The sequence below is a fragment of the Mobula hypostoma genome, chromosome 4, assembly GCF_963921235.1.
Source record: "Mobula hypostoma chromosome 4, sMobHyp1.1, whole genome shotgun sequence".
NCBI lineage: Eukaryota > Metazoa > Chordata > Chondrichthyes > Myliobatiformes > Myliobatidae > Mobula > Mobula hypostoma.
Window position 1 is genome coordinate 92,706,425 of NC_086100.1, and position 72,089 is coordinate 92,778,513.

Consider the following 72,089-nt stretch of genomic DNA (forward strand, 5'->3'; position numbering starts at 1 on the left):
AGACATCTCAGAATCATGTGGGAAGTTAACCTGAGGTGTTTCCATTAGCTTTGCAGTAAGTACTTTGGTGTAAAATTGAAATGTATACTACTTGTATTGTCAAAGCTTTGTGTGCACTGAGAAACAACTTTTTTGTCTTACACTGCAGTGGCATGAAACAACTTTCAGACATCTCAGAATCATGTGGGAAGTTAACACAAGGTGTTTCCATTAGCTTTGCTGTAAGTACTTTGGTGTAAAATTGAAATGTATACTACTTGTATTGTCAAAGCATTGTATGCACTGAGAAAACAACTTTTTTGTCTTACACTGCAGTGGCATGAAACTACTTTCAGACATCTCAGAATCATGTGGGAAGTTAACCTAAGGTGTTTCCATTAGCTTTGCAGTAAGTTCTTTGCTGTAAATTTGAAATGTATACTACTTGTATTGTCAAAGCATTGTATGCACTGAGAAAACAACTTTTTTGTCTTACACTGCAGTGGCATGAAACAACTTTCAGACATCTCAGAATCATGTGGGAAGTTAACCTAAGGTGTTTCCATTAGCTTTGTAGTAAGTACTTTGGTGTAAAATTGAAATGTATACTACTTGTATTGTCAAAGCATTGTATGCACTGAGAAATCAACTTTTTTGTCTTACACTGCAGTGGCATGAAACAACTTTCAGACATCTCAGAATCATGTGGGAAGTTAACCTAAGGTGTTTCCATTAGGTTTGCAGTAAGTACTTTGGTGTAAAATTGAAATGTATACTACTTGTATTGTCAAAGCATTGTATGCACTGAGAAATCAACTTTTTTGTCTTACACTGCAGTGGCATGAAACAACTTTCAGACATCTCAGAATCATGTGGGAAGTTAACCTAAGGTGTTTCCATTAGGTTTGCAGTAAGTACTTTGCTGTAAAATTGAAATGTATACTACTTGTATTGTCAAAGCATTGTATGCACTGAGAAAACAACTTTTTTGTCTTACACTGCAGTGGCATGAAACAACTTTCAGACATCTCAGAATCATGTGGGAAGTTAACCTAAGGTGTTTCCATTAGGTTTGCAGTAAGTACTTTGGTGTAAAATTGAAATGTATACTACTTGTATTGTCAAAGCATTGTATGCACTGAGAAAACAACTTTTTTGTCTTACACTGCAGTGGCATGAAACAACTTTCAGACATCTCAGAATCATGTGGGAAGTTAACCTGAGGTGTTTCCATTAGCTTTGCAGTAAGTACTTTGGTGTAAAATTGAAATGTATACTACTTGTATTGTCAAAGCATTGTATGCACTGAGAAATCAACTTTTTTGTCTTACACTGCAGTGACATGAAACAACTTTCAGACATCTCAGAATCATGTGGGAAGTTAACCTAAGGTGTTTCCATTAGCTTTGCTGTAAGTCCTTTGGTGTAAAATTGAAATGTATGCTACTTGTATTGTCAAAGCTTTCAAGGCACTGAGAAAACAACTTTTTTGTCTTACACTACAATGGCATGAAACAACTTTCAGACATCTCAGAATCATGTGGGAAGTTAACCTAAGGTGTTTCCATTAGCTTTGCTGTAAGTACTTTGGTGTAAAATTGAAATGTATGCTACTTCTATTGTCAAAGCATTGTATGCACTGAGAAATCAACTTTTTTGTCTTACACTGCAGTGACATGAAACAACTTTCAGACATCTCAGAATCATGTGGGAAGTTAACCTAAGGTGTTTCCATTAGCTTTGCTGTAAGTACTTTGGTGTAAAATTGAAATGTATACTATTTGTATTGTCAAAGCATTGCATGCACTGAGAAAACAACTTTTTTTTCCCACACTGCAGTGGAATGAAAGAACTTTCAGACATCTCAGAATCATGTGGGAAGTTAACCTGAGGTGTTTCCATTAGCTTTGCAGTAAGTACTTTGGTGTAAAATTGAAATGTATACTACTTGTATTGTCAAAGCATTGTATGCACTGAGAAATCAACTTTTTTGTCTTGCACTGCAGTGGCATGAAACAACTTTCAGACATCTCAGAATCATGTGGGAAGTTAACCTGAGGTGTTTCCATTAGCTTTGCAGTAAGGACTTTGGTGTAAAATTGAAATGTATACCACTTGTATTGTCAAAGCATTGTATGCACTGAGAAATCAACTTTTTTGTCTTACACTGCAGTGGCATGAAACAACTTTCAGACATCTCAGAATCATGTGGGAAGTTAACCTGAGGTGTTTCCATTAGCTTTGCAGTAAGTACTTTGGTGTAAAATTGAAATGTATACTACTTGTATTGTCAAAGCTTTGTGTGCACTGAGAAAACAACTTTTTTGTTTTACACTGCCCAGGCATGAAACTACTTTCAAACATCTCAGACTCATGTGGGAAGTTAACCTAAGGTGTTTCCATTAGCTTTGCAGTAAGTTCTTTGCTGTAAAATTGAAATGTATACTACTTGCATTGTCAAAGCATTGTATGCACTGAGAAATCAACTTTTTTGTCTTGTACTGCAGGGGCATGAAACAACTTTCAGACATCTCAGAATCATGTGGGAAGTTAACCTAAGGTGTTTCCATTAGCTTTGCAGTAAGTCCTTTGCTGTAAAATTGAAATGTTCACTACTTGTTTTGTGAAAGCATGGTATGCACTGAGAAAACAACTTTTTTGTCTTACACTGCACAGGCATGAAACTACTTTCAGACATCTCAGAATCATGTGGGAAGTTAACCTAAGGTGTTTCCATTAGCTTTGCAGTAAGTACTTTGCTGTAAAATTGAAATGGATAGTATTTGTAACCTGAGGTGTTCCCATTAGGTTTGTTGTCAGTACTTTGGGGTAAAATTGAAATGTATACTATTTGTATTGTCAAAGCATTGTATGCACTGAGAAAACAACTTTTTTGTCTCACACTGCAGTGGCATGAAAGAACTTTCAAACATCTTAGAATCATGTGGGAAGTTAACCTAAGGTGTTTCCTTTAGGTTTGCAGTAAGTACTTTGCTGTAAAATTGAAATGTATACTCTTTGTATTGTTAAAGCATTGTATGCGCTGAGAAAACAACTTTTTTGTCTTACACTGCACAGGCATGAAACAACTTTCAGACATCTCAGAATCATGTGGGAAGTTAACCTAAGGTGTTTCCATTAGGTTTGCAGTAAGTACTTTGCTGTAAAATTGAAATGTATACTATTTGTATTGTCAAAGCATTGTATGCACTGAGAAAACAACTTTTTTGTCTTACACTGCACAGGCATGAAACAACTTTCAGACATCTCAGAATCATGTGGGAAGTTAACCTAAGGTGTTTCCATTAGGTTTGCAGTAAGTACTTTGGTGTAAAATTGAAATGTATACTATTTGTATTGTCAAAGCTTTGTATGCACTGAGAAAACAACTTTTTTGTCTTACACTGCACAGGCATGAAACAACTTTGAGACATCTCAGAATCATGTGGGAAGTTAACCTAAGGTGTTTCCATTAGCTTTGCAGTCAGTACTATTGAAATGTATACTACTTTAATGTCAGAGCATTGTATGCACTGAGAGAACTTCACACATGATTCTGAGTACTTTGATAGTTGTTTCATGCCTCTGCTCATCGAGACGAAAAGTTGTTTTCTCAGTGCACACAATGCTTTGACAATAAAAGTAGTATATATTTCAATTGTACTCAAAAGTACTGACTGCAAACATTATGGAAACAACGTTGGTTGACTTAACACATGATTCTGAGTTGCTTGAAGGTTGTTTCATGCCTCTGCTAATCAAGACAAAAATGTTGCTATCTTAGTGCATTCAATCTTCTAGACATTAAAGTAGTATACATTTCAATTTTCCACCAAAGTGCAGAGTGGAAACCTGATGGAAACATTTTAAGTTATCTTCCCACATGATTCTGAGTTGTTTGAAAATTGTTGCATGCCTCTGCTCATCAAGAACAAAAAGTAGTTTAAGTGCATACAAACTTTGACAATAAAAGTTGTATGCATTTCAATCGTACTCTAAAGTACTGACTGCAACCCTTATGGAAACTTTTTTATCTTGATGAGCAGAGGCATGAAACCAGTTTCAAACTACTCAGAATGATGTGTGAAGTTAACTTAAGTTGTTTCCATAAGATTTTGCAGTCAGTACTTTTGAGTACAACTGAAATGAATACTACTTTTATTGTCCAAGCATTGTATTCACTGAGAAAGCAACTTATTTGTCTTGATGAGCAGAGGCATGAAACAACTTTCAAACAACTCAGAATCATGTGGGAAGTTAACTTAAAATGTTTCCAACAGGTTTGCACTTTGTAGTTTGGTGGAAAATTGAAATGTATACTACTTTAATGTCAGAGCATTGTATGCACTGAGATAGCAACTTTTTTGTCTTGATAAGCAGAGGCATGAAACAACTTTCAAACAATTCTGGATCATATGTGAAGTCAACCAAAGGTGTTTCCATAATGTTTGCAGTCAGTACTTTTGAGTACAATTGAAATGTATAGTGCTTTTATTGTCAAAGCATTGTATGCATTGAGAAAACAACTTTTTTGTCTGGATGAGCAGAGGTATTAAACAACTTTCAACTACTCAGAATTATGTGTGAAGTTAATCTAAGGTGTTTCCATAAGGGTTGCAGTCAGTACTTTTTAGTAGAAATGAAATGTATACTACTTTTATTGTCAAAGCATTGTATGCACTGAGGTAACAACTTTTTTGTCTGGATGAGCAGAGGCATGAAACAACTTTCAAACAACTCAGAATCATGTGGGACTTAACTTAAAATGTTTCCATCAGGTTTGCAGTAAGTACTCTGGAGTAAAATTGAAATGTATACTACTTTTATTGTCAAAGCATTGTATGCACTGAGATAACAACTTTTTTGTCTGGATGAGAAGAGGCATGAAACAACTTTCAAACAACTCAGAATCATGTGGGAAGTCAACCAAAGGTGTTTCGATAATGTTTGCAGTCAGTACTATTAGGTACAATTGAAATGTATACTACTTTTATTGTCAAAGCATTGTATTTACTGAGGTAACAACTTTTTTGTCTGGATGAGCAGAGGCATGAAACAACTTCCAAACAACTCAGAATCATGTGGGAGTTAACTTAAAATGTTTCCATCAGGTTTGCAGTAAGTACTCTGGAGTTAAATTGAAATGTATACTACTTTTATTGTCAAAGTATAGTATGCACTGAGAAATCAACTTCTTACTCTTGATGTGCCGAGGCATGAAACAACTTCCAGACATCTCAGAATCATGTGGGAAGTTAAACTAAGGTGTTTCCATTAGGTTTGCAGTAAGTACTTTGGTGTAAAATTGAAATGCATACTATTTGTATTGTCAAAGTATTGTATGTACTGAGAAAACAACTTTTTTGTCTTGATGTGCAGAGGCATGAAACAACTTCCAAACAACTCAGAAACATGTGGGAAGTTAACTTAAAATGTTTCCATCAGGTTTGCACTCTGCACTTTGGTGGAAAATTGGAATGTATACTACTTTAATGTCAGAGCATTGTATGCACAGAGAAAGCAACTTTTATGTCCTGATGAGCAGAGGCATGAAACAACTTTCAAACTACATGTTTCCATCAGGTTTGCACTTTGCACTTTGGTGGAAAATTGAAATCTTACTACTTTTACTGTCAAAGCAATGTATGCACTGAGAGCTTTTTTGTCTTGATGTGAAGAGGCATGAAACAACTTTCAAACAACTCAAAATCCTGAGGGAATTAACTTAAAATGTTTCCATCAGGTTTGCACTTTGCTGTTTGGTGGGAAATTGAAATGTATACTACTTTAATGTCAGAGGATTGAATGCACTGAGGGAGCAACTTTTTTGTCTTGATGAGCAGAGGCATGAAAGAACTTTCAAACTACTCAGAATCATGTGAGAAGTAAACCAAAGGTGTTTCCATAAGGGTTGCAGTCAGTTCTTTTGAGTACAATTGAAATGTATACTACTTTTATTGTCAAAGTTTGTATGCACTAAGACAACTTTTTGTTCTTGATGAGCAGAGACATGAAACAACTTTCAAACTACTCAGAATCATGTGAGAAGTTAACCTAACCTGTTTCCATAAGGGTTGCAGTCAGTTCTTTTGAGTACAGTTGAAATGTATACTACTTTTATTGTCAAAGTTTGTATGCACTAAGACAACTTTTTGTTCTTGATGAGCAGAGGCATGAAACAACTTTCAAACTACTCAGAATCATGTGGGGAGCTAACTTAAAATGTTTCCATCAGGTTTCCCCTCGGCACTTTGGTGCAAAATTGCAATGTATACTACTTTAATGACAGACTGAGAAAGCAACTTTTTTATCTTGATGAGCAGAGGCATGAAACAACTTACAGGCAACTCGGCTTCATCTGTGAAGTCAACCAACGTTGTTTCCATAATGTTTGCAGTCAGTACTTTTGAGTACAATTGAAATGTATACTAATTTTATTGTCAAAGCATTGTATGCACTGAGATAACAATTTTTTTGTCTGGATGAGCAGAGGCATGAAACAACTTTCAAACAACTCAGAATCATGTTGGAAGTCAACCAAAGGTGTTTCCATAATGTTTGCAGTTCGTACTATTAGGTACAATTGAAATGTATACTATTTTTATTGTCAAAGCATTGCGTGCACTGAGAAAACAACTTTTTTGTCTGGATGCGCAGAGGCATGAAACAACTTTCAAAATACTCAGAATCATGTGTGAAGTTAACCTAAGGTGTTTGCATAAGGGTTGCAGTCAGAACTTTCGAGTACAATTGAAATGTATACTACTTTTATTGTCAAAGTTTGTATGCACTAAGACAACTTTTTATTCTTGATGAGCAGAGGCATGAACCAACTTTCAAACAACTCAGAATCATGTGGGATGTAACTTAAAATATTTCCATCAGGTTTGCTGTAAGTACTCTGGAGTAAAATTGAAATGTATACTACTTTTATTGTCAAAGCATAGTATGCACTGAGAAATCAACTTTTTTCTCTTGATGTGCAGAGGCATGAAACAACTTTCAGACATCTCAGAATCATGTGGGAAGTTAAACTAAGGTGTTTCCATTAGGTTTGCAGTAAATACTTTGGTGTAAAATTGAAATGTATACTATTTGTATTGTCAAAGCATTGTATGTACTGAGAAAACAAATTTTTTTCTTGATGTGCAGAGGCATGACACAACTTCCAAACAACTCAGAAACATGTGGGAAGTTAACTTAAATTGAGAAACAGAGGCATGAAACAACTTTCAAACAACTCAAATCATGTCGGAGTTTAACTTAACATGTTTCCATCGGGTTTCCACCCTGAACATTGGTGTAAAATTGAAATGTATACTACTTTAATGTCAAAGCATTGTATGCCATAACATCTTTTTTGTCTTCATGAGCGGAGGCATAAAACAAGTTTAAAACAACTCATAATCATGTGGGAAGTTCACCTAACTTGTTTCCATTAGGTTTGCAGTGAGTACTTTGGTGTAAAATTGAAATGTATTCTACTTTTATTGTCAAAGCATTGTACGCACTGAGAAAGCAACTGTTTTGTCTTGATAAGCAGAGGCATGAAACAACTTTCAAACAACTCAGAATCATGTGGGAAGTTAACCTAAGGTGTTTCCAGAAGTGTTGCAGTCAGTACTTTTGAGTACAATTGAAATGTATACTACTTTTATTGTCAAAGCATTGTAAGCACTGAGAAAACAACTTTATTGTCTTGAAGAGCAGAGGCATGAAACAACTTTCTAACTACTCAGAATCATCTGAAAAGTTAACTTAAGATGTTTCAATTAGGTTTGCAGTCAGTACTTTTGTGTAAAATTGAAATGTATACTACTTTTATTGTCAAAGCATTGTATGCACTGAGAAAGCAACTGTTTTGTCTTGATGAGCAGAGGCATGAAACAACTTCAACCAATTCAGAATCATGTGGGAAGTTAACCTAAGGTGTTTCCAGAAGTGTTGCAGTAAGTATTTTTGAGTACAAATGAAATGTATACTACTGTTATTGTCAAAGCATTGTATGCACTGAGAAAGCAACTGTTTGGTCTTGATGAGCAGAGGCATGAAACAACTTTCAAACTCCTCAGAATCATGTGAGAAGTTAACTTAAGATGTTTCAATTAGGTTTGCAGTCAGTACTTTTGTGTAAAATTGAAATGTATACTACTTTAATATCAGAGCATTGTATGCACTGAGATAACAACTTTTTTGTCTTAATGAGCAGTGGCATGAAACAAGTTTCAAAAACCTCAGAATCATGTGGGAATTTAACTTAAAATGTTTCCATCAGGTTTGCAATCTGCACTTTGGTGGAAAACTGAAATGTATACCACTTTCAATGTCAAAGCATTGTATGCACCGAGATAACAACTTTTTTGTCTTGATGAGCCGAGGCATGAAACAACTTTCAAACAACTCAGAATCGTGTGAGAAAAAAGCAAAAGTGTTTCCATCAGGTTTGCAGTCAGTACTTTTGAGTACAATTGAGATGTACTCTACTTTAATGTCAGAGCATTGTATGCACTGAGATAACAACTTTTTTGTATTGATGAGCAGAGGCATGAAACAACTTTCAAACAACTCAGAATCATGTGAGAAGTAAACCAAAGGTGTTTCCATTAGGTTTGCAGTCAGTACTTTTGAGTACAATTGAAATGTATACTACTTTTATTGTCAAAGCATTGTATGCACTGAGAAAACAACTTTTTTTATCTTGATGAGCAGAGGCATGAAACAAGTTTCAAACAAAGCAGAATACTGTGGGATGTTAACTTAAAATTTTACCATCAGGTTTGCACTCTGCACTTTGGTGGAAAACTGAAATGTATACCAGTTTCAATATCAAAGCATTGCATGCACCGAGAAAACAACTTTTTTGTCTTGATGACCAGAGACATGAAACAACTTTCAAACAATTCAGAATCATGTGGGAAGTTAACGTAACATGTTTCCATTAGGTTTACAGTCAGTACTTTTGAGTACAATTGAAATTTATACTACTTTTATTGTCAAAGCTTTGAATGCACTGAGAAAACAACTTTTTTGTCTTAATGAGCAGAGGCAAGAAATAACTTTCAAACAACTCAGAATCATGTGGGAAGTTAACTTAAGATGTTACTATTAGGTTTGCAGTCAGTACTTTTGAGTACAATTGAAATATATACTACTTTTATTGTCAAAGCATTGTGTGCACTGTGTTACGTACCCCGTAACTGGGTTGCCAAACCAGCAGAAATGGATCACTCAGTTGGAGTCTGGAGTACTAGAACTAAGAAAGTTTTATTAAAGAAACAAGCGACACAGTAATCGAAAGGATAATAAATGCAACAGTTCAACAATGATAACCACACATGTGCACAGAATTAAGATAACAGCATCAATCAAGCTCTATCGTTGTCTAGGGGTAAATGACCAAATTTCAAAATGACTCAAAGTTCAGTCCAGTTCAGTTCGCAGTAATCGTTGCCATGGCGATGGACAACGTGGGGAAAGAGAGAGATAGAACAGGAACAACTGATCATTCAAAAACACTGCTTCACTCACAGACCGGCGAGATTGCTCACAAGCAACTTTTGGGCGGGTCCTTGGTGATGTCACCTGAGGTCACCGACTGTGACCCCTCCTCCAGATGCGGTCGATCCTCTGCAGTGAACCCGGCACCCAGGCAAGGGCGGACACACACCGGGTTCCCGCTGATCGTACCTTTCCACCCTAGACGTTGTCTGGTACTTCTCACCCACTCGTGAGAGGCGCAACGCTTCCAGGGTCTCGTTACCTCGGGTGGCGTGTGTGTCTGTCTTAGCGAACCTGTCCATTTTTATCCCCCTGCTGGGGTATCGCCTGTCCATCACTTCAAACAGTTCAGGGTTCAAAGGGGGAGCCGCTCCAGACAGCTCTCTCTCTCCCACGTCCCTTCATTACGCATCTCCAGACGCTGCTACATTGTTCCTTATCTCTCCTTCCCCTGAGGGCAGGTGGCAGACCAACTGCTGATGTCACTGATGCTAACCCAGGCCAGCAAACATATTAATTTTATGTGTATTCTCGTAACAACTGGGAAAACAACTTTTTTGTCTTGATGAGCAGAGGCATGAAACAACTTTCAAACAAAGCAGAATACTATGGGATGTTAACTTAAAATTTTACCATCAGGTTTGCACTCTGCACTTTGGTGGAAAACTGAAATGTATATCAGTTTCAATGTCAAAGCATTCTATGCACTGAGAAAACAACTTATTTGTCTTGATGACCAGAGGCATGTAAAAACTTCCAAACAATTCAGAATAATGTGGGAAGTTAACCTAACATGTTTCCATTAGGTTTGCAGTCAGTACTTTTGAGTACAATTGAAATGTATACTACTTTTATTGTCAAAGCTTTGAATGCACTGAGAAAACAACTTTTTTGTCTTAATGAGCAGAGGCAAGAAACAACTTTCAAAGAACTCAGAATCATGTGGGAAGTTAACTTAAAATGTTTCCATCAGGTTTGCACTCTGCACTTTGGTGGAAAATTGAAATGTATACCACTTTCAAAGACAAAGCATTGTATGCACTGAGAAAACAAACCTTTTTTCTCTTGATGAGCAGAGGCATGAAGCAACTTTCAAACTACTCAGAATCATGTGAGAAGTTAACTTAAGATGTTTCAATTAGGTTTGCAGTCAGTACTTTTGAGTACAATTGAAATGTATACCAGTTTTATTGTCAAAGCATTGTATGCACTGAGAAAACAACTTTTTTTGTCTTGATGAACAGAGGCATGAAACAAGTTTCAAACAAATCAGAATCATGTTGGTAATTAACTTAAAATGTTTCCATCAGGTTTGCAATCTGCACTTTGGTGGAAAATTGAGATGTATTCTACTTTAATGTCAGAGCATTGTATGCACTGAGATAACAACTTGTTTGTGTTGATGAGCAGAGGCGTGAAACAAGTATTAAACAACTTAGAATCGTGTGAGAAAATAACCAAAGGTGTTTCCATTAGGTTTGCAGTGAGTACTTTGGTGTAAAATTGAAATGTATACTACTTTTATTGTCAAAGCATTGTATGCACTGAGAAAGCAACTGTTTTGTCTTGATGAGCAGAGGCATGAAACACTTTCAAACAACTCAGAATCATGTGGAAAGTTAACTAAGGTGTTTCCATAAGTGTTGCAGTCAGTACTTTTGAGTACAATTGAAATGTATACTACTTTTATTGTCAAAGCTTTGAATGCACTGAGAAAACAACTTTTTTGTCTTGATGAGCAGAGGCAAGAAACAAGTATCAAAGAACTCAGAATCATGTGGGAAGTTAACTTAAAATGTTTCCGTTAGGTTTGCAGTAAGTAGTTTGGTGTAAAATTGAAATGTATACTACCTTTATTGTTAAAGCATTGTATGCACTGAGAAAGCAACTTTTTTGTCTTGAAGAGCAGAGGCATGAAACAAGTTTCAAACAAATGAGAATTATGTGGGAAGTTAACCCTCTGCTGGACTCTGAATTTCTCCCAGTCCTCAGGTGAGCCACATTTTCTGGCTAATTTGTATGCTTCTTCTTTGGAATTGATACTATCCCTAATTTCCCTTGTCAGCCATGGGTGCACTACCTTCCTTGATTTATTCTTTTGCCAAACTGTGATGAACTATTGTTGTAATTCAACCATGCAATCTTTAAATGCTTGCCATTGCATATCCACCGTCAACCTTTTAAGTGTCATTTGCCAGTCTATCTTAGCTAATTCACGACTCATACCTTCAAAGTTACCCTTAAGTTCAGAAGCTTTGTTTCTGAATTAACTATGTCACTCTCCAACTTAATAAAGAATTCCACCATATTATGGTCACTCTTACCCAAGGGGCCTCTCACGTCAAGATTGCTAATTAACCCTTCCTCATTGCTGAATACCCAGTCTAGAATATCCTGCTCTCTAGTTGGTTCCTCGACATATTGGTTCAAAAAACCATCCTGCATACATTCCAAGAAATCCTCCTGCTCAGCTCCCTTACCAATTTGGTTCACCCAATCTATATGTAGATTGAAGTCACCCATTATAACTGCTGTTCCTTTATTGCACACATTTCTAATTTCCTGTTTAGTACCATCCCCAAACTCACTACTGCAGTTAGGTGGCCTGTACACAACTCCCACCAGCATTTTCCGCCCCTTAGTGTTATGCAGCTCTACCCATATCAATTCCACATCCTCCCGGCTAATATTATTCCTTTCTACTGCGTTAATCTCCTCTCTAACCAGCAATGCTACCCCACCTCCTTTTCTTTCATGTCTATCCCTCCTGAATATTGAATATCCCTGAATGTTGAGCTCCCATCCCTGGTCACACTGGAGCCATGTCTCTGTGATCCCAACTATACCACATTCATTAATAACAATCTGCACTTTTAATTCATCCACCTTGTTACAAACGCTCCTTGCATTGACACACAAAGCCTTCAGGCTCGCTTTTACAACACTCTTAACCCATATACAATTATTTTGAAAAGCGGCCCTTTTTGATTTTTGCCCTGGATTTGCCGGCCTGCCACTTTTACTTTTCACCCTACTACTTTTTGTTTCTACCCTCACTTTACACCCCTCTGTCTCTCTGCACTTGTTCCCATCCCCCTGTTGTGAACTAACCTCCTCTCTCCTAGTCTGTTTAATTTGATTCCCACCCCCCAACCATTCCAGTTTAAAGTCACCTCAGTAGCCCTCACAAATCTCCCCGCCAGGATATTGGTCCCCCTAGGATTCAAGTGTAACCCGTCCTTTTTGAACAGGTCATATCTGTGCCAACAGAGGTCCCAATGATCCAAAAACTTGAATCCCTGCCCCCTGCTCCAATCCCTCAGCCACGCATTTATCCTCCACCTCATTGCATTCCTACTCTCACTGTTGCGTGGCACAGGCAGTAATCCCAAGATTACAACCTTTGCGGTCCTTTTTCTAAACTCCCTTCCTAACTCCCTATATTCTCCTTTCAGGACCTCTTCCCTTTTCCTCCCTATGTCATTGGTACCTATATGTACCACAACCTCTGGCTCCTCACCCTCCCACTTCAGGATATGTTGGACGTGATCAGAAATATCCCGGACCCTGGCACAAGGGAGGTAAACTACCATCCGGGTCTCTGGACTGCATCCACAGAATCGCCTATCTGACCCCCTTACTATCGAATCCCCTATTACAACTGCCCTCCTCTTCCTTTCCCTACCCTTCTGAGCTACAGGGCCGGACTCTGTGCCGAAGGCAAGGCCACTGTCGCTTCCCCCAGGTAAGCTGTTTCCCCCCCCCCCAACAGTACTCAAACAGGAGTACCTATTGTCAAGGGGCACAGCCACCAGGGTACTCTCTATTACCTGACTCTTCCCCTTCCCCCTCCTAACCGTGACCCACTTGTCTGCATCCCGTGGCCCCGGTGACCACCTGCCTGTAAATCCTCTCTATCAACTCCTCACTCCCCCCGACCAGATGAAGGTCATCGAGCTGCAGCTCCAGTTCCCTAACACGGTCCCTTAGGAGCTGCATCTCGGCGCACCTGGCGCAGATGTGGACGTCCGGGAGGCTTGGAGACTCCACGGCCTCCCACATCCGGCACCGAGAACAATAAACTGCCCTGATACTCATACTGCCCCTCTCCTCAAATAACAACAGAAAATGAATACCAAACCTTCCTCGCCGCGCCCATTTCCCCCTAATCCCGTTGAGCCGAAGCCCTGAAGCCTTCACTCTGCGCATGGCTCACCCCGCCGCCCACTGTATGAGGCTCTGTTCCTTTTAAATCTTCCGCGCTTCACTGCCCGACGTCACACGCCTGCACAGTTCCGCCTCTCTGAACGCCGATGGAAAAAAAACCGAAAAATTCAAAAATGGCTTCCTCTGCACTCCCGCTCCAATTCTCAGACTTCCTTCTTCGAATTAATTATGCATTAATATATTATTTATACATCAGGCAGAGTGAGTTCAGTCACATCACTGGAGGTCTGGATTAGCACAAAGTATTTGCCAACTGATTCATTCAAACTGTGATCAATCAGTGTAACTGTTCCCAGAGCTTTCACAAGATTCAAAGCTCTAACTGAAGTGTCATTACTACACCAACAGAAGCACTACTCAATACACAAGCATTGCAACTGGATACTTGTTTTTTATTACACTAAACCTTAATCTCTGCATCATCCATATCACAATCCCTTAATTATGATGTAATTTAAATTGTACTAAAAAACACATGTGTAACATTCGCTTGAACACAAATAACATAACGTCAGGACGAAGGGTCTTGGCCCGGAATGTCGACTGTACCTCTTCCTAGAGATGCTGCCTGGCCTGCTGCGTTCACCTGCAACTTTGATGTGTGTTGCTGCACTCAAAAACACTAAGATTAACACCACCTGGGACAGAAGGAGTAAGAGGAATAACAGACACCACCAAAAAATTTACACAACAGTCAGATTTGTGTAATATATAAATTGTGTAATTTTAAGGATATATTTTCATCAACAAAAGCAGGATTCAGCACTCCATGCCAGCATATACAATTCTGATAAATACACAGCAATAAACTTAAATGAAAATACAATCCAGAAAAATGAATAAATTATCATGAGAGAAGGAAAGTTAACGAAGAGATAACGAAGAGATGTTGACAAGGAAGCATCAAATGCTTGGATCAGAGTTACAGCCTCTTCCCAGAAAAGAGGAGTTCTTTGTGGAAATACACCAGGTGGTTAACACAAAAAGGTATCAAAAATGCATAATAAAATACCAACAAATTCAAGACAATACGTGCAGACAATGCCAAGAGAAACCGGAGAGAATCCAACACAATACAGGATCCTGAAAAAGTTTAACTCAATCTGAGTACTTTCACAGACACAATCAAGTGGCAAATATCATTTGCCAAAATCTTGCTTTAAGATACAATCTCATAAAAGATACGAATGCCTTACTAAAAATGCAAGCCTAATCTAGTTCTAGAGTCCTACTTTATAAATTATATGCAACTAATACATTATTGTTGATAGATCAATAATAACCATCCAGATATGAAATATCATTAACAAGCATGACCTATACCAGATAAACCCATTCCAAACACACTAATTCCTCGACCGATGGAATGCCTCACAACAGGCATTGTTTGTGTCACGAAAGTCAATCTAATCAGCTTACAAATATTGCACCCCCCAGTGATTCCCTGTTCCTAATCATATGCTCTTACCCCCACCACTGCCCAGAGCCCCAAATTCTGCCCTCTGCTGACCCATCTCTGGTTTCAGACCCTGTTCCATTGAACATCCGACTGATGGCTCTCCATTCCGCTTTCAGACTTTAGAGGACAGTGGTGTCTTCTAACAACGCAGCAGCGTGAGACACAGCACTTTAGAAGCAGTGAAATTGATGCATGTCGAAATGAGCAGTGAATAAGTAGGTTAACTCCCAATGTCATTCCTCCTTGATTCAGAGAACATGTCCACACAACTGCAGTCAGCTCGTCTTCTTATTCAGTCTGTAGAAAGTCATGCAGGAAATTCTGGGGAAACTTCTGTTTGGAACCCATTGCCTCAGAGAGAGGGAGAGGTGAACAGCAGGGATGGATTTAAAAGGACTGTTGTGGAACCGAAACACTGCCAGGGACCAGCTGGGCTGAGTTGACTCCTAGCTAGACACTGGGTGTGTTACTAAGAACCCGAGACAGAACTTAAAACAGTGAGAACTGATTTATTTGTCACAGATCCAGAATATTAAACTCCAGTCCCAATAAAGATGGACATTATCAGAAGAAACTCCTCCCAAGCCCAGTGACCAGGGTGCAGAACTGGGTGTCATGAGCAGCAACAATAATTGCAGGGTTCGACACCAACAGTCACTTTAAAACTTGCCTCTGGATTCAGCAACTGTGATGGTTAAATATTCAGCATGAAGCTTATTTCAGCTTCTCCCCAGTGTGAACTCGGTAGTGAGCCACAAGGTTGGATGACTGAGTGAACCTCTTTCCACATTCCGAGCAGGTGAACGGCCTCTCCCCAGTGTGAACTCGCTGATGCGTCTGTAGGTGGGATGAATAAGTGAACCCCTTCCCACATTCTGAGCAGGTGAATGGCCTCTCTCCAGTGTGTACCGACTGGTGTGCCAATAGGTTAGGCAACTGAGTGAATTTCTTCCCACAATCTGAACAGGTGAACGGCCTCTCCCCAGTATGAACTCGCTGATGTGTCTGTAGGTGGGATGAACAAGTGAATCCCTTCCCGCATTCTGAGCAGGTAAATGGCCACTCCCCAGTGTGAACTGACTGGTGTGCCAATAGGTTAGGCAACTGAGTGAATCTCTTCCCACAATCTGAGCAGGTGAATGGCCTCTCCCCAGTGTGAACTCGCTGATGTGTCTGTAGGTGGGATGAACAAGTGAATCCCTTCCCACATTCTGAGCAGGTGAATGGCCATTCCCCAGTGTGAACTGACTGGTGCTGCAATAGATTACACAACTGAGTGAATCCCCTCCCACAGTCTGAGCAGGTGAATGGTCTCTCCCCAGTGTGAACTCGCTGATGTACTTTCAGTTGAGATGGCTGAGTGAAGCCCTTCCCACAGTCTGAGCAGGTGAATGGACTCTCCCCAGTGTGAACTCGCTGGTGTGCCATTAGATTACACGACTGAATGAATTCCTTCCACAGTCTGAGCAGGTGAACAGCCTCTCCCCAGGTGAACCTGCTATAATACCTTCAGATGTAATGACCAAGTAAATGCCTTTCCATAATCTGCAGCTGAATGGCCTTGTGAACTTGCTGGTGTGTCGCAGGTGGGATGAGAGTGAATTCCTTCCCAGTCTGAGCAAATCAACAGTCTCTTCACAGTGCGGACTAACTAGCGTGACAGTAGGTTAGATGAATGAGTGAATTCCTTTCCAGAGTTGAGCAGGTGGGATGAGTGAGTGAATCCTTTGCACAATCAATGCAGTTGAAGAACTGATCTCTAGTGAACAAGTGCTAGTGTGTTCTCAGCGCCCCGGTCCTAGTGGATTTTACTGAGTTACAACACAAAACTGCATTTCAGACACAAAGCACATTTCCAGCTCGGACGAGAAACTTCTTCATCTCCAAAGAACAACTACAGATATACATTGGTGTTACAGAGGAAAGATCTGCTCACTCCTCAAATGTGTGGACAGAGACAGCAAAGCTGATGTGTTATGTTTGAGATTCCCGTACACAAATTCTTTGCAGTTTCTAACCTGTAAAAAGATTTACAAAAACATCAGTGGGTGAAGGACAACATTTCAGATGATTTTAGATCACCAAGGTATGCTCTGACATCACAGTAAGGTTCAACCCAAGTTGGAGAAATAAACCATCTTATAACTGGGCATAGTGGAAGCATCTGGACTTACCATCAAATTATTTGATAGTCTTCCTGTCTGTATCAGTTGGGACATCTCTGCCCATCTTCAATCTGTCATTTGGCTCAGTTTGACTCTCTCCATTAAGATTATTCACTGTTACTCTAAGCTGCACTGGTGCACGGCTGCATAGTAACTGAAGGGCTCTCACACAAATAGTCTTTGTTGCTGCAGATGGAATTTTCTTTTATATATTTATTTAAAGTGCTACACAGTTTTCAAGACGTAAAACTTTTCCGCTCAGACCAATGGTTGATCTGCACAGCAGTTAAAACAAAAATCAGAGTGAACATTAGTATTATTTCAAGCTTTGGTCAAAGTCATAGAAAAGTACAGCACAGAAACAGGCCCTTTGGTCCATCTAGTTCATGCCAAACCATTTAAACAGCCTACTTCCACAGACATGCAGCTGAACCAGAGCCCACCATACCCTTAACAACATTGAAATCAAGTTCACATAAACCACTTGTACTGGCAACTCATTCCACACTCTCATGACCCTCTGAGTGGAGAAGTTTCCCCTCATGTTCTCACCTTTCATCCTTAAACTCTGACTTCCAGTCGTAGTCCCACCCTACCTCAGTGGAAAAAGTCTGCTTGCATTTATCCAATCTATATCCATCATGATTTTGTTTATCTCTGTCAAATCTCCCCTTAATCTTCTATGCTCCAAGGAATAATGTCTTATCCTATTCAAACTTTTTTCATAACTGAGATCCTCCAGACCTGTCAACATCCTTGTCAATTTTCCCTGTACACTTTTAATCTTATTCAAATCTTTCCTCTCGGTAGGCGACCAAATCTAGACCTCATTAATGTCTTATACAACTTTAACATAACATCCCATCGCTTGTACTCAGTACTTTTATTTATGAAAGCTAATGTGCTAAAATCTTTCTTCACAACCCAATCTACTACCTGTGAAGCCACTTTCAGTGGATTATGGACCATGTTTCACTGATCCTTTACTTCTACTGCACAACTCAGTGCCCTGCCAATCACTGTGCAAGACTTGATTGGTCCTACCTTGCACTTGTCTGCATTAAATTGCATCTGCTATTTTTCAAGCTGGTTCAGATCCCACTGCAAGCCATGATAGTCTTCCTTAATGTCTGCTACACATACAATCTTGGAGTCATCCACAAATTTGCTGATCCAGTTAACCACATTATCATCCATTGATATAGATGACAAACAACAACAGACCCAGCATCGATTCCTGCAGCAATCCACTAGTCACAGGATTCCAGTCAGAGAGGCAAGACTTCTCCCACAAAGCCAATGTCGAATACAGTTTACTACCTCATTTTGAATGTCAAGTGACTGAACCTTCTTGACCAACCTACAAATTGGGATCTTGTCAAGCGCATAACTAAAGTCTACTGCCTTGCCTTCATTACTTTCCTGGTAACTTCCTTTAAACACTCTGTAAAATTGGTTAGACCAACCTACCATGCCAAAAGCCATGCTGAGTATCTTTAATCAGTCCTCGTCTATCCAAATACTCATATATCCGGTGCCTTAGAATACCTTCCAATAACTTTCCCACTACTGATGTCAGGCTCATCGGCCTGAAGTTTCCTGGTTTATTTTAGAGCCTTTCTTAAACAGCAGAGCAACATAAGGATGATTTAACTATCTTTGGTTAGGCACCAGCGATTTCTGCATGACCTCTGCAGGGTCCGAGGGAACACCTTATCACTCCCTGCTTATTTATCCACCCTAATTAGACTTAAGGCAGCAAACATCTCCTCCTCTGCAATCTGTATAGGGTCCATGAATTTGATACAGCTTTCTGTAGACTCTGTGTCCATTTCCTGAGTAAGTACAGATGTAAAAAAATTATTTCAAGATCTCTATCTCATTCCGCCCTGCACATTGATTACCATTCATCTTCCAGAGGACCAATTTTGCACCTTGCAATCCTTTTGCTGTCCATATCTATAAAATTCCTTGAGATTCTCCTTCACGTTGTCTGTTGGGGCAACCTCATGCCTCCTTTTAGCCTTACTCATTTCTATTCTTAAGTGCTCTCTCCCATTTCTTATACTCCGTAAGCACCTCATTTGTGCCTACCTGCCTATATCTGCCTCGCACCTCCTTTTTTCTCTTAGCAAATATCTCCTACACCTATTCTCTTTACCTTTTATTCTGACAGGCACATACAAGCTTTGTACTCTCAAACTTTCACTTTTAAAGGTCTCTCACTCACTCACTCACTCACATTTTGCTAGAAAATAGCTGTCCCAATCCATGCTGGCCTGACCCTTTCTGAATCCATCAAAACTGACCATTATCCAATTCAGAGTCTCAACCCACAGACCAGACCTGTCTCTTCACATTTTTACTTTGAAACTAATGTTATCACTAGATGCAAAATATTATCCTACACAAACTTCTGTCACCTGACCTGCCTCACGTACTAATAGCAGATAGGTATCGCACACTCTCTCACTGGGACTTCTATACTGATTAAGGATTGACAAACTCAATCCCATCCAGCCCTTTTACCTAGCTCCTTTGAAGAACCTCGTCACTCTTCTTACCTATGTCATTGGTACCTACATGGACCATGACCTCTGGCTGTTCATTCTCCCACTTAAGAATGCTGAAGACTCGATCTGAAATGTCCCAGACCCTTGCACCTGGTAAGCACGTGCCATCCGGGAAATTTGTTATTGTCCACAGTACTTTTCAGTTTCTCCAATAAATCCCCTATTACCAGAGTTCATTCTTCTTGCCCCTTCCCTTCTGAGCCATAGGGCCAGACTCAGTGCCAGAGATTTGACCGATTTCTTCTGCTAGGTCATCCCCTCAACAGTATTCAAAATGGTCTACCTGTTTTAGATGGGTTAGCCACAGTGGTACTCTGCACTGGCTGTTCAACCTTTTTTCCCTTCTTGACTGGCACACAGTCTCCTGCGTTCTATCACCCCTTAGCCTCCCAAGTGATCTGGAGTTCATCCAGTTCCAGCTCAAACTCCTTAGCACAGAGTGTTAGAATCTGTAGCTGGATGCACTTCTAGCAGCTGAAATTGTTAGGGATACCAGAAGTCTCCCTCCTTTCCCACATCCCACAAGAGCAGCATTCGACTATCCTGCCTGGCATCCCTACTGCTCTAACTGAGCAAAGATAAAGAAGGAAAAACAATAAACTGGGCAAACACGAGGAATTCTGCAGATGCTGGAAATTCAAGCAACACACATCAAAGTTGCTGGTGAACGCAGCAGGCCAGGCAGCATCTCTAGGAATAGGTACAGTCGACATTTCGGGCAGAGACCCTTCGTCAGGATGAGTTAGTCCTGACGAAGGGTCTCAGCCCGAAACGTCAACTGTACCTCTTCCTAGAGATGCTGCCCAACAATAAAATACAAACAGATTTTTTGCCTTCTCTGACTGAAGCTTCTCCTCACTGAAGCCAATGAGATAACGTCTCAAAATTCCCACTTTAATACTGGCCACTCCGACAGTGGTTGCTCACTTCCCCCTGCCTTATTTTAATTTCTTCTTGCCAATCAATCCTGAACGCTGATTGTCCGCTGCTCAAAGCACCAAACTGCCATGAATTAATGCCTTTTCTACTCAATCGGCGAACCTAAGTGAGCTGTCTTCTCCCACTTCCGATCTCTGATTGGTTGCTGCTCTACACAGCACATGGTATTACGTGACTGCTCCTGGAGACTTCCTACTCTGATCCCTCCTCCTCCAGGTGATTGACAATGGTGAACAATGAATATGCAGTAGTCTTTCTCATTGGGGTGCGGCACTTCTGTGAAGTGAAAGCTACAGGTCATTTGTTGCTCAGGACAAAGGTGTTTGATATCATTATGTACTCAGAAAGAATGGACAAAACATGTTCTCATGGTTCAGAACAAGAGGAAGTGGAACAAAGTGATAAAGTTTTAAGGGGATTCTCAGATTCCTGTAAATAATGGTTAAGGTTGTGACTGTGTATTCTGGTTTGAGAATGGCTGCAGTGTACTTGAGCAGCTGTTTTTTGAATGGAGATAAGGATTAAAAACTCACAAAAAAACCCACAAGAGATACAGTCGACATTTCGGGCCGGAACCCTTTGTCAAGACTAGGGGGTCCCAGCCGAAACGTCAACTGTACCTCTTCCTAGAGATGCTGCCTGGCCTGCTGCGTTCACCAGCAACTTTGATGTGTGTTGCTTCAATTTCCAGCATCTGCAGAATTCCTCGAGTTTATGTCTATTGATCTGACTGTTCTTTTGTATTGAGATGTTAAAGGGTCAATCTGTCCTGCTAACATGTAAATGCTGACATGTAGGATGTGAGAATTAATTATACTCTGTTCTCTGTTTACCTCCGCCTGATGTGATTAAGTATTCTTTGTCAAGTACGTTTTAGGTGATTAAGTGGCCTTTGTCTCGGATTATCACTGTTGCTAGGCTTTCGTGACAAAGATAGTATAAAAAACTCTGTACCTCTGTGCTTAGACAGAGGGATTTCTGTAGCTGACTCCCTGTGAGTGCAGAAGGAAGGTTCTCTCTCGTAGCTTGCTACTAATAAAGGTAGAAAAGAATCAATTGTGGTACTTGTTTCATTACATCGGGTTGATCACTGTTGGCAAAAATTCAGCGGAGGTTCATGAGGATGATTCTGGGAATGAGGGCGTTAACATATGATGAGCGTTTGCCAGCTTTGGGCCTGTACTCACTGGAATTTAGAAGTCTGCGGGCCGGGGGGGGGGGAAATCTCATTGAAACCTACTGAATCTTGAAAGCAATGTATAGGGTGGATGTTTCCTCTGGTGGGGGGTATCCAGAACTAGAGGGCACAGCCTCAAAATTGAGGGGTGACACTTTAGAACAGAGGTAAAGGAGGAATTTTTTTAGCCAGAGAATAGTAAATCTGTGGAATGCTCTGCAGAGACTGCAGTGGAGGCCAAGACCGTGGGTACATTTAAGGCAAAAGTTGATAGCTTCCTAATCGGTCAGGTCATCAAAGGATATGGCAAGAAAACAGGTGTGGGGTTGAATGGGATTCGGGATCAGCCATGATGGAATGGCGGAGCAGGCCTGTAGCGCTGAATGGCCTAATTCTGCTCGTATGGTCTTAAAGGTAATTTTCTCAAGGACTAAAGCTGATGGAAGGATTTTGTTCTTTTCTTCCCTGCAGCACTACCTGACATTTACATTGATTGGAGGGTAGTCTCATCATCCTTATTAAATTCCGAACTATATTTTTGTTCTGAGTTCCTAATCTTTGGATAGAGATAGCTTAGTTCGGCAGCTTTTGAGAGATCCATTCTGCACGCCTTACGGACTGGTGGGGAAAGCACTTGCTGTCTTTACAAACAGAAAACCCCACAAACGAGAAGCCATCAAGGTCCCAAGGTGCGCATGCGTCAAAGAAATGGTGCCAGCACCTTCGCTGATCAGCAGAAAGCCCGGGGCTCGGGTACGGATCGTGGAGTTGAGAGACGCGCAAAGATCGGAAAATGTCCCAGGGTTCAGGGCAACGGTATTTCCGAGGTCACAGCAATTGTACCTCAATCGGGATTCGGACCCTGGTGCTAATGAATCCCAGCCCGGAGCCCCTCTCCTACCTGCCGTCGGTCCTCCAGAGCCTTTTGTCTACTGAGCGCATGCGCGATTTTGAGAACCCTTACGCCTGCGCATTTCATTGGGTCAGCGACGAAAAATTTTAAAGCGCTGATGAGTCAGGGCAGACAAGGTGGTGATAAAAGTGTCTGCAAGCGCCCGCTGCACGTCACATGCCGCCAAAATGTGAGTGTTTCTATGAAGAAAACTCAGTAGCTACTTTAACGCAACAAGCTCCCACAAACAGTGTACTCAATATGAATGGGCGTTCCATGTGTCAAATGACAAATGTCCAACCCATTTAGAAATGCCGATACAAGAGATTCTGCAGATGCTGGAAGTAGATAGCAATATATACAAAGTGCTGGAGAATCTCAGCAGATCCGGTAGCAACTAAGTAGAGGAATACAACTGGGGCACGGTGAAGTTGTTTTCTGAGGAGATGAGAAAAGTGTTTGATCGCTCCAAACATGGGAGAGAGGCTGCCCGTGAAATGCTGCACACACATCAGGGGCGCCAATCTGTGCCAGATTACGCCTTAGAGTTCCGGACCCTAGCCACCTCCAGCAGCTGGAACGCAGAGGCACAGTACGACACCTTCCTGAACGGCCTCTCTGAAGACATCAAAGATGAGCTGGTCACCCAGGACCTTCCTGCCACCTTTGAAGCCCTGGTGGATTTGGCCATCTGTATTGATGTTTGCCGTCAGCAGCGCCACAGAGGGAGGGGTTCCAGAGGGTCCCTGGGGGCACCAGGTGAGTTCCAAGCTCATCGCCATCCTACATTGCCTTGCCGTTTGCCCCCATCTACAATTCCTGTTCCAGAGCCCGAAGCAGGTTGACTGTACCTGCCTGACGCCGACTGAAAGACAAAGCACCCGTTCCTGTCTGTACTGTGGGCAACCAGACCACATCATTGCCACCTGCCCAGTAAAAGCCAAGCGCTCACCAGTAGGATGAGGAACACTGGTGAGCATGACTCATGTCTGGCTCTCTTCGATGCCACTCACTCTCATATCTGCTTCTCTGGAGTGGGCTTCTGCCTTGGTCAATTCTGGTGCGGAGGTGTGTTTTATTAACTCTGGCTTGGCTGCCCAGTGGGGATTACCCACGTCTGCTCTCCAGGCACCACTGGTGGCCAATGCCTTGAATGGTCAGAGACCGGCTAACATCACCCATGTCGCGGCCCCAGTGAGTCTCAGTTTATACGGCAACCATCATGAACAGTTAACCCTTTATGTTATTGACTCTCCTCAAGCTCCCATTGTCCTGGGCCATCCCTGGTTAGTTAAATACAACCCCCACATTGACTGGCTCAGTCACAAGATTGTAAGCTGGAGCCCAATCTATCACTCCCACTGCCTCCACCATGCTCAGATCCGCTAGTCTCCAAGCCCAGATCCCCCCGAGGAATTTCCAGACCTTAGTGCCATCCCTCCTGAATACATGGACTTCAAAGCTGTGTTTAGCAAGTCCTGAGCCACTTCCTTACCGCCTCATTGTCCATCTGATTGTGCCATTGACCTCTTGCCTGGCACATCTCCCCCAAGGGGCCGTCTGCATGTCCTGTCCATACCTGAAACAGAAGTCCTGAGTAAGTACATTCAAGAGTCTCTGGCTGCAGGCATCATTTGGCCATCTTCCTCCCCTGCTGGTGCTGGGTTTTTCTTTGTTGAAGAGAAGGATGGCTCCTTACATCCATGCATTGATTACCGGGGACTGAATGAAGTCACTGTTAAGAACTATTACCCTCTTCCGTTCATGACCTTGGCATTTGAGCTATTGCAAGGAGCCTCTGTTTTCACCAAACTTAATCTCCATAATCCCTACCATCTTGTCTGCATCTACGAAGGCAACAAGTGGAAGACTACCTTCAACACCACATCAGGGCATTACGAGTATCTGGTCATGCCATTTGGTCTCACCAATGCCCCCGACATTTTCCAAGCCCTGGTAAATGACGTTCTCAGGGTCATGCTGAACCAATTTGTTTTTGAGTATCTCAACAACATTTCGATTTTTTTTAAGTCCCTTGCTGAACACCCAATTCGCATCTGCAGAATTCTCCAGCGCCTTCTGGAGAACCAGCTCTTTGTGAAGGCTGAGAAATGTGAGTTTCATCACAATACAGACTCCTTCCTGGGGTATATAATTTCAGGCAGTTCCATTCAGATGGACAACAGAGGGTCAAGGCAGTAGTCAAATGGCCTCCAACCTTTGACTCGTCGGGAGTTGCAACACTTCTTGGGCTTTGTTAACTTCTATCACCGCTTCATCAGAAATTACAGTACACTGGCTGCACCACTCACTGCTCTTACCTCATCAGCTGTCAGATTCTCCCGGTCCCCTGCTGCTGAAAAAGCATTCTCTGACATGAAGCAATGTTTCATCTCTGCTCCCATCCTGATTCAACCCGACACTGACCATCAGTTCATTGTGGAGGTGGATGCGTCTGACATTGGTGTAGGAGATGTTCTCTATCAGCACTCGGCCAAGGATGAGAAGGTAAACCCCTGTGCCTTCTTCTCCAACCGCCTCACTCCCACGGAGCAGAATTACGATGTTGGAAACAGACAGCTGCTGGCTGTGAAGCTAGCTGTGGAGGAGTGGAGGCATTGGCTGGAGGGAGCCAAGGTGCCATTCTTAGTCTGGACTGATCACAAGAATCTGGAATTTATCCGTACTACCAAGCATCTCAACTCCTGTCATTGGTCCCTGTTTTTCTCAATTTTCAATTTTACTCTGTCCTTCCGCCCCAGTTCCAAAAATGGAAAACTTGATTCCCTCTCCTGAAGATTTCCCTCCTCTGAAACCCCTGAGGTACCCGATTTCATCCTCTGTGCTTACTGTCTCGTGGTTGCAATGCAATGGGACATTGAATCCATTGTGCAAGCTGCTCAACAAAGCAAGGCAGCCCCTGGTCAATGCCCCACTAACCATGTTTCTGTTCCCAGCTCTGTCTGCTCACAGGTATTGCAGTGGGGTCATTCTTCCTTGTTATCCTGTCACACTGGAATCAAGCGTACTCAGGCCTTCATCAGTCGGCGGTTCTGGTGACCCTCCATGGGAGATGACATCCTCAACTTCATCTCAGCCTGCTCAGTCTGTGCTCGAGGGAAGAACTCTAACCGGTCACCTGCTGGTTGGTTACAACCCCTGTCTATCACCAAGAGACTCTGGTCCCTCATTGCCCTGGATTTTGTCACTGGTCTTCCCCCATCAGATGGTAACACTGCCATTCTCACAGTAGTTGATCATTTCTTCAAGTCTGTATAATTCATTCCTGTACCTAAACTCCCTTCTGTCAAAGAAACAGCCAAATTACTAGTATTGCATGTTTTTAAATTGCATGGTTTACCTGTAGATGTTGTGTCAGACAGGGGCTCTCAATTCACATCCAGCTTCTGGAGGGCATTCTGTAATCTTCTGGGTGCTTCGGTGAGTCTGTCTTCAGGATTCCACCCACAGACCAATGGCCATACTGAGCGGGCCAACCAACAGCTAGAGACAGTATTGCGGTGTTTGGTCTCCCAGAACCCGTTTGCGTGGAGTCAGCAGCTACCCTAGGCCGAGTACGCCATAAACTCTCATCCGTCCTAATCCACCATTCTGTTCCCCTTCGAGCGCTGCCTTGGCTACCACTGTTTCCAGCCCAGAGGAGGAGGTTGGTGTTCCATCTGCCGAGGAATTCCTCCACCATTGTCAGCGGACATGGAGGCACATTCGCTCTGCCCTTTTCCGTGCCTCTGCTAGGATCAAGGTCAAGCTGACTGCCATCGCTCCAAGGCCACATGTTACCGCCTGGGACAGGGTGTGTGTCTTTCAACCTGAGACCTGCTCCTCAAGGTGGATTCCCGCAAGCTCGCTCCTCACTTCATTGGCTCCTTTTCCATTGCTAAAGTCATCAGCCCTGCTGTCGTCCATCTCAAGCTCCCCTCCACTCTCTGTTGCATTCATCCCACCTTCCATGTGTTCTGCATCAAGCCTTTCGTAAGCCAACCCCTGTGTCCTGTCCTCAAACTCCCCCCTCCTCCACGGCTCATCGATTGATCAGAGGCCTTCATGGTGTATCAACTGCTGGACATTGGTCGCCGGGGCCGTGGCCTCCAGTACCTTGTGGACTGGGAGGGCTACGGTCCGGAGGAGAGGTCCTGGGTCCCCGCCCGTAACATCCTGGACCCTCTCTCATCAGGGACTTTCATCACCAGCACTCAGTTCTACCTGCCGTGATTCCAGGAGGTGTCCATAGAAGGGGGGGATACTGTCAGTACCTCCAGCTGAACTTTGTCTTTTTATGTGTTTTCCCCCTAGACATCAGTCTGTGGTTTTATATTGCCATGTGCTCTCGTTTGTTTTCATGCCCCATGAGCTCCTGTCCCTGCTCCTGCTCTACTCCGGCCCCTGTATTACTGTGTACTCTGCCTCTCACCTGTTTCTCATTATTACCTGTTTTGCTGCCACTTCTCTCTCATTGTGCTCCACCTATCATCTGCCTCTGTTTATTGCTCAGTGCATTTTAGTCCTGTGTTTTCACCTGTTTGTTGCCAGATTATACCAGTGAATTTTGCTGAGCCTTTCCAGCATTCGTATCTGTACTCTGTCCGTCTGAATATCAACTCTACCTGTTTCCCGATTCTGTTCTTTTGGATTTCTCTGGATGTTTTAAACTCTGCCTGTACTTTGACGCTGACTTTGTTTGCACCTCGGGATTTGTTACTCAATTAATATCACTGTGTACACAGTACTGGGTCTGCAATCGGATCCCTGCTCCAGCACCCTGACAAAAACATGTAAACTTCTAAGGGATGAACACTTTTTAACAGGCACTGTATAGCTATTGTCTTGAAGGGGGGGGGGCGCGAGAACTGATATTGAACAACAGGAAAATGATGCTGTTAAGGTAGTAAAGGGGAACAAAAAAGGCAGATGAACTTAATAAGTTCTTTGCTTCAGTCTTTACTATGGAAGACACTAGCAGTGTGCCAGAGGTCCATGAGTGTCAGGGAGCAGGGGTGAATGTCATTGCTATTTCAAAGGAAAATGTGCTCAAAGGTCTTGAGGTGGATGTCACCTGGATCAGATAGACTAAATCCCAGAGCCCTGGTAGAGGTTGCATTGGTCATGATTTTTCAAGAATCACTTGATTCTGGCATGGTCCCAGAAGACTGGAAGTTTGCAAATGTCACTCCGTGCTTTAAGAAAGGAGGAAGGCAAAAGAAAGGATGTTATAGGCCTGTTAGGCTATCCTCAGTGGTTGGGAAAGTGTTGGAGTCTATTATTAAGGATGATGTTTCGGGGTACTTGGAGATTAATGATAAAATAAATCAAAGTCAGCATGATTTCTGTCAAGGGAAATCTTGCCTGAGAAATCTGTTAGAGTTCTTTAAGGAAGTAACAAGCAGGGTAATAAGAGAGGCAGTGGATGTCATTTACTTGGATTTTCAGAAGGCAATTGATAAGGTGCCACACATGAGGCTGCTTAACAGGATAAAATCCTATGGCGTTACAGGAAAGATACTGGCAGAAAGCAGCGAATGGGAAGAAAGGGGGCCTTTTTCTGGTTGGTTGCCAGTGACTAGTGGTGCTCCTCAGGAGTCAGAATTGAGACCACTACTTTTTACGATGTTTGACAAAGATTTGGATAATGATTGTGGCAAATTTTGTGGATGATGCGAAGACAAGTTGAGGAGAAGGTAGTACTGAGGAAGTAATGCAAATGCAATAGGACTTAGACAAATTGGAAGAATGGGAAAAAAGTGGCAGATGGAATATAGTGTTGGGAAATGCATTTTGGTAATAGTGCAGACTATTATCTAAATGGGAAGAAAATTCAAACATCAGAGGTGCAAGAGACTTGGGAGTCCTCGTACAAGACTCCCAGGAGGTTAATTCACAGGTTGAGTTTGTGGTAAAGAGTGTGGGCGTCAGCCAGTTAGAACAGTGAGAAGAGTTTAAAAGGAGACAGCTTTATAGAGCAGGCGTTAGGTGTAGAGGGAGACAGAGTAGGAGGGCTTTGGCGATAATGTGTCGAGGCGAGGTAGGTTGCCTGTGTAGAATACATACAGGAAGTACGTGTGTGAGGCCCATGCTCTGTGTACGGTGCCAGACGTGGGCAGTCCTGGAGACTCCCAGCCTCCCAGACGGCCACATCTGCACCAGGTGCGTCGAGCTGCAGCTCCTTAGGGACCGGGTTAGGGAACTGGAAATGCAGCTCGATGACCTTCATCTGGTCAGGGAGAGTGAGGAGGTGATAGAGAGGAGCTATATGCAGGTAGTCACACCGGGGCCTCAGGAGACAGATAAGTGGGATTTCAGTGGAGTATGGGAAATTATAGTGGTGTGAGAGAGGAGTTGGCCAAAGTAAATTGGAAGGAGCTGCTGGCAGGGATGTCAGCAGAACAGCATTGCCGTGCGTTTCTGGAAAAAAAATGAGGAAGGTGTTGGATACATGTATTTCAAAAATGAGAAAATACTCAAATGATAAAATAGTACAACTGTGGCTGACAAGGGAAGTCAAAGCTATTGTGAAAGCAAAAGAAAGGGCACACAGCAAAGCAAAATTAGTGGAAAGATAGAGGATTGGGAAGTTTTTAAAAACCTACAGAGAGCAACGAAAAAAAATCATTAGAAAGGAAAAGATGAAAAAGATTATGAGAGAAAACTGGCAGAGAACATAAAAACGGACTGTAAAAGCTTTTATAGATATGTAAAAAGGAAAAGACTGATAAAGACAAATGTAGGTCCCCTGCAAACAGAAACAGGTGAATTGATTATGGGGAGCAAGGACATGGCAGACCAATTGAATAATTACTTTGGTTCTGTCTTCACTAAGGAGGACATAAATAATCTTCCAGAAATAGTAAGGGACAGAGGGTCCAGTGAGATGGAGGAACTGAGCAAAATACATGTTAGTAGGGAAGTGGTGTTATTGAGGGGGGATCTGATTGAAACGTATAAAGCCTTTTAGGACCGAGGTTAGGAAAAACTTCTTCACACAGAGAGTGGTGAATCTGTGGAATTCTCTGCCACAGCAAACTGTTGAGGCCAGTTCATTAGCTATGTTTAAAAGGAAGTTAGATATGGCCCTTGTGGCTACAGGGGTCACGGGGTATGGAGGGAAGGCTGGGTTCTGAGTTGGATGATCAGCCATGATCATAATAAATGGCGGTGCAGGCTCGAAGGGCCGAATGGCCTACTCCTGCACCTATTTTCTATGTTTCTATGTTTCTATGAAACATGAAAGCAAACTAGCAAATAATATCAAAGTGGATAGTAAGAGTGTTTTCAAGTCTGTTAAAAATAAAAGAGAAATAATAGTGGATATAGGACCGCTAGAAAATGAGGTAGGTGAAATAATAATGGGGGACAAGGGGATGGCTGATGAACTAAATGAGTATTTTGCATCAGTCTTCACTGTGGAGGACACTAGCAATGTGCCTGATGTTGTAGTGTGTGAAGGAAAAAAAATGGGTGCTGTTCCTATTACAAGACAGAAGGTCCTCAAAAAGCTGAAAGACCTAAAGGTACAACTAAATGAGTATTTTGCATCAGTCTTCACTAGCTGTGTGCCTGATGTTGTAGTGCGAGAAGGAAGAGAAAGTGGATTCCATTTGTCTCACGTTCTGAGCATGTCCAACAGACCTACTAAGAGCACTTAGTAGTTACATGGCTGCTCCTGGAGACTTTCTGATTATTGCTCCTCCCTTTTCCTACCTATGTCTTTGGTACCAATACGTACCACAACCTCTAGCTGTTCTCCTTCCCACCTCAGGATATTGTGGACGCGATCAGAAACATCCCAGACCCTAGCACCTGGGAAGCAAACTACCATCCATGTTTCTTTCCTGTGTCCACAGAATCGCCTGTCTGACCCCCGAACAATGGAGTCCCCTATCACTGCTGGCATCCTCTTCCTTTCCCTACCCTTCTGAGCCACAGGACCAGAATCTATGCCAGAGGCAAGGCCACTGTTCCTTCCCCCAGGTAGGATGTCCCCCCACAACAGTACTCAAACAGGGCATCCATGGGGGTACTCTCTAGCATCTAACTCTTGCTCTTGCCCTTCCCTCTCTTGACTTTACTTTCTCCATATCAAATTTCAAGGTGAACACAATCATATTATGATCACTGCTTCCTAAGGGTTAATTTACCTTAAGCTCCCTAATCGCCTCTGGTTCATTACATAACACCCAATCCAGTATAGCTGATCCCTTAGTAGGCTCAAAGACAAACTTCTCTAAAAAACCATCTCTTAGGCATTCAATAAAATACCTCCATTGAGATCCATTACCAACCTGATTTTCCCAATAAACTTGCATGTTGAAATCTCCCATGACTACCATTGCCCTTTTGACTTGCCTTTTCTATTTCCTGGTGTAACATGTGGTCCACCTCCCAGCCATCAACGTCATTTTACCCTTGCAGTTTCTTAACTGAGCACTCAAGGATTCAACATCTTCCGATCCTATGCCACATCTTTCTACTAATTTGATGCCATTCTTTACCAGTACAGCCACACCGAGCTTCCTATCCCTCCAATATAACGTGTAAACTTGGATATTCAACTCTCAACTACAACCATCCTTCAGCCACATTTCAGCGATGGCCACAACATTATACCTAGCAATCTGTAATACTGCAACAAGATCGTCCACCTTATTTCTTATACTTCGCGCATTTAGATACAACACCTTGAGTACCATATTTGCTATCCATTCTGTTTCTGCATCCCTAACTCAGCCTGTTGGATGCAACTAAGTCTGATCACCTGCCTGCCCTTCCTGACAGTCTGACCATACGCTACCTTTACTTTTTTACCATCTGTCCCTTCACTCTAGTTCTCACCTGCGCCCGCCCCCCCGCCAAATTAGTTTAAACCCTCCCCAACAGCTCTAACAAACCTGTCCGCTAGAATATTGGTCCCCCTTGGGTTCAGGTGCAACCTGTCCCTTTTGAATAGGTCATACCTCCCCCAGAAGAGATCCCAATGATCCAAAAACCTGAAGCCCTGCCCCCTGAACCAGCTTCTCAGCCACACATTTATCTGCCAAATCATCCTGTTTTCACCCTCACTGTGCGCGAGGCACAGACAGCAATCGAGAAATTGCTATCCTGGAGGTCCTGCTTCTCAGCTTTCTACCTAGCTCTCTAAATTCTCTTGTCAGGACCTCTTTGCTTTTCCTTCCTATGTCATTGGTACCGATATGTATCAAGACATCTGGCTGCTCCCCCTCCCTCTCCAAAATGTGGACGCGATCTGAGACTGTCATGGTCCGGTCCATCGATCCTTGTTCCGGGTTTTCCTGTTTTCTCCCTTGTTCTGTGTGCCTTAATTGAGACACCTGATTCTCATTGTGGGCTGGCACATAAATACCTCTCAAACCAAGTCTTCCCTGCTGGACTGTTCCCTCTCCTTCCTCCTAAAACCTTTGCATGCAACCTTGTCAGTATGCCCATCAAATTCAACCATGTTGACATGTCTTGCCATGTCAAGAGAAGGAACTATCTATCATTGAGTTTGGAACTATCTCCTTGTGTCCGTGTTCTGTGTACGAGTCCCGGCCCTATGTCCTGGGCTTCCCAAGGAGGGGTCCTGACTCAGTGTTCCCTGTTCCTGTGCTCAAGTCCAAGACCCTGTGTTCCTGTGTTCCAAGACCAAGTCCAGGTGCCGTGTTCCAGCCCTGTCCAAGTCTGAGCTTCATGTCCTCGCCCAGCCTGGTGCTGGAGATTCCTCGTCCTGTGCCGGAGATTCCTCGTCTTGTGCTGGATCGACCCCATCCGAATCCTCAGCAGTCATCCCGGTCCTGCGTCGTGGAAAGGGTTCCGGCCCTGCGTCCCAAGGACGAGTCCCGGCTCTGTACCCAAGAGCCTAATAAGCCAAGTCCAAGAGTCGAGCCAAACCCAGTCCTAGAGCCTCATCCTGCCCTTGCCAAGATCCTAGTCCCGAGTCCTTGCCTAGACCCGGGTTCCGAGTCCCAACCAAGACCCAGGTTCCAGGTCCTTGTCCAGACTCTGGTTCCGGAGTCTGAGTTCCTAGTCCAGGCTCATGGTTCCTCGTTCCACATCTGGGTCCTGTGCTTCTAGCCCAAGTCCTAGCCCAGGCCCTGAATCCTTGTCTCGTCCAGGGCCTGTGTCAATGTCCTGCGTTGTTTCTTTCTGACTCACCTTGCTATCTCGATAATCCTAGTCCTGTTCCTAGAACGGCAGTGTCTGTGTCTTGCATCTGGGTCTGCTCCTAGCGCCCCCTGTATGACAGAACAGTCCAGCCAAGCATGGACCCAGTGACACAGACACTGTCATTTTACTCTTGCCATCCTGGGTTTCCTCCTGCTGAATGCCCCCCTCCCCACCTGCCCATGTAGTCCATAGTCCGGGGAAGCCTTTTGGGTCGCCAGGAGGCTCCTATGGACGGCGGGGGAGGCGGGGAGTGGTACTGTCACAATCCGGTCCATAAAGTCTGCATTCCGGTCCACGGTCCGGTCCATCAATCCTTGTTCCGAGTCCCAGCCCTGCGCTCCAAGGAGGAGCATACCCAAGAGACTAACCAAGCTGAGTCCAAGAGCCAAGCCAAACCCAGTCTGAGAGCCATGCCCTGCCCTGGAGTTTCTTCATCCTGCCCTGTAGCTACGTCCTGTCCTTGCCAAGATCCTAGTCCCGAGTCCCAGCCTAGACCCGGGTTCTGGGTCCCAGCCTAGATCCGGATTCCAGGTCCTTGTCCAGACTCTGGTTCCGGAGTTCCGAGTTCTTCATCCTGGTCCCACTTTCCTAGTCTAAGTCCTAGCCCAGGTCCTGAACCCTAGTGTTGTCCAGGGCCTTTGTCAATGTCCAGCGTCGTTTCTCCCCCACTTCCCTTGCTTGCTTGACACACCTAGTCCTGTTCCTAGTACTTCAGTGTCTGTGTCTTGCATTTGGGTCTGCCACCCTTATAACAGAAACATCCCTGACCCTGGCACCTGGGAGGCAACATACCATTCAGGTGTCCCATTCACGTCCACGGAATCTCCTGTCTGTTCCCCTCACTATTGAGTTCCCTATCACTACCGCTCCCCTCTTCTCTCTCTTTCCCTTCTGTACCATGGACCCATTCTCAGTGCCTGTAACCCAGTCGCCATGGCATTCCCCTGGGAATTCATCCCCCACAGAAGTATCCAAAGTGGTATACTTGTTTTTGAGGGGAATATTTTGAGGGGAATGGCCACAGGGATGCTCTGCTCTAACTGCCTATTTTCATTTCACTTGACAGTATTTTCATTTCTCTCCACAGAAAGGCAAGAGTGGGCATTGGAGCACTGAAAAAAAGGAATGGCAGACAAATTGCATCAGAATTTTACATCAGTCTGTACTGCAGAAGACACAGGCAGCATGCCAGAAATTTAACATCGTCAGAGAGTAGCAGTGAGTGCAGACCCTATTACAAAGGTAAAAATGCTTGGAGGTAAGTAAGTTACCTACCTGGACCAGATGGAAATGGACCCAGGATTCCGAACGAGGTAGCAGAACAGTCTGAGGAGGCTTTATTAGTGATCTTTCATAATCAGTAGATTCTGGAATGGTTCTGAAGTTCTGGAATATTGCAAATGTCAGTCCAGTCTTAATGGAGGGAGATAAATTACAGGAAATGATAGATCAGTTAGTCTTCTTCACTGGTGGGCAAGATGTTAGAGTCCGTCGTTAAAGATGAGGTGTTGGAATACTTCGGGATACACAATAAAATAGGCTGAAATCAGAATGGTTTCCTTCACGGAAGAATTTTGCCTGTCAAATCTGTTGGAATTTTTGAGGAAATATCATGCAGTATAGGCAAAGGAGGTGTTGTTCACTTGTATTTTCAGAGGTTTTTGACAAGATACTGGACATGAGGGTACAAAGCAAGATAAGAGCCCACGGTATTACAGGAAAGATACCAGCAAGGACAGAAGATTGGCCTTGGGGAGAAACAGGGGCTATGAAAGGGTTAACTGTTTTCCAAATGGAGAGAAAATACACAAAACTGGGGCACAAAGAGTCAAGAGTTCTTGTGCAGGATTCCCTAAAGGTTAGCTTGCATGTGCAGACTGGGGTGAGGAAGGCAACTATTAACAAAGGCAAATTAACTATTAACTACTAAAGGCAAATATTAACATTCATTTCAAGAGGACCAAATATATACTGTAAGCAAGGATGTAATGTTGAGACTTTATAAAGCACTGATTATTTTGAGTATTTTGAGCAGAGTATTTTGGGCAGTTTTGGACTCCTTATCTTAAAAGGGATGTGCTGAAATTGGGGAGGGTTCAAAGAAAGTTCATGAAAATGTTTCCAGGATTGAGCAGCTTGTCATATGAAGAGAATTTGATGGCTCAGGGTCTGTATTCACTTGAAAAAAGAAGAATTGTAATCTATCAAATGTTGAAAGGCCTTGATAGAGTAGATGAAGAGGATGTTTCCTGTGGTGGGGGAGTCTAAGACCAGCGGACACAGCCTGTAAATAGGGGGTACCCTTTTTGAATGGAGATGAAGAGGAATTTCTTTGGCCAAGGAGTGGTGAATCTGTGGAATTCTTAACCACAGGCAACTGTGGAGGCCAAGTCTTTAAGTATATTTAAGGTAGAGATTGATAGATTCTTGATTGGTCAGGGCATGAAGAGATATGGGGAGAAAGCAGGAGATTGGGGTTGAGATGAAAATTGCTTCAGCCATGATGAAGTGGCGGAGCAGACTCCAATGGTCTAAAGACTCGAGCTAAATGGCCTAATTCTGTTCTTATATCTTATGGTTATATCTTATATGGAGATGGGTACTTGGCACTGTACTCCTGGGAATGAGCAAGGACATGGGAATGAACATCTTCCTCGTGACATTAGTTTCCACAAAGGACTTAGTGGAGAACTCACCGAGAAACAGCTGATGCAATGACCCAGTCTTCGTCTGATTGCACTGACGACTGAAGGGACTGCGGGAAGGATCCGTGTTCATCTCGGAACTCTGCTACACTGTGGTCTCGTGGTCTCTACAGAGGAATAAGACCACTGGGCGTTTCAGTCTGTGTCTGACCCCGAGAGCGTGTGACGGGACAGTGTGGAGAGAGCTTCACTTCGTGTCTGGTGCTAAGAATGTGCGATGGATAGGGGAAATCTGACTCTGCCAGCGTGTATGCTATCCCCTTATTTTAAGGATTACCGGGACCGAACAGGACAGTGATACTGACGCCGAGTCCAGGAGAATGGACATAACAGTGTGCCCGACACTCGGTCCCCGGGATGGGAGGTGTCGCGGGAAACGTGTGTTTGATGCCGGGTCTCGGCAGATGGTGTCGTAGTGGTAGAGGAAGCACGGATATTATCATCGTTCAACGTTTTGACTCTGACACGTTCCCGCACTGGAGGTTAAACCCATGAATTACCCCATGACTTCTCGCACACCCCCTCCTTTCAGAGGAGGTCTCTATGCCTTCTCGGTCCCTGGTATCCCACCCTTCGAGCCTTGTCTTTCGTGCCCGTGGAAGTATTCACCCCGCAACCCTTTGTTCATTTAAATGAGTATTAAAACCAGGAACTTTGTTCAGTTTAACTGGGGATCTTTAATTGGTAAGCGCATGCTCCTTTTTTCAGGGTAGAGACAAAAACAAACAGGGAAATTGTAAAGCATGAAAAACCAAAAATTCGAAAACGGATATGTCAGCATTTCAAAAGTATTCATCCCCTTGTGCTCCGTACTCAATTGAACCACCTGTATTTACATATTAAATTGTATATAGAACTATTAAAACCTGTAATATCTTTGGATGTGTCTACTAGCATTGGCCAACGTGGCGGAGCAAGATTTGCCCATTTTACTTGATAAATTGCTCAAGCTATACCAGGTTATTTGAGGAAAGGCAGAGAACACAAGTCCAGATGTTTTGCCATAGATGTTCAATCGGTTAAGGTCAGAAAACTGACTGGGCTATTCAAGGACTTCACTTTTCTTCATTTGTCACTCCCTGTTTGATATGGCAGTCTGCTCTGGGCCATTGCCCTGCTGAAAAACGAACTTTCTCTCCAGTTAAAGCTTTCTGGCAGAGGCTAGCAGGTTTTTATCTAGGATACTGCCTGGATTGGGGAGCATGCCTTATGAGAATAGGTTGAGTGAACTTGGCCTTTTCTCCTTGGAGTGACGGAGGATGAGAGGCGACCTGATAGAAGTGTATAAGATGATGAGAGGCGTTGATCATGTGGATAGTCAGAGGCCTTTTCCCAGCGCTGAAATGGCTAGCACGAGAGAACCCAGTATTAAGGTGCTGGGGAGTAGGTACAGAGGAGATGTCTGGGGTAATTTTTTTACGCAGAGAGTGGTAAGTGCGTGGAATGGGCTGCCGGCTTAGGAAAATGGAGGGCTATGGGTAACCCTAGGTAATTTCTAAGGTAAGGACATGTCCGGCACAGCTTCGTGGGCTGAAGGGCCTGTATTGTGCTGTAGGTTTTATGTTTCTGTGATCTGTCTGCATTTATCAGCATTCATCTTCCCATCAATCCTGAGCAGATTCCCAATCCCTGCTGCTGAAAAGCATTCCCATAGCATAATATTACTTCCTCCATACTTCTCAGTAGGGACGGCATTACCTGGCGGATGCGCAATAAAAGATTTACGGCACAGGTACCTCGTAGTGTTGACGCCACTTTAGTCTCATCCGAAAACGACCTGCTTCCACATTATCTTCTACCAGACGCTGTTCAAACTCTTTACGCTCAAGATTAGTTGTTGTGTTTTTTTTGCGATACGTGTAATTGGAGGCTTGTCTTGGTCCTGTGAAGATCTCGGCAGATTGTCGTCAGAGTAGTAGGTACCCTACAATTCTGGGGCACAGGTCCTCCTTGGTGCCCCGCACCTCCCTCGGCGAGACGGTTCTTCCTTAATATCAAGGCTAAGGTACCCAAGGAGGCTGGAGCCTCCTTCCCACCACGCACAGGTTTCAGTCCCAGTGACAGGAAGCTGATGTCGGTCACAAGGCACGACTATAGGCATCCGGGACCTCCCCGTGGGAAGGTGGAGCATGGCCGTGTGGATGAGGGTGACTGCGTCCGGTGGCGGGAACTCCATTAGAATCACCGGGATATCTTCACGGGAACTGGGTGTGCCCACCGAAATAAGGGCCGCATGACGACGGAACAACAGGAGCGGCACACAATCGCGTAGTGGGAACACGTGATGAAGACCCTCTCGGGGACAGCCGAGGGGTGAAGGAGGCTGTGAGGTCGGTCGTTGAGTGGATTGGATCCTGGAAGTGGTGGGATCGGGGAGGGAAGAAAGGTTAGAATATTTCAAAAAAAAAGTATTCCAGTACTGCTACATGCACAAGGTATATCCAGTATAGTATCGGTTCGGCTCAGCCAAGAAGGGCCAAAAGGTCTGTTTCTGTGCTGTAATGTTCTATGGTTCTGTGGTTCGGTAAGGAGAGAGGAAGCGTGCACGTTTCTCTGGGTGTGCTTGTGACCCAAGAAACACGGAGACGGGAACTGTGAAGGTTGATTCCGGTGCGGGTCTATGCAAGGGATATGGAGATGGGAAATGTGCAGGTGCCTCCGGGTGTGAGTGTGAACCAAGAATACGGAGATGGGAACTGTGCACAATATCGCCGAAGTCGATGTGACAGAGGGAATATGAAGGCAGGAAACATAGATTGTGATCCCGGTGTGGCTCTGACCCAGGGGATACCGAGACAGGCACCATGCATGGTGATCCCGGTCTGCGCATGACACAGAGATATGGCGATGGGTACTATGCATTCCGGGAACGAGCAAAGATGGGAGATTGATCATCTTCCTGGTGACCTTAGTTCCCACGGGGTATAGACTTGGTGCGGAACTCATTGACAAACAGTTGTTGCAATGACTGAGTATTCGAGCATTGGCACAGAAGAACGAAGTGACTGCGAGAAGAATCCGTATTCTGATGGCGTTTTGCGCCTTGCACCAGCCACACACAGCCTCACACCCCACATTAATACATGCGTAGTGGAGACACTCTGACTGGCTGCACCACGGTCTGGTTGTCATAACGGGGGCGCTATAAGCGGACCCAAATGCAAGACACAGACACTGAAGTACTAGGAACAGGACTCGACTAGAGAGCTGGGACAAGAAAACAGACTTGGGCTAGGACATTGGCTAGGCAAGCGGGACCAGGACAAGGAACTGGGAATTAGGAGCCTTGGACTCCGAGCAGGAGACTGGACAAGGACCCAGAACCTGGGTCTTCACAAGGGCTTGGGCTCCTGAAAGAAGCAAAGACATGATGTGGTCTTGGGAGACAGGACTAGGCGAGGCTACAGGACACAATGAGAGACTCCTGGGCAAGACGAAGGAACTCCAGCACAGGATGAAGCTCATGGACAGGACGAGGCACATGAACACAAAGCCTTGACTTGGTACTCAGGAACAGCCGAGCCTTGGACTTGGGACGACAGGAACACAGAACACAGAGCCTTGGTCTAGAGCACGGGAACATGGAGCCTTGGGTTTGAGAGACAGGAACACAGAGCCGGGACCTCTCCTTGAGAACAGGACTTATGGCCAGGACTTGTACATGGAACATTGAGAGACAGATGACCACTCAAGGTAGCAGCAAACGGCCAGACCTACCTAGCAAACACACAGAGACGGTTCCAAACAACAAAAGACATTTCCTTATCTTGACACAGCGAGGCTCTGGTCTCACTGCAGTGGTAGAACTTGACAAGGTTGCAGGCAAGTCTCCAGACACAGGTTGCAGGGCAAGGCTACAGACACAGGTTGCAGGCAAGGCTTCAGAAGGAAGGGGAAGGGAAGGGAGCAGTCCAGCCTCAGGGTAACGGTAAAGACGGCCTGGCTTACCCAACGGAGGCAAGGACAGGAAGGGACAGATCCAACTGTAGGGTAATGGCAAAGACGGCCTGACTTACCTCACAGAGGCGAGGGCGGAATACTTATGAGACGAACCAGCAACCACACTCGAACCCAGGGCCACTTTTTTCCAGCCCCAAGATGAGCATCAGGTGCCTATGATTAAGCCCAACTGAAACACGGGAAAGCCGGAAGACCCAGAGTCCATGGACTGGACTGTGAACTGGAACGCGGACTTTACGGATTGGACTATGACACTGGTATGGAAACACCAACACCTTGGAACAGAAAATGCTACAAAAAGGTAATGGATTCGGCCAAGTACATCACGGGTAAAACCCTCCCAACTATTGAGCACATCTACACGAAACGCTGTCACAGGAGATCCCCACTATCTATCAGCAGAGACCCTCACCATCCCGGCCATGATGTCTTCTCGCTGCTGCCATGAGATTAAAAAGTACAAGAACCTGAGGACTCACACCACCAGGTTCAAGAACAGTACTACCCCTCAACCATCAGTCTCTTGAATAAAATAGGATAATTACACTCGTCTGCCCCATCCTGCAACCAATTATTTCACTTCAAGGACTCTTTATCTCATTATCTCATGTTCTTGTTATTTATTGATATTTATTTATATTTGCATTTGCAGTTTGTTGTCTTCTGCACGCTGGTTGATCTTTCATTGATCCTGCTATAGTTACTCTTCTTTAAATTTGCTGAGTATGCCCACAAGAACATGAATCTCAGGGTTGTAAATGGTGACATATATGTTCTTTGATAATAAAATTTACTTTGAACTTTTTTTTCTTTGGTCAGCTCTGACTGACATTTTAATTCACTGGAAGTTTGAACCAGTTCTTTCCTTTAGCCTCAGACTCAACTAATCCCGTTATCTACCGAGGTGTGGACATGGCTGGTCTGGACATCGGATCCTATCTCAATGTTCCACTTTGATTCATAGCAAATCACGTATCTATTTATCTGAAAGATACATTTTAAGTTGTGCAAGTGAGATAAACTGGAATTATATTTTTTGTTCGAGTCCCAAATCCATGGGTTTAGATAGAAACATAGAAAATTGGTGCAGGAGTAGGCCATTCGGCCCTGTGAGCCTGCACTGCCATTTATTATGATCATGGCTGATCATCCAATTCAGAACTCCGCCCCAGCCTTCCCTCCATACCCCCTGATCCCCGTAGCCACAAGGGCCATATCTAACTCCCTCTTAAATATAGCCAATGAACTGGCCTCAACTGTTTCCTGTGGCAGAGAATTCCACAGATTCACCACTCTCTGTGTGAAGAAGTTTTTCCTAATCTCGGTCCTAAAAGGCTTCCCCTTTATCCTCAAACTGTGACCCCTTGTTCTGGACTTCCCCAACATCGGGAACAATCTTCCTGCATCTAGCCTGTCCAATCCCTTTAGGATTTTATGCATTTCTATCAGATCCCCCCTCAATCTTCTAAATTCCGACGAGTACAAGTCCAGTTCATCCAGTGTTTCTTCATATGAAAGTCCTGCCATCCCAGGAATCAATCTGGTGAACCTTCTTCGTACTCCCTCTATGGCAAGGATGTCTTTCCTCAGATTAGGGGACCAAAACTGCACACAATACTCCAGGTGTGGTCTCACCAAGGCCTTGTACAACCGCAGTAGTACCTCCCTGCTCCTGTACTCGAATCCTCTCGCTATAAATGCCAGCATACCATTCGCCTTTTTCACCGCCTGCTGTACCTGCATGCCCACTTTCAATGACTGGTGTATAATGACACCCAGGTCTCGTTGCACCTCCCCTTTTCCTAATCGGCCACCATTCAGATAATAATCTGTTTTCCTATTTTTGCCACCAAAGTGGATAACTTCACATTTATCCACATTAAATTGCATCTGCCATGAATTTGCCCACTCACCCAACCTATCCAAGTCACTCTGCATCCTCTTAGCATCCTCCTCACAGCTAACACTGCCACCCAGCTTCGTGTCATCCGCAAACTTGGAGATGCTGCATTTAATTCCCAAGTCATTAATATAAATTGTAAACAACTGGGGTCCAGCATATCCATCCCCGGAGACTTTTCTCTACTGAATGCTTATCATCATACATAACTTTCGACACAACTTTGGACTCTTGGTACCTGGACACAGTGACAGTATATTCTGAAGCTCACAGATTTTTGGGGGTAAGAAGAGTGCCATAAAAAACATTTAATAAGATCACCACCCCACTGCCAAAAGCCACCAATCTAGTCAATATAAGAACTCAGTCGCCAGGTTGACACAGCAAGCTCCCACAAGCAGAATACTCAGTGTCGTCAGGCATACTGCATGTCAACAGTCAAAGTCAATCAGCAAAATCTGTTGCTATTGTCATTCGTTGCCATGATTCCTGCTCTGATTCTCTGCTCCTCATCATATGCTCCTACACCTATCACCGTCCAGTGTCCCAAAATCTGCCCTGTGCTGTCCCACCTCTAGTTTATGACACTGCTCCATTGAACATTAAATGGTTCCCCACTTTAGAGGACGGTGGTGTATTCTAACAATCCAGTTGTGTGACATGCAGAGCTTTCGAAGCAGTGAAAATGACCCATAACGCTGCAAACATCTGGGAAGGAGGAGATCAGCTACCGATGTCATTCTACCTCGTCCCAGAGATTTAAGGACTAAGGACATGTCAGACAAAATTGCAGTGAGCTCGTCCTCATCGTCAATCTGCAGAAAATCATGCAGGATATTCACCACAGGGAGAGCAAGAGGTGAACAGCAGGGATGGATTTAAAAGGACTGTCGGTGAGCAGAAACTCTGGCAAGGACCAACTGGGCTGCATTGACTCCCAATTATACATCAGGTGTGTTGAAGCTTCACTGAGTTCCTGAGGCAGAATTTAAAATAGAACTGACTTATTAGTCACAGATCCAGAATGTTGAATTTGTCCTAGTAAAGGTGAACATTAACAGAAGAAACTCCTCCCTTGCCGCAACCAGGTGGGTACAAACTTATTATACTGTGTAATAAGTATACTGCTTCAGATGCTGTTGAGGCAGATGACCTACCCCCGGGGAGCCGCAGTGGCCAGATCTCTGGCATTGGGTCTGGTGCTGTAGCTCAGAAGAGAAGTGAAGAGCACTACAGTGGTGATAGGAGATTTCTTACTCAGAGGAAGAACGGCTAGAAGCTGTGGACGTGATAGAGAGATCCGGGCACTATGTTGCCTCCCAGCTGCCAGTGAGATGTTAAGGGATTAATTTGTCCTGCTGACATTTAAGAAATTAGATGCTAAACTACGCCACGGGCTTCCTTGTCTCAGATGTAGGATGTTACAATCTAATTATACTCTGTTCTCTGAAAATGCTGAACTGAGGTTAAAGATAAGAAACTATGGTTGAAAAATAAGGTACTATCTAATTGCACACATTGTTCTTGGGTAGCTGACCTTTACCTCTGCTTTTAGGTGATTAAGTGGTCTTTGTCTCATACTATCACTGTTGCTAGGCATGTGACTGTGGGGGTAGCTAAAAATTGTATTTTACATACATGACTGATTGTGGTGTAAGACCCTATAAAAGGGAGGACTGTTCCCTTATTCAGGGAGTATCACTTGACAGGGCTCCGCAAGTGCAGCAAAGTTTGTTAAGTGATCCTCCAAAAGCTTGTACTCGCTTGAATAAAGAATTGTGGTCATTCACAGAAGTCGGCGTATTGCGATTGTATCAAGTGCGTAAGGATCTCATAAAAACGAAACCGACACCAGGGTCAGTGATGACTCAGATTGGGTCCACTCATTCTAAAGGGGGAAGATGAGCAGCCAGATGTGTTGGTACCCATTAGCTCCAATGACATAGGTAGGAAAGGGGTGGAGGTCCTGAAGAGATCATTTAGGGAGCTAGGTAGAAAGCTGAAAAACAAATTCTCGAAGGTCGTGATCTCTGGATTGCTGCCTGTACCACACACCAGTGATAGGAATAGGATGATTTGGTAGGACCTGTACAAAAAGGGCAGGGTACACTTGAACCCTTGCGGGCAGGTTTGCCAGAGCTGTACGGGAGGGTTTAACCTAATTTGGCAGGAAGATGGGAAGCAGAGTGATAGAGCTGAGGATGAGGTTTACAAACAGATGCAGAGTGTAGTGAGACTGCTTGCAAGGAGAGGCTGATGATAGGGAAAAAGGGTGAATACAGGCCTGAATATTTGAAGGCGTGCAGTATATGGAATAAGGTGGATGAACTTGAAACACAGTTATAGACTGGCAAGTATGACGTTGTGGGCACCACAGAACCATGGCTGAAAGAAGATTATAGCTGGAAGATTAATGTCCAAGCATACACATTGTATTTTAAGAGCAGGTAGATAGGCAGAAGGGGTGGCATAGCGCAGTTGGTAAGGAATGAAATCAAATCATTAGAAAGAGGCAACGAAGGGTTGGAAGGTGTTGAATCATTATGGGTAGAGCTGGGAAGACCATGATGGAAATTATTTACAGACCCCCAAACAGTGGTAGTAAAGATGAGGTTTACAGATTACAATGGTTGATAGAAAATGCATACCAAAAGAGCAATGTTACGATAGTCATGGGACATTTCAATCTGCAGATAGTTTGGGAAAATCAGGTGGGTGGTGGATACCAAAAAGGGGGAGTTTCTAGAATGCTTAAGAGATGTTTTTTCAGAGCATCTGTGGTTGAGCCCACTAGGGGATCAGCTATTCTGGATTGTGTGTTGTGTTATGAACCAGAATTGAGTGGAGAGCTTAAGGTAAAAGGGCCTTATAGACAATAGACAATAGGTGCAGGAGTAGGCCATTCAGCCCTTTGAGCCAGCACCGCCATTCACTGTGATAATGGCTGATCATCCACAACCAGTATCCAGTTACTGCCTTATCCCCATAACCTTTGATTCCGCTATCTTTAAGAGCTCTATCCATCTCTTTCTTGAAAGCATCCAGAGACTTGGCCTCCACAGCCTTCTGGGGCAGAGCATTCCATATATCCACCACTCTCTGGGTGAAAAAGTTTTTCCTCAACTCCGTTCTAAATGGCCTGCCCCTTATTCTTAAACTGTGGCCTCTGGATCTGAACTCACCCATCAGCGGGAACATGCTTCCTGCCTCCAGCGTGTCCAATCCCTTAATAATCTTATATGTTTCAATAAGATCCCCTCTCAGCCTTCTAAACTCCAGAGTATACAACCCAGTCGCTCCAATCTTTCGACATATGACAGTCCCGCCATCCCGGGAATTAACCTTGTGAACCTGCGCTGCACTCCTTCAATAGCAAGAATGTCCTTCCTCAAATTTGGAGACCAAAACTGCACACAGTACTCCAGGTGTGGTCTCACCAGGGCCCTGTACAGCTGCAGAAGGACCTCTTTGCTCTTATACTCAATTCCCCTTGATATGAAGGCCAGCATGCCATTAGCTTTCTTCACTGCCTGCTGTACTTGCATGCTTGCTTTCAGTGACTGATGTACAAGAACACCTAGATCTGATTGTGCTTCCCCTTTTCCTAACTTGACGCCATTTAGATAATAATCTGCCTTCCCGTTCTTACCACCAAAGTGGATAACCTCACATTTATCCACATTAAGCTGCATCTGCCATGCATCTGCCCACTCACCCAGCCTGTCCAAGTCACCCTGCATTCTCATAACATCCTCCTCACATTTCACACTGCCACCCAGCTTTGTGTCATCGGCAAATTTGCTAATGTTACTTTTAATTCCCTCATCTAAATCATTAATATATATTGTAAACAGCTGCGGTCCCAGCACTGAACCCTGCGGTACCCCACTGGTCACCACCGCCGAAAGGGACCTGTTAATCGCTACTCTTTGTTTTCTGTCAGCCAGCCAATTTTCAATCCATGTCAGTACTCTGCCCCCAATACCATGTGCCCTAATTTGGCCCACTAATCTCCTATCTGGGACTTTATCAAAGGCTTTCTGAAAGCCCAGGTACACAACATCCACTGGCTCTCCCTTGTCCATTTTCATAGTTACATCCTCAAAAAATTCCAGAAGATTAGTCAAGCACCATTTCCCCTTCGTAAATCCATGCTGACTCAGACCGATCCTGTTACTGCTATCTAGATGTCTCGTAATTTCATCTTTTATAATTGACTCCAGCATCTTTCCCACCACCGACGTCAGGCTAACCGGTCTATAATTCCTTGTTTTCTCTCTTCCTCCCTTCTTGAAGAGAGGGACAACATTAGCCACCCTCCAATCCACAGGAACTGATCCTGAATCTATAAAACATTGGAAAATGATTACTAATGCATCCACGATTTCTAAAGTCACCCCCTCAAGTACCCTGGGATGCAGACTATGAGGTCCCGGGGACTTATCAGCCTTCAGACCCGACAGCCTATCCAAAACCATTTCCTGCCTAATATAAATTTCCTTCAATTCATCCATTACCCTAGGTACTTTGGCCACTATTACATCTGGAAGATTGTTTGTGTCTTCCCTAATGAAGACAGATACAAAGTACCTGTTCAATTCATCTGCCATTTCCTTGTTCCCTAGAATAAATTCACCCGCTTCTGTCTTCAAGGGCCCAATTTTGGTCTTAACTATTTTTTCCTTTTCGCATACCTAAAGAAGCTTTTACTATCCTCCTTTATATTCTTGGCTAGTTTACCTTCGTACCTCATTTTTTCTCTACGTATTGCCTTTTTAGTTACCTTCTGTTGCTCTTTAAAAATTTCCCAATCCTCCGGCTTCCCACTCGTCTTTGCTATGTTATACTACTTCTCTTTTATTTTTATACTGTCCATTACTTTCCTTGTCAGCCACGGCCTCCCCTTACTCCCCTTAGGATCTTTCTTCCTCTTTGGAATGAACTGATCCTGCACCTTCCGCATTATTCCCAGAAACACTTGTCATTGCTGTTCCACTGTCATGCCTGCTAGGGTATTGTTCCATTGCACTTTGGCCAGCTCCTCCCTCATAGCACCATAGTTCCCTTTGTTCAACTGTAATACTGACACTTCCGAGTTTCCCTTCTCCCTCTCAAATTGTAGATTAAAACTTATCATATTCTGGTCACTACCTCCTAATGGCTCCTTTACCTCGAGGTCCCTGATCAAATCCAGTTCATTGCACAACAGTAAATCTAGAATTGCGTTCTCTCTGGTAGGCTCCAATACAAGCTGTTCTAAGAATCCATCTCAGAGGGACTCCACAAACTCCCTTTCTTGAGGTCCAGTACCAACCTGATTCCTCCAGTCTACCTGCATGTTGAAGTCCCCCATAACAACTGTAGCATTACCTTTGCAACATGCCAATTTTAATTCTTGATTCAACTTACACCCTACATCCAGAGTACTGTTTGGGGGCCTGTAGATAACTCCCATAAGGGTCTTTCTACCCTTAGAATTTCTCAGTTCTATCCATACTGACTCTACGTCTCCTGATTCTATGTCCCCCCCTCGCAAGGGACTGAATATCATTCCTCATCAACAGAGCCACCCCACCCCCTCTGCCCATGTCTGTCCTTTCGATAGGACGTATATCCTTGAATATTCATTTCCCAGGCCCTGTCCACCTGAAGCCATGTCTCTGTTATTCCCACAACATCATACTTACCAATTTCCAACTGTGCCTCAAGCTCCTCCACTTTATTTCTTATACTCCGTGCATTCATATACAATACTTTTAATTCATTACTCCCCTCACCTCCCATATCAATTCCTATTTCACTTGACCATACTGTATGATCCCTTCTTGAGCTTTCTGCTCTGTTGATTCTGTTGTCTTTCTTAACTTTTCTTATTCTCACTTTCCCTTTATCTCCATCCTTATGTTTCCAGTTCGTCCCCTCCCCCCCACTACTTAGTTTAAACACACCTGTGTTGCAGAGGCAAACCTGCCTGCCAGAATGCTGGTGCCCTGCTTATTAAGGTGCAACCTATCCCTTTTGTACAATTCACCCTTATCCCGAAACATACCCCAGTGGTCCAAGAATGGAAACCCTTGCTTCCTGCACCAGTTCCTCAGCCACACATTCAGATCTATTATCTCCCTGTTCTTGCCCACTGCAGCATGAGGAACTGGAAGCAACCCGGAGATAACTACCCTGGAAGTCCTGCTTTTCAGCCTTCTTCCAAGTTGTCTGAAATCACGCTGTAGAATGACTTTCCTCTTCTTCCCCACGTCATTTGTGCCGACATGCACCACCACTTCCGGATGTTCACCTTCACTCTTGAGGATTCCCTGCAATTGGTCCGTGACATCCTGGATCCCGGCAGCAGGGAGGCAACACACCATCCTGAAATCTCGCCTGTTGCCACAGAAACCCTTTTCTGTACTTCTCACTATGGAGTCCCCTACTACCATGGGTCTGCCTGACGTCTGTCTCCTCGCCTTTGCTTCAGCGCCCATTGTTGACTCGCAGACCCGTCCACCTCTCAGACTGGCACTGTCTTCTGTCCCGACAGCTTCCAAGAGGGAGAACCTGTTTACGAGAGACACATCTCCCGGGGTAAGTGATCATAATATGATAGAATTCACCCTGCAATTTGAGAAGGAGAAGCTAAAGTCAGATGTATCAGTAATTACAAAGGCATGAGCTGGCCAAAACTGATTGGAAAAGAACACTGGCAGGAATGATGGCAGAGCAGCAATGGCTAGAATTTCTGGGACCAAATCAGAAAGCACAAAATACATACATCTCAAAGAGGAAGAAGTATTCCGAAGGCAGGGTGACACAACCATAGCTGACGAAGAAGTCAAAGCCAACATAAATGCCAGAGAGAGGATATCGTAGAACAAAACTTAGTGGAAGGTAAGATGATTGGAAAGCTTATAAAACCAACATAAGTCAACTAAAAAGATCATGAAGAAATAAAAGATGGAATGTGAAGGAAAGTTAGCCAATAATGTTAAAGAGGACACCAAAAGTATCTTTCAGATACACAAAGTGTAAAGGAGTGGTGAGTGTACATATTGATCCATTGGATAATCATTCTGGAGACTTCGTAATGGGTGACAAGAAAATGATGGATGAACTGAATAAGTATTTTGCATCAGACTGCATGGTGGAAGACATTAGCAGTATTTTTGAGTGTGTCAGGGGACAGAAGTGAGTGAAATTGCCATTACTAGGGAGAAGGTGCTTGGGAAACTGAAAGGTTTGAAGGTTGATAAGTCACCTGGACCAGATGGTGTAAACTCCAGAGTTCTCAAAGTGGTGGCTGAAGTATAGTTTGGAGGCATTAGCGATGGTTTCAGAGGCCTGGAAAATTGTAAAGGTCAGTCCACTTTCAAGAAGTGAGAAAGGCAGTAAAAAGGAAATTATATGCCAGTTATCTGACCTCAGTGGTGGGAGATGAGGGAATTGATTAAGGATGTGGTTTTGGAGTACTTGGAGGCGCATAATAGGCCGGTCTGCATAGTTTCTTTAAGGGAAAATCTTGCTTGATGCACCTGTTGAAATTCTTTGAAGAAATAACAAGCAGAATAGACAAAGAATTGGTGGATGTTGTGCACTTGGATTTTCAGAAGATCTTTGACAAGTTGCCACACATGAGGCTGCTTAACAAATTAACAGCCCATGGTATTACAAAATATACTAGCATGGATAGAACATTGGCTGATTGGCAGGAGGCAGAGTGTGAATAAAGGAAGCCTTGTCAGGTTGGCTGCCACTAACTTCTGGTGTTCTACAGGGGTCTATTTTGGGTCCAGTTCTTTTTATGTTATGTCAATGACGTGGATGACAGAATTGATGCCTTTGCGGCCAAGCTTGCAGAGATCCATGGAGTGGCAGGTAGAGGAAGGAGGAGGAATCCAGAAAGACTTCAACAGATTAGGAATATAAAAGCAACGATATAACACTGAGATTCATAAAACATTGGCAAGGCTTCACTTGTAAAGTTGTCACCTGTTTTGGGCACCTTATCGAAGAAAAGATGTACTACCATTGGAGAAGGTTCAAAGGAGACTCACAAAAATATTCTGGGATTGAAATGCTGATCATATAAGGAGCATTTGATGGCTCTGGGCCTTTACTCACTGGAATTCAAAAGAACATGGATGACCTCATTGAGACCTATCGAATGTTGAAAGGTCTTGATAGTGCAGATGTGGAGAGGATGCTTCCTATGGTGGGGAAGTCTAAAACTACAGGACACACCCTCAGAATAGAGGGGCAACCCTTTACAATGGAGACAAGGAGGCATTTCTTCAGCCAGAGTGATTGGATATATTCAAGGAAGAGGTTGATAGATTCTTGATTAGTCAAGGTCTAAATGGATATGGAGAGAAAAAAGGAGATTGGTGCGCCAGCTGGTGGCGCAACGACATCAGCGCCAGACCCGGGAGCAGAGGTTCCCAGGTTTGAAACTAATCGGGTCCGCTCCTGAGTATGCTTTCCATCCGTGCCGGGTGAGTGTCAAGATCGCAACTTGACCTCGTAAAATAAAGGGAAAATACTGCGAAAATGTCTGCGCGAGGAGTGGCGTGCCACACATCTCTCACTCCGCGCCTTGTAAAGCCACGAAAAAGACATCACCATGGACGCACGCACGGACACGCAGATGCACACGCACACAGGCGTACACGAAAAAAAAAGAAAGGAGATTGGAGCTGAGGGGGAAAATGGATGAAAGGGTGAATCAGACTTGATGAGCCAATTGGGCTAATTCTGCTGCTATATCTCATGATGTTATGGTCTTGTGTTGCGCAACAGAAACACTGACAGGGACCAGCTGGGCTGAGTTGACTCCCACTGTACACTGAGAGTATTGTAGATTTACTAAATCACTGAGACAAAGTTTAAATTAGAACTAATTTATTAGTCAAATCCAGAATATTGAACTCCAGCCCCATTGAAGGTGAACATTAGCAGAAGAAACCCCTCCCAGTGTGCAGAACTAGGTGTGATGAGCAGCAGCAAGAATTGCAGAGTTCGATACCAACAGACACTTTTGAACTTGGTCTGATGGTTAAATACCCAGCATGCAGCTTATTCAGACTTTTCCCCCAGTGTGAATTCGGTAGTGTTTCACAAGGTTCGATGACCGAGTGAATCCCTTCCCACATTCAGAGCAGGTGAATGGCCTCTCCCCAGTGTGAACTCGCTGATGTACCTTCAGTTGAGATGACTGAGAGAAGCTCTTCCCACAGTCTGAGCAGGTGAACGGCCTCTCCCCAGTGTGAACTCGCTGATGGACCTTCAGTTGAGATGACCCAGTGAATCCCTTCCCACAGTCTGAGCAGGTGAATGGTTTCTCCCCAGTGTGAACTCGCTGATGGACCTTCAGTTGATATGAGTCACGAAATCCCTTCCCACAGTCTGAGCAGGTGAACGGCCACTCCTCAGTGTGAACTAATTGGTGTGCACGTAGGCTGCATAACTGAGTGAATCCCTTCCCACAGTCTGGGCAGTTGAACGGCCTCTCCCCTGTGTGAACTCGCTGATGTACATTCAATTGAAAAGACCGAGGAAATCCCTTTCCACAATCTGAGCAGATGAATGGCCTCTCCCCTGTGTGAACTCGCTGATGTACCTTCAGTTGATATGAGTCAGGAAATCCCTTCCCACAGTCTGAGCAGATGAATGGCATCTCCCCAGTGTGAACTCTCTGGTGTGCCAGTTGGTGGGATAACTGAGTGAATCCCTTCCCACAGTATGAGCAGGTGAATGGTCTCTCCCCAGTGTGAACTCGATGATGTACCTTTAGTTGATATGAGCGAGTAAATCCCTTCCCACAGTCTGAGCAAGTGAACGGCCTTTCACCAGTGTGAACTAAATGGTGTGCATGTAGGTTGCATAACTGAGTGAATCCCCTCCCACAGTCTGAGCAGGTGAACGGCTTCTCCTCAGTGTGAACTCGCTGATGTATCTTCAGTTCAGATGACCAAGAGAATCCCTTCCCACAGTCTGAGCAGGTAAACGGCATCTCCCCAGTGTGAACTCGCAGATGTTGCGGTAGGTGGGATGACAGAGTGAATCCCTTCCCACAGTCTTAGCAGATCCCCAGTGTGAATTTGCTCATGTATCAGCAGATCAGATAACCGAATGAATCTCTTCCCACACATGGAACAGTTGAGCTGTCTCTCTCTCTCTCTATTGTGAACTCACTGGTGTGTCTGCAGGTCAGCTGAGTGAGTGAATCCCTTCCCACACACAGAGCAGGTGAACAGCCTCTCCCCACTGTGAATTAACTGGTGTGTCTGTGGGTTGGCTGAGTAAATTCCTTGTTGCGTTTGAGATTTTCATACACAAACTCTTTGTTGTTTCTAACCTGTAAAAGATTTACAACATTCATCAGTGGGTGAAGGACATTTAAGTTGAGATCATTTCAGTGTCTATGGTGAGCTTTGTCATCACACTGTAACAGCAAAGTTCAACCCAAGGTGGAGGAACAACTCATCTTCTAACTGGGCACAGATCAGGCATCTAGACTGAGTCCTTGTCTGTATTCCTGTGTACATCAATATAAGCTATTTCTGCAAACACAAGGAAATCTGCAGATGCTGGAATTTCAAACAACACACATAAAAATTGCTGGTGAACGCAGTAGGCTAGGCAGTATCTCTAGGAAGAGGTACAGTCGACGTTTCGGGCTGAGACCCTTCGTCAGGACTAACTGAAAGAAGAGATAGTAAGAGATTTGAAAATGGGAGGGGGAGGGGGAGATCCAAAATGATAGGAGAAGACAGGAGGGGGAAGGGATCTTAAATAGGTTTTTTGCGTCTGTATTTACTAAGGAAACTGGCATGAAGTCTATGGAATTGAGGGAATCAAGCAGTAAGATCATGGAAACTGTACAGATTGAAAAGGAGGAGGTGCTTGCTGTCTTGAGGAAAATTAAAGTGGATAAATCCCCGGGACCTAACAGAGTGTTCCCTCGGACCTTGAAGGAGACTAGTGTTGAAATTGCGGGGGCTCTGGCAGAAATATTTAAAATGTCGCTGTCTACGGGTGAGATTGGAGAGTGGCTCATGTTGTTCCGTTGTTTAAAAAAGGATCGAAAAGTAATTCGGGAAATTATAGGCCGGTGAGTTTAACGTCGGTATTGGGTAAATTATTGGAGGGAGTACTAAGGGACAGGATCTACAAGCATTTGGATAGACAGGGACTTATTAGGGAGAATCAACATGGCTTTGTGCGTGGTAGGTCATGTTTGACCAATCTATTGGAGTTTTTCGAGGAGGTTACCAGGAAAGTGGATGAAGGGAAAGCAGTGGATATTGTCTACATGGATTTCAGTAAGGCCTTTGACAAGGTCCCCCATGGGAGGTTAGTTAGGTAAATTCAGTCGCTAGGTACATGGAGAGGTGGTAAATTGGATTAGACATTGGCTCAATGGAAGAAGCCAAAGAGTGGTGGTAGAGAATTGCTTCTCTGAATGAAGGCCTGTGACTAGTGGTGTGCCACAGGGATCAGTGCTGGGTCCATTGTTACTTGTCATCTATATCAATGATCTGGATGATAATGTGGTAAATTGGATCAGCAAATTTGCTGATGATACAAAGATTGGAGGTATAGTAGACAGTGAGGAAGGTTTTCAGAGCCTGCAGAGGGACTTGGACCAGCTGGAAAAATGGGCTGAAAAATGGCAGATGGAGTTTAATACAGACAAGTGTTTGGTATTGCACGTTGGAAGGACAAACCAAGGTAGAACATACAGGGTTAATGGTAAGGCACTGAGGAGTGCAGTAGAACAGAGGGATCTGGGAATACAGATACAAAATTCCCTCAAAGTGGCGTCACAAGTAGATAGGGTCGTAAAGAGAGCTTTTGGTACATTGGCCTTTATTAATCAAAGTATTGAGTATAAGAGCTGGAATGTTATGATGAGGTTGTATAAGGCATTGGTGAGGCCAAATCTGGAGTATTGTGTTCAGTTTTGGTCACCAAATTACAGGAAGGATATAAATAAGGTTGAAAGAGTGCAGAGAAGGTTTACAAGGATGTTGCCAGGACTTGAGAAACTCAGTTACAGAGAAAGGTTGAATAGGTTAGGACTTTATTTCCTGGACCGTAGAAGAATGAGGGGAGATTTGATAGAGGTATATAAAATTATGATGGGTATAGATAGAGTAAATGCAAGCAGGTTTTTTCCACTGAGGTAAGGGGAGAAAAAAACCAGAGGACATGGGTTAAGGGTGAGGGGGGAAAAGTTTAAAGGGAACATTAGGGGGGCTTCTTCACACAGAGAGTGGTGGGAGTATGGAATGAGCTGCCAGATGAGGTGGTAAATGTGGGTTCTTTTTTAACATTTAAGAATAAATTGGACAGATACATGGACGGGAGGAGTATGGAGGGATATGGTCCGTGTGCAGGTCAGAGGGACTAGGCAGAAAATGGTTCAGCACAGCCAAGAAGGGCCAAAAGGCCTGTTTCTGTGCTGTAGTTTCTATGGTAACTGTGGATGGAGCTAAGAGCTGGAAAGTTGATTGGCAAAAGGGATATGAGAGGATCATGGGATGGGAGGCCTAGGGAGAAAGAAAGGGGGAGGGGGAAAGCCCAGAGGATCAGAGGATATGCAAGGAGTATAGTGAGAGGGACAGAGGGAGAAAAAGGGGGGGGGAGAGAGAGAGAGAGAGAAATAAATAAAGGATAGGGTACGAAGGGGAGGTGGGGCATTAACGGAATTTAGAGAAGTCAATGTTCATGCCTGGAGGCTACCCAGATGGAATATAAGGTGTTATTCCTCCAACCTATTTCTGCCTGTCTTCAATCTATTACGTGGCTCAGTTTATTACCCAGAACAATGGTGTTTGATATCATTGTGCACCCACCCACATAGAATGGTAGAAAACATGTTCCAAGTAGAAAGATCAAGAACAAGGACAGGTAGAACAGAGGTGATTTTCTCAAGAACTAAAGCTGATGGAAGGATTTTGTTCTTTTTTCCTATGTGGCACTAACTGACATATCATTGACTGCAGGGTAGAGTCTTCATCGGAGATAACTCGGAACTATATTTTTGTTCCGAGTTCCTAACCCTTCGATTTAGATATCTGGAGCCTGGCAGTATCTGACAGATCCACCCGCTCCAATTTCCTCCGAACGTGCCTGCAAACACGCCTTTCAGACTGGCGGGTAGGCGCTGTCACCCATGGTTGCCTCTATTCCCAGAAACCCCCACGAGAGATCTGTCACGTCCCAGCGGGGCGCATGCGCGGCAGAAATGGCGCCAGTTACCTTCACTCTTCAACGGAAAGCTCCCCGGGGTCCGGGTACGGATCCTGGGGTGAGAGAGTGATAAAACCGGTCTGGCCTGGGGTACGGAAGCACCATGTGTTTAGGCTCAAAACAATTATCCCTCAGTCGGGGTGTGAACGCCGATGCTGATTAAAGTCCCGCCCAGAGCCCCACTCCTACCCGCTTCAGATTTTCCAGAGCCTGTTGTCCAATACGCGCATGCGCGATTTCCGGAAACCTGTTACCCTTGCGCTTGCGCATTAGATCGCTGGGTCACGGCGAATTATTAACGCAGCGATGGCTTGTTTGCTTGGACTGAGCTTTGGCTGATAGGCAGGAGGCAAAAAAGTGGGAATAAAGGGAGCCTTTTCTGGGTGGCTGCCGGTGACTAGTGGTATTTTACAGGAGGTCTGTGTTGAAACCGATTCTTTTTAAATTATGTGTCAATGATTTGGATGACGGAATTGATGGCTTTGTGGCCAAGTTTGCGGACGATACGAAGATAGGTGGAGGGGCAGGTGGTCCTGAGGAAGCAGAGATACTACAAAAGGACTAAAACTTTTTAGGAGAATAGGCAAAGAAAGTGCAGATGGAATGCACTGTCAGGAAGTGTATGGTTATGCACTTTGGTAGAAGAAATAAACGCATAGACTATTTTCTAAATGGAGTGAAAATTCAGAAATGCGCAGTATAAAGGGACAGAGGTCGTCGTCCAGACTCCTTGAAGATTAATTTGTAGGTTTAGTCGGTGGTGAGGAAAGCAAATGCAATGTTAGCATTCATTTCGAGAGGACAAGAATTTAAAAGCAAGCATGTTGTGTTGAGGCTTTTAAAGCACTAGTGAAGCCTCACTTGCACTATTGTGAGCAGTTTTTGACCCCTTATCCAAGAAAGGATGTGCTGGCTTTGGAGAGGGTTCGTAGAGGTTTGAGAAAATAATTCTGGGATTGAAAAGCCTTTCAATATAAGTATAGGCTCTGGGCCTGTACTCACTGGAATTCAGAAGAATGGGGTGGGGGGAATCTCATTAAAACCTGTCAAATGTTGAAAGAGTCAGTAGAGTGGATGTGGAGAGGGCGTTTCCTATGGTGCTGAGACCAGAGGACAGAGCTTGAGAATACAGCAACGTCCATTTAGAACAGATTTGTGGAAGGATTTCTTTAGCCAGAGTGTGGTGAATCTGTGGAATTTGTTGCTACATGTGGCTGTGGAGGCCAAGTCATTGGGCAGAGGTTGATAGATTCTTGATTACTCAGGGCATGAAGGAATGTGGAGAAGGCAGGAGATTAGGACTGAGAAGGAAGTAGAGCCATGCTGAAATGATGGAGCAGACTTGATGGGCCAAATAACCTAATTCTGCTCCTATATCTTATGGCAATACACACAGGATACTGGAGGAACTTGGCAGGCTAGAAATGAGAAGAGGGCGTGGTGATTGGTGACCTGAATGATAGATGTTGACTTTTTGAAGTTATAACTGTTGTAAAGGTTTGAGTTTTTACAATACAGTGCTGGCTGTTACAAAGGTCTATGTCCTTACAGTGTGGTGCTGTCTTATAGAGGACTGTATCCTTGCAGTACAGTGCTGGGATGTTGTGAAAATCTGTGCCCTTACTGTACAGTGGTTTCTAAGGTTGTCATAGCCAGGGTGGTAGTGGGGACAAGCTCCCATGACCTATAAAGTGCTTCAAATGGCATGCGACTCTAACAGCCTCTGATAACCAAGTCTAACTCTTGGCCTTCATGTCTAGCTTAGCTACTAGGCCCAATGGAACTGTTTCTACTGACAAGAAGCAAAGGCAGACTACTGGTGCCTCAAAACCAGTTGCTTCGGGCAGGTGGGGCTCATGAGCCTTGGATGGCAGCCCATCAAGGAGAAGGAAAACTCTGATTTTTAACCTCCACTGCCTCTGGGCCATACCGACCATTGAGAAAGTCTTCGGGAGTAAACCCTGAGGAAGAAATCCAGAGGCGGGATCCTTAAGGTAGTTTGATGTTGTTTACAACTTCACTCTGGCAACCTCTACAATGACACTGGTGCCAAGCTGTATCAGCACTTGCCCTTCCCTTGGACTACATTAGTGATGTGGAGAGGGGGAACCTGCTGCCGGTTCTTCAAGTCTTTCCACCCAGGAGAGGACACAGTCGACCAAAGGTGCAAACCCATGATCCTCTGGTATCAATGCTGCCTACTACTACAGTATACTACCGGGTACAATGTGGCCCCCCTCAGCCCAGGCTTCCTCCAAGTCTCTTCATTCTCCCATATCAGATATTTCACTGACAATGAGGAAATTCTCTCGCACTTGCCTGTAAAAACACAAAACGGTGAAATCGGCAAGTGGAGCGATTCACCAATGAACAGGTGACAAAGAGAGAAACTCAGTCCCAGAATATGAAAAACCCAAGATTATAACTTTATCAATTAGTTCAAAAGCAAATGCAGATGTGTGAACAGGATTTCGCCGTTATCGGGTCCTAACTTATTTTCAATAAAGACCGTGAGTGAATTCATCACTGAGTGATTATTTGATTTTAATCTCAACTTTCATTTGCACTGGTAACCGGCAGGAATAAATGCTGATTCACATTGTTAGTCTATTACGTACAACGCAACAGTTTGTAGACTTACAAACTGCAGTTAGAGCAGACTGTAGAGTTAGTTATTCTGTGAAAGCATCCTGAGTGAACCTATTGTGATATTGAGGATTCAGGGTTTTTACAACACAGGGGTACTGCACTTTCACAGCAATGCAATCACATCTTCACCTCCACCTGTTCCACCTGGAAAACTGTGTGTGAGAAAATCGCAATAAGCTGATGGAAGTGAGAGGACAAAATGTCTGTGTTAGTGCAAAAAACAAAGTGGGATTGTACGGAACAATAGAAAGTTTACTCAACATAACAGAAATAGAATTACCTTTTGAGAGCAAACAATTTCAAAGACAAGTTTCACACATAAAAAAATGCTGGTGAACGTAGCAGGCCAGGCAGCATCAAAAGGAAGAGTTACAGTCGACGTTTTGGGCCAAGACCCTTCGTCAGGACTAACTGAAAGAAGAGATAGTAAGAGATTTGAAAGTGGGAGGGGGAGGGGGAGATCTGAATGAAAGGAGAAGACAGGAGGGGGAGAGATGGAGCCAAGAGCGGGGAAGTTGATTGGCAAAAGGGATACGAGGCAGGAGAAATGAGAGGATCATGGGACAGGAGGCCGAGGGAGAAAGGAAGGGGGAGGGGAGCCCAGAAAGTGGGCAAGGAGTTATAGTGAGAGGGACAGAGGGAGAAAAAAGAGAGAGCGAGAGAGAGAGAAAAATAATAAATAAATAAGGAATGGGGTAAGTAGGGGAGGAGGGGCATTAACGGAAGTTGGAGAAGTCAATGTTCATGCTATTGAGATTGGATGGGTTGCACCTGAACTCGAGGGGGAGCAATATCCTTGCAGGTAGGTTTGCTAGGATGGTACGGGAGGGTTTAAACTAATGTGCAAGCTTATAGAACTTATGAAAGCTAACACCACATAAGCTTTCTTAACTACCCTATCTACCTGTGAGGCAACTTTCAGGGATCCGTGGACATGTACCCCCAGATCCCTCTGCTCCTCCACACTACCAAGTATCCCGCCATTTACTTTGTACTCTGCCTTGGAGTGTTATGTGGTGTTAGCTTTCATAAGTCGAGGGACAGAGGTTAAGAGTAGCTGGGTAATGATGCAGAGTTTTATAGAACTCTGGTTAGGCCACACTTGGAGTTCTGTGTCCAGTTCTGGTCGCCTCACTGTAGGAAGGATGTGGAAGCATTGGAAAGAGTACAGAGGAGATTTACCAGGATGCTGTCTGGTTTAGGGAGTATGCATTATGATCAGAGATTAAGGGAGCTAGGGCTTTACTCTTTGGAGAGAAGGAGGATGAGAGGAGATATGATAGAGGTATACAAGATATTAAGAGGAATAAATAGAGTGGACAGCCAGCGCCTCTTCCCCAGGGCACCACAAGAGGACATGACTTTAAGGTAAGGGGTGGGAAGTTCAAGAGGGATATTAGAGGAAGTTTTTTACTCAGAGAGTGGTTGGTGCATGGAGTGCACTGCCTTAGTCAATGGTGAAGGCAGTAGTGAAATTTAAGAGACTGCTAGATAGGTATATGGAGGAATTTAAGGTGGGGGGTTATATGGGAGCTAGGGTTTAAGGGTCAGCACAACATTGTGGGCTGAAAGGCCTGTAATGTGCTGTACTATGTTCTATGTTCTATGCAGTATGCAGATGACTGTGCTCTTGGGACTGGGGACGGTTTCCCGGTCCCAACCGTTTCATTTTTACTATGGATGTCCAATCCTTATACACCTCCATTCCCCATCAAGAAGGCCTCAAAGCCCTCCGCTACTTTCTGGATAATGGACCTCACCAGTTCCCCACCACCACTACTCTCCTCTGGTTGGCGGAACTGGTACTCACACTTAATAACTTCTCTTTCGGCTCTTCCCACTTTCTTCAGACTAAGGGTGTAGCAATGGGAACTCGCATAGGCCTCAGCTATGCCTCCCTCTTCGTTGGTTATGTGGAACAGTCTGTGCTCCAAACTTATTCTGGTACTGCTCCCCAACTTTTCCTTTGGTACTTTGACAACTACATTGGTGCTGCTTCCTGCAACCATGCTGAGCTCGTCAATTTCATTGACTTTACTTCAAACTTCCACCCAGCCCTCAAATTTACTTGGTCTATCTTGGACACTTGTCTCCCCTTTCTCGATCTCTCGGTCTCCACCTCTGGAGACAGACTGTCCACTGACATCTTCTACAAGCCCACTGACTCTCATAACTACCTCGACTATACCTCTTCCCTCCCCGCCACATGCAAAAATACCATTCCCTATTCCCAGTTCTTCTGTCTCTGCCGCATCTGCTCCCAGGATGAGGCTTTCCATTCCAGGACATCTCAAATGTCCTCTTTCTTTCAGGATCATAGTCTCCCTTCTGCCGTCATCAATGATGTCCTAACCTGCATCTCCTCCATTTCCCGCACTTTGGCCCTCACTCCATTCCCCCTCCACCTCAACAGGGACAGAGTTCCCCTTGTCCTCACCTACCACCCCACCAGCCTCCGGATCCAGCACATTATCCTCCGCAACTTCTGCCACCTTCAACAGGACCCCACCACTAAGCACATCTTTCCCTCTCCACCCCTCTCTGCTTTCCGCAGGGATCGGTCCCTCCACGACTCCCTGATCCACACGTCCCTTCCCACGGATCTCCCACCCGGCACTTATCCCTGTAAGCGTAAGTGCTACACCTGTCCCCACACCTCCTCTCTTCAGGGCCACAAACAGTCCTCCCAGGTGAGGCAACACTTCACTTGTGAGTCTGTTGGGGTCATCTATTGCATCCGGTGCTCCCGGTGCGGCCTCCTCCACATTGGTGAAACCCAATGCAGATTGGGGGACCGCTTCATCAAGCACCTCCGCTCCGTCCGCCACAACAAACAGGATCTCCTGGTAGCCACCCACTTCAGCTCTGCTTCCCATTCCCATTCGGATATGTCCATACATGGCCTCCTCTACTGCCTTGATGAGGCTAAACTCAGGTTGGAGGAGCAACACCTCATATACTGTTTAGGTAGTCTCCAGGTATGAACATAGAATTCTCCAATTCTCACCTCCTCCCTTCCCCTATCCCTATTTCACTCTGCCCCCTCCCCCAGGTGCCTATCACCTCCCTCATGGTTCCGCCTCTTTCTACTACCCGTTGTGTTTTCCCCTATTCTTTCTTCACCTTTCCTGCCTATCACCTCCCTGCTTGCCCTCCCCCACCCCTTTATCTTGCCCCTTACTGGGTTTTCACCTGGAACCTACCAGCCTTCTCCTTCCCATCCTCCCCCCGCCTTCTTTATAGGGCCTCTGCCCTTTCCCTCTTCAGTCCTGACGAAGGGTTCCGGCCCGAAACGTGAACTCATTGTTTCCACGGATGCTGCCCGACCTGCTGAGTTCCTCCAGCGTTTTGTGAGTGTTGCTTTGACCCTAGCATCTGCAGATTATTTTGTGTTTACGACTGTGCTCTTGTGGCCCATACTCTGGCGGATCTTCAGACTGTCCTTGCTGTGTCGGTGAGAGATACAGAAGGATGGGGCTGACCATCAATACCACCAAGACAGAAGTGTTTTGTCAATGGAGTACCAGTGTCCCACCCACTCTACCTGTCTTCACTGTTGGTGATGAAAAGCTGTCAGTAGTGCCATCTTTCAAATGTCTGGGGAGCATTCTCTGTGAGGATAGCGGCATTGATGACAACATCCAGAGCCGCATTAAACAGGCATCAGCTGCCTTTGGGAGACTTCGGCATAGAGTCTTTCAGAACAGGAGCCTTTGTCCCTCCACAGTAATCGACGTAGACCAAGTGGTCTGTGTCGCCACCCTCCTTTATAGCTGTGAAGCTTGGGTAACCTACAGCCCTCACATCAAGTCCTTAGAGCGCTTCCACATAAGCTGCCTCCAGCACATACTGGGAATTTCCTGGTATGAGTGGGTGCCTTACAATGAAATACTTGTAAAGACCAACTGCAGGAGTATTGAGGCCATGACCATGCAGCGTCAGCTGCAGTGGCTGGGGCACATGATAAGGATGTCCCCATGTCGGCTACCCCGCAGAGTGTTATACAGCCAGCTACATCATGGTTGACTCTCAGCTGAGGGCTGAAGAAATGCTATAAGGATCAGATGAAGAATGCTTTAAGGAAGTGCAAGATCAGACTCGAGGACCTGGACAATGTTGCTGCTGACCGTACCACTTGGCGACAACTGTGGAGGGACGGGGTTTGTATTCAGGAGATGGAAAGAACAACCAGAAGACAGCAGAAGAGAGCCAGGAAAAATGCAGGCATGGTTGCTACCACTACCACATATGCATGTCCCACCTGCAATAGAGCTTGTGAGTCCAGGATAGGACTGCATAGTCATCAAAGATCTTTATACTTTATTGTCGCCAAACAATTGGTACTAGAATGTACAATCATCATAGCAATATTTGATACTGTGCTTCACACTCCCTGGATTACAAATATTAAATATTAAAAATATTAAAAATAGTTAAAATTAGTAAATATTTAAAAATTTAAATTATACATCATAAATAGAAAATAGAAAAATGGCAAGTAAGTTAGTGCAAAAAAACCGAGAGGCAGGTCCGGATATTTGGAGGGTACGGCCTAGATCCGGGTCAGGATCCGTTCAGCAGTCTTATCACAGTTGGAAGGAAGCTGTTCCCAAATCTGGCCGTACGAGTCTTCAAGCTCCTGAACCTTCTCCCAGAGGGAAGAGGGACGAAAAGTCTGTTGGCTGGGTGGGTTGTGTCTTTGATTATCCTAGCAGCACTGCTCCGACAGCGTGAGGTGTAAAGTGAGTCCACGGACGGAAGATTGGTTTGTGTAATGTGCTGCGCCGTGTTCACGATCTTCTGCAGTTTCTTTCGGTCTTGGACAGGATGTGATGCACCCAAGAAGAATGCTTTCTGTGGTGCATCTATAAAAATGAGTGAGGGTTTTAGGGGACAGGCTAAATTTCTTTAGTTTTCTCAGGAAGTAAAGGCGCTGGTGGGCCTTGTTGGCAGTGAACTTTGTTTGGTTGGACCAAGTCAGGTCATTTGTGATATTGACCCTGAGGAACTTAAAGCTTTTGACCTGTTCCACTTGTGCACCACCGATGTAAATTGGGTTGTGCGGTCCGCTACTCCTTCTGAAGTCAACAACCAATTCCTTCCTCTTGCTGACGTTGAGGGATAGGCTATCGTCTTCACACCATGCCACCAGGTTCTTAATTTCCCCTCTGTACTCAAACTCATCATTACCCAAGATACGGCCTACAATTGTTGTGTCAGCAGCAAACTTATATATTGAGTTTGATGGAAACTTGGCTGCACAATCATGGGTGTACAGTGAGTACAGCAGGGGACCCAGTGTGCAGCCTTGTGGGGCACCGGTGCTCGGAGTGATTGTAGAGGAGAACTTGTCTCCTATTTTTACAGCCTGGGTCCTGTCTGTGAGGAAGTTGAAGATCCAGCTGCAGATCTGAGTGCTAAGGCCCAGGTTCCGGAGCTTAGGAATCTCACCGTTAAAGGAGTGGACTTCGTTGTCGGATTTCGATGGACAACCCAAGAAGCATATGTGTGCATATGTGTGTGTGTGTGTATGTGTGTGTGTGTGTGTGTGTGTGTGTGTGTGTGTTTGTGTGTGTCTGTGTGCATATGTGTATGTGTATGTCTGTGTGCATGTGAGTGTTTCTATGTGCATGTCTGTGATTTATGTTTCTGATCGAATCATATGCTGCTCTTTGGGTTTGGATGGGACTGTACCCCACTGTTAGGGGTTGGATGGGAAAATACCTCACTTTGTGTTGCGATGGGGCTGTACAGCAATGTTTTAGTTTGGATGGGACTATTTGGGTATTACTCTTATATCCTTGTCTTCTTGAAATGAACGTTAACTTTGGATTTGCCTTCCTCTCCACAGATATGACCTGCAAATTAACCTTTAGGAAATCTCGCACAAGGACTCTCAAGACCCTTTGTGCTTCATATTTTTGTATTTTTCTCTCCATTTAGAAAATAGTTAACCCTTTCATTTCTTCCACCAAAGTGCATGACAATACACTTCCCAACAATATATTCCATCTGCCATTTCTTTGTTCTTCTGTAGCCTCTCTACTGCCACAAAACTACATGCCCCTCCACCTATCTTTGTATCATCTGCAATCTTTGCACCATCAATTCCATCATCCAAATCATTGATATATAGTGTAAAAAGAATCGGTCCCAACACAGACCCTCGTGGAACACCACTTGTCACTAGCAGACAACCAGAAAATGCTTTTATTCCCACTCTTTGCCTCCTGCCAATTAGCCACTGCTTTCTCCATGCTAGAATCATTCCTGTAATACCATGGGCCCATATCTTGTTAAGCAGCCTCATATGTAGCACGTTGTCAAAGGCCTTCTGAAAATCCAAGTACACAACATCAACTGATTCTCCTTTGTCTATCCTGCTTATTGTTCCAGCAGATTTATTAGGCAAGATCTTTCTCTTGAAGAAACCATGCTGACTGTGGCCTATTTTATCGTGTGCCTCCAAGTACCCCAAAACCATATCCTTAACAATCAACTCCAACACCTTCCCAATTACTGAGGTCATAAGAACTGGGCTGTAATTAACTTTCTTCTGCCTCTCTCCCTTCATGAAATATGAAGTGACATTAGCAATTTTCCAGTCTTCTGCAACCATTCCAGAATCTATTGATTCTTGAAAGATCGTTACTAATGCCTCCACAATCTCTTCAGCCACTTCTTTCAGAACTGTGCTGTGTACACCATCTGGTCCAGGTGACCTACCTACCTTTGGACTTTTCAGTTTCCCAAGACCCTTATTTCTAGTAACTTCACACACTTCATGACCCCTGACACCTGGAACTTCCACCGTATTGCTACTGTCTTCCACAGTGAAGTTATTCCCTTGTCCTCCATTACTATCTTTCCAGCATCGTTTTCCAGAAGTCCAATATCCATTCTCATCTCTCTTTTACACTTCATGTATCTGAAGAAACTTTTGGTATCCACTTTAACATTATTAGAGAATTTACCTTCATATTCCATCTTTACCTTCATAATAACTTTTTCAGTTGGCTTCTGTTGGTATTTAAAAGCTTCCCAATCCTCTAAATTCTCACTAGTTTTTGCTCTATTATGTGGCTTCCCTTTGTCTTCTATGTTGGCTTTGACTTCTCATTAGCCGCGGTTGTCCTTCCGTCAAGGATTCTTAGGTGGCAGGGGTGAGTCAACAGACCTCAGAGTCTCCTCCCTAGGTTCACTAGATTCATTCATTAAAACAGTGGCCAAATCACTGCTGTATCACTGCAAGTCCTTGACTGTACCCTCAGGCGACAACAGTGAGCTGTTACAAATGGTCCGACACCCCTGGCAATAGGCTTCATGGGTCTGCGTTTTGGAGTCTTTCCTTTAGTCAGGACCTGGCAGCTAGATTCCTTAGTTTTAGCTGCAAGAGTCCCATAGTCACCTCCTTGGTCTTCTTCTGAACCAGAGATTCCTCTTAACATTGATTAACATTGGCCTTTATTAATTGAAGTATTGAGTATAAGAGCTGGAATGTTATGATGAGGTCGTATAATGCATTGGTGAGGCCAAATCTGGAGTATTGTGTTCAGTTTTGGTCACCAAATTACAGGAAGGTTATAAGTAAGGTTGAAAGAGTGTAGAGAAGGTTTACAAGGATGTTGCTGGGACTTGAGAAACTCAGTTACAGAGAAAGGTTGAATAGGTTAGGACTTCATTCCCTGGAGCGTAGAAGAATGAGGGGAGATTTGATAGAGGTATATAAAATTATGATGGGTATAGATAGAGTGAATGGAAGCAGGCTTTTTCCACTGAGGCAAGGGGAGAAAAAAATCAGAGGACATGGGTTAAGGGTGAGGAGGGAAAAGTTTAAAAGGAACATTAGTGGGGGGCTTCTTCACACAGAGAGTGGTGGGAATATGGAATGAGCTGCCAGACAAGGTGGTAAATGTGGGTTCTTTTTTAACATTTAAGAATAAATTGGACAGATACATGGATGGGAGGTGTATGGAGGGATATGGTCCGTGTGCAGGTCAGTGGGACTAGGCAGAAAATGGTTCAGCACAGCCAAGAAGGGCCAAAAGGCCTGTTTCTGTGCTGTAGTTTTTCTACGGTTTTCTATGGTTTCTCGCTCTAGTTCCAGCATGCCCCGACTAGACTAAGTCAAGACTTTTACAGTCCTGTTGGCAGGGACTGGCTTGTCTGTCCTTCAAGGCAGGACTAGGTCTCCAGGAGGCTTCAGGTTACCTCGCACTGAAGTCTGCCCCCTTGTTGGTTGTTGTTCTTGGGAGAGTCTGAGGGTCAGAACACCACTCTGCAAACAAACTCTTACAACGACTGGACCAAGTAATGATCCTCCCTTCCTTCCAATTCACTTAAGGATTATGCTGAGGCAGTCAAGGGTGCTCAGGAATCAGGGGTAAGAGAGGTGGGTCAATGATGTAGAATCTAATATCCTCCACATGATCCTCAATCACCATCTACAAAACAACAGTCTGTTAATGGATCTGCCCAGAACCTAGCAGAAAGCTGTCCAAGACTCGCTCAACTCTTACAGCGGTATACCGAGCTGATGGGTGGTCCCCAAATCCTGGAAATTACCCACTGCTCCAGAATCCACTAAAAGCTTCACCTGTCTCTGGTTCTCACCCCAGAAGATCTCTGTCTTCAGAATGATGCCTGAGTCAGTAGGGTTGGGAGTGGTGGCTGCTACCATCACAGTCCTTCCAACACTGAACTTCCTTAGCAGATTTCCCAATGGCTGTAGCCTCGGCCATTCAGCCTCCAGGTGACCTATCTCCCTGCAGTAATAGTAACAGCCTTGACTCATCGGCACAGAGTCACATGTAACCAATCTTCATGGGTTCGACAGGATCCTGAGCAGGAGATGGGCTGGTTATGGCTCAAGATCAGGGAATGGAACTGCAATGGGTTGAGGCTGGGCTCAGGCTAGCCTTCTTCAACTTCTCGATGTAGCCCCACTGTAGTCCAGATGATTATTGAAGCAGATATACTGGTTGACCAGGACCTCTAATTCTCCTACCAGCCCTCCTAAGGCAAGGGTATCCTTTAGTTCATCTGCGGCAGTATAGAGAGGCCAAGGCTTCCCTGTTCCAGCCACTCTCTTGTGCCAAAGTCCAGAACTCAATTGCGCAGTCAGCCGCTGACCAACTAAGCTGACGAACCTTCATCAGATGGTTCGATGCTTGGCTTGCTCTGGCAGAATGATGGAACACCTTTCTCATAGCAGCCACGAATTCCTCTGAATCTGAGCAAATCTCTGATCTTCATTCACAATGCGCGGTGGTCCAGGCCAGGGCTCTGCCCATTAGAAGACAGAAGGAAGGTCTCCTTTCCATGCTCCAAAAGTAACTGGGAATACCAATGATAATTGAACAAGGAAGTTGCGGCAAGAACCTGGGTTACAGTCAAATCTCTCCAGGGTTGGAAAATGTGCTGGCTCTGCAGAGCACCTGACAGCCTCACCTGAACAACTCTGGCTTCCTCCTTGCAAAACTTGGCACATGGTGGCCTGGAGGTCGTGTATCTCCAGGCTCTGTCAAGAAATGCTCTCACTGTGGCTGGCCAGAGTGGATGAAAGACTCTGATATCCCACTGGATCCATATTTGCTCAATCGTACTATGACAAGAGACCTTGACGAGGAAGGTTAGACCCAAGTGCTAGAGTATCTGAGGTTAGGATTGAGATATGGTATGAGACTGAAACGAGAAACTAAGCACTAAACCTCTGATTGAGCATAGAACATCTATTCAGGTGCTCCTTAAATACTGAAATTCTGGAACTAAAACATGGCAGCCAATTAGGGGGAATGGTCCTGAATCCTTAAAGCGGCTCTGTCAGCAATCTATACTCTGGAGAGTTGGAGTGTCGGAATTCCAGGAGCTGGGATCACAACAAGTTCTTAAAAGCTTCCCAATTATGTTCCCACTAACTTATGCCTTCTCTTTACCTTTTATGTTGGCTTTGACTTTCCTTGTCAGCCATGGTTGTATCATCCTGCCTTTAGAATACTTCTTCATTGGGATGTATCTGTATCTTCCAAATTGCTCCCAGAAATTCCAGCCATTGCTGTTCTGCCATTCAGTAGCTGTTTCCAATTTACTCAAAAGTGGAGTGACTATTGTGTGACTGGACCAATGTCAGAGTGGGGAGTGCAGGCTTTGGCAAGGAGAGGCAGAGAAGCTGTAGGTAGATTTTTTTCTTTCTTTCTTACTGCACACTTATAACAGTGGATATACCTGGCAGTATAGTGGAATGCTTTTCTTGCAGGATGTGGAAGGCATGGAGATATCCAGTGTCCATGCTGAGTATACCTGCAAGAAGTGCATTTTCTTTCATCCCATTTCAAGGAATTGAAGAAGTAACTGGAAGAAATCCAAATCATTTGGGAGACTGAGGGCTAATTGACAAGACATACATGGGGATCCTTTCTCGATCCCTCAGTTTCCATCTCTGGAGACAGACTGTCCACTGACATCTTCTACAAGCCCACTGACTCTCATAACTACCTCAACTATACCTCTTCCCACCCTGCCACATGCAAAAATGCCATTCCCTATTCCCAGTTCCTCCGTCTCCACCGCATCTGCTCCCAGGATAAGGCTTTCCGTTCCAGGACATCTCAAATGTCCTCTTTCTTTAGGGATCGTGGTTCCCCTTCTGCTGTCATCAATGATGCCCTCACCTGAATCTCCTCCATTTCCCACACTTCAGCCTTCACCCCATCCTCCCACCTCCACAAGAGGGACAAAGTTCCCCTTGTCCTCACCTACCACTCCACCAGCCTCCGGATCCAGCACATTATCCTTCTCAACTTCCGCCACCTTCAACAGGACCCCACAACTAAGCACATCTTTCCCTCTCCACCCTTCTCCACTTTCCGTAAGGATTGGTCCCTCCGCGACTCCCTGACCCACACGACCCTCCCCAGGGATCTCCCACCCGGCACTTATCCCTATAAGCGTAAGTGCTACACCTGTCCCTACTCCTCCTTTCTTGCCACCGTTTCAGGGCCACAAACAATCCTTTCAGGTGAGGCAACAATTCACTTGTGAGTCTGTTGGGGTCATCTATTGCATCCGGTGCTCCCGGTGCGGCCTCCTCTACATCAGTGAAGCCCAACGCAGATTGGGGGACCGCTTCGTCGAGCACCTCCGCCACAACAAACAGGATCTCCCCGTTGTCACCCACTTCAACTCTGCTTCCCATTCCCATTCCCATTCAGATATGTCCATACATGGCCTCCTCTACTGCCATGAGGCTAAACTCAGGTTGGAGGAGCAACATCTCATATACCGTCTAGGTAGTCTCCAGCCCCTTGGTATGAACATAGAATTCTCCAACTTCCAGTAATTCCTGACCCCCCCCCTTTCCCTTTCACACTTATCTGGGTTGAACTCTGGAAAACAGATACTTCCTGTCTACTCTATTTGTGCCTCTCATAATCTTATAAACCTCTATCAAATTTCATGGATTCTCTAACTTAAAAAAAAAGGAGAGAAAAATTTACAAATGATGGTAAGCTGTCCAATAATATAAAAGAGAATACCAATTTTTTTTCAGGTACATAAGAGTAAAAGTGAGGTGAGAATGAATATTGGACCACTGGAAAGTTGTGCTGGGGAGGTAGTAATGGGGGGCAAAGAAATGGTGGATGCAGAAATTCTTCACTATGCAGAAATTCAGAGAGCATCAGAGGGAAGAAGTGAGTGTAGTTGCTATTACTAAGGTACTTGGGAAGCTGAAAGTAGATCAGTCATATGGACCAGATGATCTGAAAGAGATAGCTGAAGAGATTATGGAGGCATTAGTAATGATCTCATCAGTTGATTATGGAATGCTCCTGGAGGATTAGAAAGTTGTAAATGTCACTGCACTGTTTAGGAAGGGAGGGAGCAGAAGAAAGGAAATTATAGGCCAGTTAGTGTGATTTCAGTGGTTGGGAAGATGCTGCAGTCCATTATTAAGAATGAGGTATTGGGTACTTGGAGGTACATGATAAATAAGGCAAAGTCAGCATGGTTTCTCTAAGGAAAATTTTGCCTGCAAATCAGTTGGAATTCTTTGAAGAAATAGCAAGCAGGATAGTCAAAGGAGAGTCAGTAAACATCCACTTGGAGTTCCAGAAAGCCTTTGAAAAGGTGCCATACATGAAGCTGTTTAACAAGATAAGAGCCCATGGAAAGATAGAGGATTGGCTGACTGGCAATAAACTGGCAACTGGGAATAAAAATGGCCATTCTGGTTGGCTTCTGGTGACTAGTGGGGTTCCACTAGTGATGTTGGGACCGCTTCTTTTCATGTTATAAGTCAATGATTGCGATGACACAATTAATGGCGTTATGGTCAGGTTTGCAGGTGATACTAAGATAGGCAGAGGGCAAGGAGTTTACAGTAGAAAATGGATGTATTAGGAGAATGGGCAAAGAAATGGCAGATGGAATACAGTGTAGGGAAGTATACAGTCATGCACTTTGGTAGCAGGAATAAAGGTGCAGACTATTTTCTAAATGGGGAGAACATTAAGAAAATAGAGATACAAGGGGACTTGTGAGACCTCGTGCAGGATTCCCTTGAATCAGTGGTAAGGAAGGCAAAAGCAATGTTAGCATTCCTTTCAAGAAGATGAGAATATAAAAGCAAGGATGTCATGTTGAGGCTTTATAAGATATTGCCTCAACCACACATGGAATATTGTGAGAAGTTTTGGGTCTCCTATCTAATAAAAGATGTGCTTGCATTGGAGAGGGTCCAGAGAAGATTCATGAGAATATTTCTGGGTATGAAAGGGTTAAAATATGAGGAGCATTTAATGACTCTAGGCCTGTACTCACTGGAATTTAGAAGAAGGGGGAGGTGGAATTTCATTGTGACTTTTCGGATATCATCAGCAAACAAAGCTACCAAATGCAACATCCTAGAGTTGGTTCACAAAGTAATTCCTTTCCCTTCTTTTATATCATCTTTTTATTTCAGATATGGTCATGCCTATAAGAGCCTGTTATCTACATTCTGATCATCTGATTTTGGGCCGATTATGCAGTCTAGCACTTTGCTGTCTCTAGGAGTGTTCCACAAAGCTGCCACTAAAGCGTGGAGACCAGGAAGCCAGGAAGATGGGACACAAGCCCATAACCAACTTCATCTCTCGCCAATTAAAGTGTCAAGGAAGATTCAAACATCGAGGTTGATGCAGAGGGCCAGCGAGTGTTCAGCACTGTTTACCAGCCTCTCACTCACTGTGTTTAGTCATCTTTCCTCGTTTTGATGCTGTCAGCGGATAACACCAGAGCAATGTTTAATTGTAGATTATAGATTTGGACTCTAATTCAGGTTATTGATGTGTTCTAGTTTCTAGTTTTAGTTCCGGTCACTAATTTCTGTGTTACTTTTGGGTGATTTTTGACTCAGGATAACCTGCAAATAATGAACACTGAGCTGAACTGTACTGAAATCTGACTTTTGATTTTGTGTTTTATATTCTGTGTTTTTGCTCTTTTATTTGTTACCATTTATGTGAACTTTTTTGCACATAGGGGGTTGAGGCGAGTTTGATGTCTGATGTTTTTCTTTGAACAAGTTGGGTCCATGGTTCTTTGTTTTGTGACTGTGGGGAAGATGATTTCAGGGTTGTATACTGCATACATATTTTGATAATAAATGTTCTTTGAATCATTGAATAAATGTGGAGAAAATGTTTCCTCTAGTGAGGAAATCTAGGGCCAGAGGGCACAACCTCAGAATACAGGGATGACCATTTAGAACAGAGATGAGGAGGAATTCCTTTAGCCAGAAGTTAGTAAATCTGTGAAATTCATTGGCAGAGATGATTGAGTAATTGGGTATATTTAAAGCATAAAGTTCATAAGGCCATAAGGTATAGGAGAACAATTAGGCTATTTGGATCATCGAGTCTGCCTGAGGGGAGATTTGATAGAGGTTCACATAGAAACATAGAAAATAGGTGCAGGAGTAGGCCATTCGGCCCTTTGAGCCTGCACCGCCATTTATTATGATCATGGCTGATCATCCAACTCAGAACCCCGCCCCAGCCTTCCCTCCATACCCCCGACCCCCGTAGTCACAAGGGCCATATCTAACTCCCTCTTAAATATAGCCAATGAACTGGCCTCAACAGTTTCCTGTGGCAGAGAATTCCACAGATTCACCACTCTCTGTGTGAAGAAGTTTTTCCTAATCTCGGTCCTAAAAGGCTTGCCCTCTATCCTCAAACTGTGACCCCTCGTTCTGGACTTCCCCAACATCGGGAACAATCTTCCTGCATCTAGCCTGTCCAATCCCTTTAGGATCTTATACGTTTCAATCAGATCCCCCCTCAATCTTCTAAATTCCAACGAGTACAAGCCCAATTTATCCAGTCTTTCTTCATATGAAAGTCCTGCCATCCCAGGAATCAATCTGGTGAACCTTCTTTGTACTCCCTCTATGGCAAAGATGTCTTTCCTCAGATTAGGGGACCAAAACCAAAATTATGAGAGGCATAGATAGAGTAGACAGGGTGTATCTGTTTCCCAGAGTAGAAATGTCTAATAC

At 44.3% G+C, this 72,089-nt stretch overlaps 1 protein-coding gene across 1 annotated transcript; it reads right to left on the minus strand.

Annotated features, from left to right (window-relative positions):
* Window positions 1-13,585: 13,585 nt before the first annotated feature.
* Window positions 13,586-55,121, minus strand: LOC134345463 (gastrula zinc finger protein XlCGF26.1-like). Its single transcript, XM_063046161.1, has 3 exons — window positions 55,091-55,121; window positions 50,763-52,001; window positions 13,586-16,603 (listed from the first exon to the last, which is right to left on the minus strand). Exons 2-3 carry the CDS (start codon window positions 51,654-51,656, stop codon window positions 15,878-15,880), a joined length of 1,620 nt encoding a protein of 539 aa, XP_062902231.1. The 5' UTR covers window positions 51,657-52,001; window positions 55,091-55,121; the 3' UTR covers window positions 13,586-15,877.
* Window positions 55,122-72,089: the final 16,968 nt, after the last annotated feature.

Excerpts from the sequence above, each read along its gene's own strand:
- LOC134345463 (XM_063046161.1), bottom strand. The coding sequence starts at position 51,656 with ATGCCGTTTACCTGCTCAGACTGTGGGAAGGGATTCTCTTGGTCATCT. Across the intron at positions 16,604-50,762 it reads TCACTCGGTCATCGAACCTT|TCGTGTAATCTAATGGCACA; the intron begins GTGAAACACTAC and ends GAATTCATTCAG.